The sequence below is a fragment of the Aegilops tauschii genome, chromosome 4, assembly GCF_002575655.3.
Source record: "Aegilops tauschii subsp. strangulata cultivar AL8/78 chromosome 4, Aet v6.0, whole genome shotgun sequence".
NCBI classification, from domain to species: domain Eukaryota; kingdom Viridiplantae; phylum Streptophyta; class Magnoliopsida; order Poales; family Poaceae; genus Aegilops; species Aegilops tauschii.
Genome location: NC_053038.3, coordinates 339,299,222 through 339,370,711, shown reverse-complemented (window position 1 = coordinate 339,370,711; position 71,490 = coordinate 339,299,222). Strand labels below are relative to the sequence as shown.

At 47.3% G+C, this 71,490-nt stretch overlaps 3 protein-coding genes across 3 annotated transcripts; 1 reads left to right on the top strand and 2 right to left on the bottom strand.

Moving 5' to 3' along the window:
- Window positions 1–25,981: 25,981 nt before the first annotated feature.
- Window positions 25,982–33,005, bottom strand: LOC109740987 (uncharacterized). Its single transcript, XM_020300057.4, has 9 exons — window positions 31,758–33,005; window positions 30,679–30,839; window positions 30,446–30,569; window positions 30,235–30,364; window positions 29,980–30,047; window positions 26,829–29,871; window positions 26,644–26,727; window positions 26,457–26,564; window positions 25,982–26,347 (listed from the first exon to the last, which is right to left on the bottom strand). Exons 1-9 carry the CDS (start codon window positions 31,910–31,912, stop codon window positions 26,306–26,308), a joined length of 3,915 nt encoding a protein of 1,304 aa, XP_020155646.1. The 5' UTR covers window positions 31,913–33,005; the 3' UTR covers window positions 25,982–26,305.
- A 483-nt stretch (window positions 33,006–33,488) lies between these two features.
- LOC109740988 (U2 small nuclear ribonucleoprotein B'') lies at window positions 33,489–39,883 on the bottom strand. Its single transcript, XM_020300059.3, has 5 exons — window positions 39,666–39,883; window positions 39,025–39,197; window positions 38,160–38,253; window positions 35,271–35,347; window positions 33,489–33,942 (listed from the first exon to the last, which is right to left on the bottom strand). Exons 1-5 carry the CDS (start codon window positions 39,736–39,738, stop codon window positions 33,658–33,660), a joined length of 702 nt encoding a protein of 233 aa, XP_020155648.1. The 5' UTR covers window positions 39,739–39,883; the 3' UTR covers window positions 33,489–33,657.
- Window positions 39,884–59,275: 19,392 nt separating this feature from the next.
- Window positions 59,276–60,463, top strand: LOC109740983 (sex determination protein tasselseed-2). Its single transcript, XM_020300051.4, has one exon. It carries the CDS (start codon window positions 59,317–59,319, stop codon window positions 60,325–60,327), a length of 1,011 nt encoding a protein of 336 aa, XP_020155640.1. The 5' UTR covers window positions 59,276–59,316; the 3' UTR covers window positions 60,328–60,463.
- The last annotated feature ends 11,027 nt before the right edge of the window (window positions 60,464–71,490 follow it).

The following is a 71,490-nucleotide window of genomic DNA, read 5'->3' as shown; positions in this document are numbered from 1 at the left end:
TCACCCCGGAGCTACGCCGCGTCTTTTGGCGAGGGATGTTCAAGCCAGATCTGCCTCCGCGCTACGATGGCACCCCCGACCCTGCCGAGTTCCTCCAGCTCTATGAGCTGAGTATCGAGGCGGCCAACGGCGACGAGAAGGTCATGGCGAACTGGTTTCCCATGTCCCTCAAAGACGGTGCGCGCTCGTGGCTCCTGAACCTCCCCGCGGGATCGATCTCCTCCTGGGATGAGATGAGAGAGCGCTTCATCACCAACTTCCAGGGCACTCGCGATTGTGCACCTGCTGTGGGTGACCTGAGGCGCATCAAGTAGCACCAGGAGAGACCTTGCACAAATACATCCAGCGCTTCACTAACGTTCACCTCAAGATTCCCAAGGTGTCGGATGAGGCCATCATTTCGGCGTTCACTGATGGTGTCCGGGATGTCAAGATGAAGGAAGAGCTCGCCATACATGAGGACCTGAGCTCGGCCCTGGAGATGTTCAACATGGCAACCAGGTGCACGAGGGCTGAGGAAGGTTGCCTCTCTCTCCTTGAGCTCCCGGAGGCCGATCCAGAAGATAAGAAGGCCAAGGCCAAGGACGTGAAGTGCAAGGGTCCAGCTGTGCTCGCCACTGAACCTGAGATGAAGCGCGGCTGCGACCACCCGGAGTCATCCAAGGGCAGCCACCCGTTCTGTGTCTTCCACAACGTGCACAGCCATAACACCAATGACTGCCAAGAGCTCAGGGCCATCCGCGACGGGCGCCTTGGTCGCTGCCTTGAGCGCAACGACCGAGGCTATGGCCGAGGAGGAGGTCGAGGTGGAGGACGCTGGGATAACCGTGACCCCCACTAGGACTGGCGTGATCAGACTCGTGAGGGCCCCTGGAGGGATCAACCTCGGGAGGACCGTCCTCAGGGCAACGTTGGACTTCCTCCGCTGCCGCCACCACTAAGGAGAAACGATGACCACCACCAAGATGATGGGGTTGGGGGCTTCCAAGAGCCTCGTGCCATCGCTTGGATCCTAGGCAGCGCTCAGGCCCCTGCCTCCCATCGCATCTTCAAGCAGTTCGCTCGAGAGCTGAACGCGGCCCTCCCCAAGCTCGAGGCGACGCGTCCACTCAGGTGGTCCAAGTACGCCATCACCTTCGACTCTACTGGCCAGCTCAAGCGTGCGGCCACCACTGGCGCGCTCCCAATGCTCTGCTCGCCTACCATCAGCAACATCATCGTCACCAAGACACTCATCGATGGCGGCGCGGGACTCAATGTCCTCTCTGTCGAGACGTTTGATAGGCTCCAGGCACCATACGACCAGCTTCAGCCTACCAAGCCTTTCTCGGGAGTGACCGACGGCTCCACCACCTCGATAGGGCAGATCCGCCTCCCTGTCACCTTCGACAAGCGCGACAACTACCGCACTGAGCTCATCGACTTCGCCGTCGCCAACATCCGCCTCCCGTACAACTCCATCCTTGGATACCCGACTCTAGCCAAGTTTATGGCTGCGACCCACCATGGCTACAATGTCATCAAGATGCTAGGGAGCAGAGGCATCATCATGGTCACCTGCGACGAAAAGGATGCGATGTGCTCCCTCGAGCGCGCCTACCAGGCTGCAGCGGTCGAGAACCGAGATGACGCGGGCGCCGTCTACCCTCCTGAGATCATCCCCAAGAAGAAGCAGCAGTTTCTCCGCCTAGGACCTCAGGAGGACGGGGCGTTCGACGATCGTGCTTCAGGACCTGCGCCCACTGACGGGGCGCCTTCCCCTCTTGCATAGGAAGGCGCGCCTGGTGCCCCTCTCATGCTGGGCTCGGGGGCTCTCTTCTGGAGGGCCTCAGACCTGGCCAGCGTCACGAGGGAGGCGTTCGGGCATCATGTGGAGGCGTGCTTCAACACGCACTTCCGCCAGGAGAGCGCAGGGCGCAAGGCGCCAGGCGCTCAGGAGTTCATCGCCAAGGCAATCAAGGAGCTTCGGGAGGCAAGAACCATGAGAGGTGAGCGTCGCCCCGCACCCCCTAGCGCAGCTCCCGCTCCTGACGAGGGCAGCGAGCTGCACGTCTGCATCAACATCCCAGGGCTCCACCGGGCCGCATCTCAGGAGCTCTTCTGGTCATCCCACGTTGGCCGGTGCGAGGGCCCCCCTCACAGCTATGTTCGCATGCCTTTCGGCCTACTGAATGGGGTTGCCGCGCATCAGCGCTACATGCAAAGCATCCTGGCGGCTCACGAGGCCAGGCACCTGGCGATCCTATTGGAGGAGGCGCTGGCCCCTCTCGAGCCTCCGGAGCCTCATGAGGCTCAGGACCTGGACGACTCGTGAGGAGCAACTTCAGCAGCACGCGTCTTCAGCTACTCCAACACTTCTTCAGCAATGATGCCAGGTGACACTTTTTGGTTTGTTCAGTTGGGGGCGCCCCTCGGGCTGCCTTATCCCCAAGCCGTGTGGGTCCGTCCCTGTGGCATGTATCATTTTTCGCATATATTAGAACTGGCCTTACTCTTTCATGAGTTGCTTTATGATTATCACCTGTCTGTCTGGTGCTTCGTCGCCATGAACGTCGTACGCCCTTGCAAACACGCCCACGACCGCCTCATGATTAAGGACTGGCACAGCGTCTGTGCTCGGGTCTGTCCCTACAGGGTCGCTAAACCCAAGTGGTTGAGCTCTGGCTCGCGGGCCAGCTCCCGTGCAAGTCACCTCCCATGGTCCATGGTGCCTTGTTCTCGCATGAGCTAATCGAGAGCGGATAAGTTAGGGCGCGCGACCCGGTGCCTCACCGCCGCGGGAGCCGCGCGCCGGTTGTCTTTCTTCAGGACCTTCACATTAGAAGACTGGGCACGGCGTCTGTGCTCGGGTCCATCCCTGCAATGTCGACAAATCCAATGGCTGAGCTCTCTTTGGCAGGCGGGCCCCGTTCACGTCACATCCTGGGGTCGTTGGTGTTTTGCTTTCTCATGCGATAACCTCAGGAGATTCACTCGGCGCAGGCTGCCTAACCATCTCGCAGGACCCTTACAAATGTTCCGAACCAAATTCAAGCGCAACCCTCCTTGAGGTAGGGCCTCGTGAGTCCCGCGCTGGCTCACGAGTGCCCATATACACCTCCTCTAGCCCTGCCGTGCAAGCCACGTGCCAGGACAGGGCTATACGCGCCCCGGAGTCTCCCCTCAAAGGGAGCTCCCACCGACGAACCAGTGTAAGCCCCATGCTCTGCACTGGCAGACGACACGGTCGAGGAGCGACTATGCCCGTGCAAGAGCAGAAGCACCATGCTCCATGCTGGTGAATAAACAACTGAGGGCAACCTGGCGGCTGCAGTCACCTCAGGAGAGCCACCAGGCTCGCTGCTCAGCCTCATCGCACCACCTTCCCCTCTGGAGGGTCGCACGAGGGGGCTAGGCATGGGGGCTACGCTCAGGTCACGCCTGGCGTACACCACCTCACCAGGTCCCTTGGACCTGGTCTTCTCGCGTCCCTCCCGAGAGAAAGCCTGGCGAAAAGGTATGGAGTGTTGTTCGTACAGCAAGGGGGACCCCTGAGCATCGCAACTCAGGGGCCTCACTGGTCATGTATCCCCTCACCCCTTGGTCTCGTCCTGGTGATCCGGACGACCCAATGGCGGCTGAGGTATGCGCGGGGCCGAGCCCTGCCGACGCAGAATGCTATAAACAACATTCACGTCTCCTTCCTGAGAGTCGTTCGTACGTCAAAGGGGACCGAGCATCGCGACTCAGGGGCCTCACTGGTCACGTAGCCCCTCACCCCTTAGTCTCGTCCTGGTGATCCGGACGCCCCAACGGCGGCTGAGGTATGCGCGGGGCCAGGCCCTGCCAACGCAGAACACTAAAGCAAGCGGAAAGGAAGTCAAGAAATCCTAGCAAATTATTACAAAACATATTGTCTCTTGAAACTCAAAGCAGAAGTCTCATGCCTCCATGAGGCATGGTAAATGTTGTAGGGTTAAAACAAGGGGAAGCGCCGCCTTCGAACCTCTTCTTCAGCCTTGGATGCTGCCGCCCCTCGCCTGGGGAGGCCTGTCATCAACAACGTCGCCGCCATCCTTGCCACCAACCACGGTCACGGGGTCGACGCAGAGGAACTTCTGCAGCAGGGCCTCCACTGCTTCCCCATGGCCTCGGTGGCAGCGTCGTGGAGCTCAGGGCCACGGGTTCGAGAAGCACGCCAAGGTCAAAACTAGGGTCCCAAAGGTGGAGGTGGCTGAAGATGCGCGTCGCGACCGAGGTAAAAAGCACGCGAGTCTCTCCGTCCACCATGGGACCCACTCCGACGATGATGCCCTCGAGCGCCGCGACAAGCTTGGGGAGCAGCCTAGTGGGGCCTTCCTCCGGAGTCGCCAGCGGCTTCTCGTACCCTTCCCCATAAAGGTCCTGCAGCGTCGCGCGAAACCTCGACTCGAGGAAGACGAAGGCGCCGCGCCCCGCGGCGGCCACCTCCTCAACCACGGCGAGGGACTTCTTCCTGGCCTCCAGCCGGGCCTTCTCCTCGGAGACAAGCTTGGTGTGGGACGCCTGGGCCGCCTTCGTCTCCTCCTTCAGCTTCCCCAGGCGGCTCCACTCCGCGGCCTATTCCTGGGCTGCCTGCTCTAGCTCGGCGTCGCAGTTGGCAAGCACGGTCTCCCGAGCCTTCAGCTCCTCCTCCTGCTCCTCGAGACGGCGGGTGCAGGTGGCTTGCTCGTCGCGAAGGGCCTTCAGCTCGGCCTCCACCATGTGGCAGCGCTCCTTGGCAGCCGCTGCATCGGTCAGCGTTGTGTCGCGAGCAGCTGTGGCCTTGCCGGCCACCTTCCTACCCTCCATGGCGGCGGCCTCGGCCTGGCCCCAGGCTGTCCTGATGGACGAGTCGGCCTGGAGCCACCCCGAGACCAGCCCTAGATGCCCCGTCGCCATGCGCCGGTCGGTGCCCTGAAGATTAGTCTGGAGCTGGTCCAGCATGGTGAAGGCCTCCTCCAAAGCACTGGGCATGGCAGAGGAGCCATGATCCGCCAGCGTGAGGACTTGGGGAGGAGGTGGCACCGGCGACGCAGCGGCGGCAAGGATGGCAGGGGGCTTCGGATCCCTCGAACCACCAGCGGGTGCGCTGGAGACGGGCGCTCCCGGAATTGGCTTGGCCACAAAGGCGGTCTTCTCCTGAGGCTGGGCCACCGAGCCTCGAGAGGCTCGCTCCGTCATGGGCAGACGCGAGGTGGGCCCTTCCTCCCGCGCCAGGGTCGCCACGGCTGCAGTAGGACGCGTGGCCTCATAGGCCCTGACCTCCTCCTTCCTCCTCTTCATCGTTGGCTGCAGCCTGGCCACTAGGAGGAGGATATCGTGAGGATGGCATCCAGGATGGGAAGCAGAAACAAGGTGAAATACTTACTCGTCATCAGCAACGTATGCCCTCCTCTTGGCCAGGAGCGTGGTGCCTCCGAGCTTCTTGGGCATAGGCATTGCCGCGCCCTCAGGATCGGCCGGGCGCGGGGCGGCTGGCTCTGGAGTAGCGGCGACGGGCGGCAAGGCGGGTGCTTCGCCCCGGGGAAGCAACGCCGCCTCGCCCTTCTTCAGGGTCCCTCATCCCGGCCTCTGCGGAGGGGTACCCCCGGACCTCGTGACGACCCCGGTGGAGCGCGGGGAACCCTCGACTAGATATTCGTCGGTGTCATCATCATCGATGAGACCGCGGAGGAGAGCTCTCCCCCACCTCCTCTAGGGTCGCCTCCGAGTCTTCCTCCCCTACCTTCCCGGAGACCTCGCCGGAGGACACCGGCACCGGGGAGTTGGGGAGCGCGAGCAGCACGAGCCCCCACTCATTGAAGGCAGGCATGGCAACGGCCACTTCTGCCCCGTCGTCACAACGGTACAGCAGGAGTTAGGCCTCTGGGAGGCCGCTCGGGTCCTTCTCAAGCAAGGTGCGCACGGCCTTGCTCAGCTCCTCGCCGATCAAGTCTTCCAGGCGCAGCCGGAGGTCGTCTTCCGCGCCCTTGAGACTCCACAGAGGGTGCGAATGCGCCTGGAGCGGAGCCAGACGCTGCGTCAGGAACTCCCTGACGATCATGGCCCCTATCAGCTTCTCCGCCTCCAGGTCCGCCGTCATCTTCTCCAGCATCGGCACTGCCCGGGGGTCGGTGAGCTTCTCGTGAGCCCACCGGTCCAGCTTCGCCGACATCACGGTCGGCAGCTCCAGTCGAACGTGAGAGCGCTTGGCGTCCATGAAGATCCACTTGCACCGAAAGTCGTCCACCTTCTTCCCGTCCCTCAAGATCGCGTTGCTGCCATGAGACGCGACGAAGCAGACGCACCCAGAGCACTGGGTCGTGCTGTGCATCCGGAGATAGAAGAAGTGGCGGAGCAGTGCAACGGAGGGCGCCACCCCCACAAACGCCTCGCAGTAGAAGGCAAAGATCAACAGGAGGAGGATGGAGTTGGGATGGAGATGGAGGGCGTGGATCTGGTAATGGTTGAGGATGGCGAAGAAGAAATTGGAGAATGGGGGATGAGTCCTACAAAGACGTTGTGCAGGAAGAAGGGGTAGAAGGTTTCCCCCAAGGTGTCCCGCTCGGAGCCAACCCGGAGCACTGTCTCCCTCCCCTTAGTGTCGCTGCTTGCCGTCAGCGAGAGCACGGCAGCGAGGTGCTTCTCCTCAGTGATGGTGGATGCACTGAGGGCCGGCTCATGTGAGGAGGCCGAGCGCGCGGAAGGATCGGCGGGCTTCGCCTTCTCAGTTGCCATCGGTGGCAAGCTCGGGGAGAGGTCGGCAGATCTGGAGGCGCTCTAAGCAGGGAGAGAAAGGGATCTGGAGCAAGATGAAGGGAGGGTAATGAAGGTTCACCGGCAGGCGCCAGCCTTTTTGTCAGCCCGGTACGGTTGCCGAGGCAGCATGGGGAAGCGGAGACGCCCACGTCCCATCAAGCGCCACGTGTAGACCGGGTCCGCAAGTGGTTGGGGCCCGCAGCGCTTCGCCCTTGCCCTTTGGCTTCGCCTCGAAGCCAAGTCCGAGCGCGCCTTGGGCCCGGGGGCTACTATCGGCGTTCTGGGAACCGGGGTACCCAGACTTGCCTGCGTGCGGCCCACGGCGTGGCTCCGTCGACGGCCTGGTACGGCCCATCTTCAGCACCAACAACACAAGACCTTGCAAGGGGCCAAGGCTCGCGAGGCGGACGACACCAAGACCTCCAGAAGGAGCGGCCTCCCTAGGCTGGCTCTTGAGGACTGGAGTTTTCTATGCAGGCGCCCAGCTTGTGAGGTTAAGGTGATGCAAGCCAATGCGACCAAGGCCAAGCGGGCGCCAGCGGGCGTAGCACAGCAGGTTTCCTCTTTGGTGCTAAAGAGGCAAGCGCAGACGCGGAGTCCCGAGGAATCAGCCAAATGTTTCATTTCCGTGCTACAAGACCAAGACCGCCAGGACAGCAGGACGGAGGTCATCGCCGAGCCCACCACGGCGTCATGACCAAAAGCTTTGCAGGCGAAGACCACCTTTCATCAGGATAAGATGTACTAGTTGTCTCCCTTCGAATTTGGCTGTTGTGGGATCCCTTCCTGCCTTCATTTTGGGGGAAGAGGACATGCCACTATAAATATAGCCTAGCCACCACCATAGAGGGGGACGGATCATTCAGACCATCCGCGCCCTCACCAGCTCACGCAAACACAAGAACACGCCTCCTGAGGTTGTTCTCCCTTTGTACTAGTTCATCCTCAGCCCACCTCGAGGCTAATCCACCACAAAGTAGGAGTAGGGTATTACACCGCAAGGTGGCCTGAACCTAGGTAAACTGCTGAGTCCCTTTCCATTCCAGTTCATCGAGCTAGGTCGTGAGATCAACAAGTTGGCAGACTGGGGAGGTTGAGTTCTTCGCACGCACCCCAGAGTTCAAATCACATCTTGGGTCTACGGAGCCCCGAATCCAACGGACTGACATGCAACTAGTTTTGCATAAAGGTGGTTGGCGGGTGTCTGTTTCTCCTACTTTAGTTGAATCGAATTTGACTGCAGCCGGTCCTTGAAGAAGGTTAAAACAGCAAACTTGACGAAACACCATTGTGGTTTTTGCCATAGGTAAAAATGGTTCTTGCTAGAAACCCGTAGCAGCCACGTAAAACTTGCAACAACAAAGTAGAGGACATCTAACTTGTTTTTGCAGGGTATGTTGTGATCTAATATGGTCAAGACATGATGTGATATACGTTATTGTATGAGATGATCATGTTTTTTAAGATATCTGGCAACCGGCAGGAGCCTTATGGTTGTCTCTTTATTGTATGAAATGCATACGCCATGTAATTGCTTTACTTTATCACTATGCGTTAGCGATAGTTGTAGAAGCAATAATTGGCGAGACGACTACGACGCAACGATGGAGATCAAAGTGTAAGCCGGTGACGATGGATATCATGACAATGCTTTGGAGATGGAGATCAAAAGCACGAGATGATGATGGCCATATCATGTCACATATTTTGATTGCATGTGATGTTTATCTTTTATGCATCTTATTTTGCTTAGTACGGCGGTAGAATTATAAGATGATCCCTTCACTAAATTTCAAGGTAAAAGTGTTCTCCCTGAGTATGCACCGTTGCTAAAGTTCATCGTGTTGAGACACCACGTGATGATCGGGTGTGATAGACTCTACGTTCACATACAACGGGTGCAAGACAGTTTTGCACATGCGGAATACTTGGGTTAAACTTGACGATCCTAGCATGTACAGACATGGCCTCGGAACACTGGACACCGAAAGATCGAATGTGAATCATATAGTAGATATGATCAACATAGAGATGTTCACCATTGATGACTACCCAATCCAACGTGATGATCGGACATGGTTTAGTTGATTTGGATCATGTATCACTTAGATGACTTGAGGGATGTCTATTTAAGTGGGATTTCTTTAGTAATTTGATTAATTGAACTTAATTTATCATGAACTTAGTCTTAATAGTTTTTGCATATCTATGTTGTAGATGAATAGCTCATGATATAGCTCCCCTATATTTTTGATATGTTCCTAGAGAAAACTAAGTTGAAAGATGATAGTAGCAATAATGCGGACTGGGTCCGTGATCTGAGGATTACCCTCATTGCTGCATAGAAGAGTTATGTCCTTGATGCACCGCTAGGTGACAGACCTATTGCAGGAGCAGATGCAGACGTTATGAATGTTTGGCAAAAGCTTGATATGATGACTACTTAATAGTTTAGTGCACCATGCTTTATGGCTTAAAACCGGGACTTCAAAATGTTTTGAACGCCACGGAGCATATGAGATGTTCCAAGAGCTGAAATTAGTATTTCAGACTCATGCCCGTGTCAGGAGGTATGATACCTCTGACAAGTACTTTGCCTACAAGATGGAGGGGAATAGCTCAACCAGTGAGCATGTGCTCAGAATGTCTGGGTACTACAATAACTTGAATCAAGTGGGAGTTAATCTTCCAGATAAGATAGTGATTGACAAAATTCTCTAGTCACTATCACCAACCTACTAGAACTTTTGTGATGAACTATAATATGCAAGGGATGACGAAAATGATTCCCGAGCTCTTCGCGATGCTGAAATCGGCAAAGGTAGAAATCAAGAAAGAGCATCAAGTGTTGATGATTAACAAGACCACTAGTTTCAAGAAAAAGGGCAAGGGAAACAAAGGGGACTTCAAGAAGAATGGCAAGCAAGCTGTCGCTCCCATGAAGAAACCCAAAGCTGGACCCAAGCCTGAAACTGAGTGCCTCTACTGCAAAGGAAATGGTCACTGGAAGCGGAACTGCCCCAAATACTTGGCGGATAAGAAGGATGGCAAAGTGAACAAAGATATATTTTATATACATGTTATTGATATGTACTTTACTAGTGTTCATAGCAACCCCTGGGTAATTGATACCAGTTCAGTTGCTAAGGTTAGTAACTCAAAAACAGGAGTTGCAGAATAAACAGAGATTAGTTAAGGGCGAGGTGATGATGTGTGTTGTAAGTGATTCCAAGGTTGGTACGATCACCATTGCACACTCCCTCTACCTTCGGGATTAGTGTTACCTAAATAAATGTTATTTGGTGTTTGCGTTGAGCATGAATATGATTTGATCATGTTTACTGCAATACGGTTATTCATTTAAGTTAGAGAATAATTGTTGTTCTGTTTACATGAATAAAACCTTCTATGGTCATACACCCAATGTAAATGGTTTATTGAATCTCGATCGTAGTGATACACATATTCATAATATTGATGCCAAAATATGCGAAGTTGATAATGATAGTGCAACATACTTGTGGCACTGCCATTTAGGTCATATTGGTGTAAAGCGCATGAAGAAACTCCATACAGAAGGACTTTTGGAATCACTTGATTATGAATCATTTGATACTTGCGAACCATGCCTCATGGGCAAGATGACTAAAATTCCGTTCTCTGTAACAATGGGGCGAGCTAATGACTTATTGGAAATAATACATACCGATGTATGCGGTCCGATGAGTATTGAGGCACGCAGTGGGTATCGTTATTTTTTGACCTTCACAGATGATTTGAGTAGGTATATGGGTATATCTACTTAATGAAACACAAGTCTGAAACATTTGAAAAGTTCAAAGAATTTCAGAGTGAAGTGGAGAATGATCGTAACAAGAAAATAAAGTTTCTACAATCTGATCACAGAGGCGAATATTTGAGTTACGAGTTTGGCCTTCATTTAAAACAATGTGGAATTGTTTCACAACTCGCGCCACCTGGAACACCACAGGGTAATGGTGTGTCCGAACGTCGTAATCGCACTTTATTAGATATGGCGTGATCTATGATGTCTCTTACCGATTTACCACTATCGTTTGGGTTATGCATTAGAGACAGCTGCATTCACGTTAAATAGGGCACCGTCTAAATTCATTGAGACGACACCATATGAACTTTGGTTTGGCAAGAAACCTAAGCTGTCGTTTCTTAAAGTTTGGGTTTGCGACACTTATGTCAAAAGGCTTCAGCCTGAAAAGCTCGAACCCAAATAGGAGAAGTGGGTCTTCATAGAATACCCGAAGGAAACAATTGGGTACACCTTCTACCACAGATCCGAAGGCAAGATCTTTGTTGCCAAGAATGGAACCTTTCTAGAGAAGGAGTTTCTCTCGAAAAAAGTAAGTGGGAGGAAAGTAGAACTTGATTAGGTAATTGTACCTTCTCTCAATTTGGAAAGTAGCACAACAGAGAAATCTGTTCCCGTGATGCCTACACCAACTAGAGAGGAAGCTAATGATGATGATCATGAAACTTCAGATCAAGTTACTACTGAACCTCGTAGGTCAACCATAGCACGATCTGCACCAAAGTGGTACGGTAATCCTGTTCTGGAAGTCATGTTACTAGACCATGGCGAACCTACAAACTATGAAGAAGCTGTGATGACCCCAGGTTCCGATAAATGGCTCGAGGCGATGAAATCTGAGATAGGATCCATGTATGAGAACAAAGTATGGACTTTGGTGGACTTGCCCGATGATCGGCAAGCCATTGAGAATAAATGGATCTTCAAGAAGAAGATAGATGCTGATGGTAATGTCACCATCTACAAAGTTCAACTTGTTGCGAAAGGTTTTCGAAAAGTTCAAGGAGTTGACTATGATGAGACCTTCTCACCCGTAGCAATGCTTAAGTCAGTCCGAATCATGCTAGCAATTGCCGCATTTTATAATTATGAAATCTGGCAAATGGATGTCAAAACTGCATTCCTTAATGGATTTCTTAAAGAAGAGTTGTATATGATGCAACCAGAAGGTTTTGCCGATCCTAAAGGTGTTAACAAAGTGCGCAAACTCCAGCGATCCATCTATGGACTGGTGCAAGTAACTCAGAGTTGGAATATGCGCTTTGATGTGGTGATCAGCATATGGTTTTATACATACTTATGGTGAAGCTTGTATTTACAAGAAAGTGAGTGGGAGCTCTGTAGCATTTCTGATATTATATGTGGATAACATATTGTTGATCGGGAATGATATAGAATTTTTGGATAGCATAAAAGGATATTTAATAAGAAATTTTCAATGAAAGACCTTGATGAAGCTGCTTATATATTAGGCATCAAGATCTATAGAGATAGATCAAGACGCTTGATAGGACTTTCACAAAGCACATACCTTGATAAAGTTTTGAAGAAGTTCAAAATGGATCAGTCAAAGAAAGGGTTCTTGCCTGTGTTACAAGGTGTGAAGTTGATAACAGGATCACATCATTAGGAGAATGATGTGATGGACAAGACCCATTCGTTAGCTTAGCATAATGATCATTCAGTTTGTTGCTATTTCTTTCTTCATGTCAAATACATATTCCTTCGACTATGAGATTATGCAACTCCCGGATACCGGAGGAATACCTTGTATGCTATCAAGCGTCACAACATAACTGGGTGATCATAAAGATGCTCTACAGGTATCTCCGAAGGTGTTTGTTGAGTTGGCATATATCGAGATTAAGATTTGTCACTCCGAGTATCGGAGAGGTATCTCTAGGCCCTCTCGGTAATACACATCATAAGCTTGCAAGCAAATGACTAAGGAGTTAGTCGTGAGGTGATGTATTACGGAATGAGTAAAGAGACTTGCCGGTAACGAGATTGAACTAGGTATGACGATACCGACGATCGAATCTCGGGCAAGTAACATACCAATAGACCAAGGGAATTACGCATGTTGTCATAACGGTTCGACCGATAAAAATCTTTGTAGCATATGTAGGAGCCAATATGGGCATCCAGGTTCCGCTATTGGTTATTGACCGGAGAGGTGTCTCGGTCATGTCTACATAGTTCTTGAACCCGTGGGGTCCGCACGCTTAACGTTCGTTGATGATATAATGTTATATGAGCTATATGATTTGGTGACGAATGTTGTTCAGAGTCCCAGATGAGATCACGGACATGACGAGGAGTCTCGAAATGGTCGATAGGTAAAGATCAATATATAGGATGATGGTATTTGGACACCGGAAGTGTTTCGGGACGTACGGGGAAGGAATCGGGTCACCGGAAGGGGTTTCGGGCACCCCCCGACAAGTTATGGGCTTAATGGTCCAAAGGGAGGGACAGACCAGCCCACTAGGGGGCTGGTGCGCCCCTCCACTTGTTTGGACAGCCCTAGGGAAGTAAAAGGGGGATGTCTAGCCCCTCCCGCCTTTCCCTCTCATGGGAGAAAGGAAAGGGAGGGGCGCCACCCTCCCCTGCCTTTCCCCGCACTCCAAATAAGGAAAGAAGGGGGCGCGGCTTGGGAGGGACCCCAAGTAGGATTCCTCCTACTTGGGCGCCTCCTTTGGCTGCTCCTTCCTCCCTCCCACCTATATATATGTGGGAGGGGGTGCCTAGCATACAACAGACGATTGTTTAGCCGTGTGTGGCGCCCCCCTCCACCGTTTACACCCCCGATCATATTTTCGTAGTGCTTAGGCGAAGCTCTGCGAGGATAACTTCACCATCACCGTCACCACGCCGTCGTGCTGATGGAACTCATCTACTACCTCGATGTCTTGCTGGATCAAGAAGGCGAGGGACGTCACCGAGCTGAACGTGTGCAAAACGCGAAGGTGTCATGCGTTCGGTACTTGATCGGTTGAAGCATGAAGAAGTTTGACTACATCAACCACATTGTGAAATGCTTCCGCTTATAGTCTACGAGGGTACATAGACACACTCTCCCCCTCGTTGCTATGCATCTCCATGGATAGATCATTGCATGTGCGTAGAATTTTTTTTTGTTTTCCATGCAACATTTCCCAACAGTTCTGTCTACATGAATAAAACCTTCTATGGTCATACGCCCAATGTGAATGGTTTATTGAATCTCAATCATAGTGATACACATATTCATAATATTGATGCCAAAAGATGCAAAGTTGATAATGATAGTGCAACATATTTGTGGCACTGCCGTTTAGGTCATATTGGTGTAAAGCGCATGAAGAAACTCCATGCAGATGGGCTTTTGGAATCACTTGATTATGAATCATTTGATACTTGTGAACCATGCCTCATGGGCAAGATGACTAAAACTACGTTCTCCGGAACAATGGAGCGAGCCAATGACATATTGGAAATAATACATACCGATGTATGCGGTCCAATGAGTGTTGAAGCACGCGGCGGGTATCATTATTTTCTGACCTTCACAGATGATTTGAGTAGGTATGGGAATATCTACTTGATGAAACACAAGTCTGAAACATTTGAAAAGTTCAACGAATTTCAGAGTAAAGTGGAGAATCGTCATTACAAAAAAAATAAAGTTTCTACGATCTAATCGTGGAGGCGAATACTTGAGTTACGAGTTTGGCCTTCATTTAAAATAATGTTGAATAGTTTCACAACTCATGCCACCTGGAACACCACAGCGTAATGGTGTGTCCGAACATTGTAACCGTACTTTATTAGATATGGTGTGATCTATGATGTCTCTTATCAATTTACCACTATCGTTTTGGGGTTATGCATTAGAGACAACTGCATTCACGTTAAATAGGGCACCGTCTAAATCCATTGAGACGACACCATATGAACTGTGGTTTGGCAAGAAACCTAAGCTGTCGTTTCTTAAAGTTTGGCGTTGTGACACTTATGTCAAAAGGCTTCAGCCTGATAAGCTCGAACCCACATCGGAGAAGTGTGTCTTCATAGGATACCCTAAGGAAACAATTGGGTACATGATACGTCTCCAATGTATCTATAATTTTTTATTGTTCCATGTTGTTATATTATCATTCTTGGATTTTTTACAATCATTTGATAGCACCTTAATATCATTTTTTGGGACTAACATATTGACATAGTGCCTAGTGCCAGTTGCTGTTTTTGCTTGTTTTTTACTTCGCAGGAAACCAATATCAAACCGAGTCCAAACACCGCGAAACTTTTTGGAGAATTTTTATGGACCAGAACACCCAAGATGGACCAGAGAAGTACCAGAGGGGTGCCCCAAGGGGGGCACAACCCACCTGGGCGCGCCCTGGTGGGTTGTGCCCACCTCAGTGGCCTCCCACACCGCCTCTTTGCCCTATAAATTCCCAAATATTCCAAAACCCCCGAAGATAACCCTAGATCAGAAGTTCCACCGCCGCAAGCCTCTGTAGCCACGAAAAACCAATCTAGACCAAATTCTGGCACTCCGCCAGAGGGGGAAATCATCACCGGTGGCCATCTTCATCATCCCGGCGGCCACCATGATGAGGACGGAGTAGTCCACCCTCGGGGCTGGGGGTTTGTACCAGTAGCTATGTGTTTAATCTCTCTCTCTCTCTCTTGTGTTCTTGAGATGTCACGATCCTGATGTATCGCGGGCTTTGTATATAGTTGGATCATATGGTGTTTTCCCCTCTCTATCTTGTTGTGAATTGAGTTTTCCCTTTGAGATTTTGTTTTATCGGATTGAATACTTTTATGGATTTGAGAACACTTGATGTATGTCTTGCTATGAATACCCGTGGTGACAATGGGGTATCATATTGATTCACATGATATATGTTTTGGCACTCAACTCGCGGATTCCCGAGGTAACATTGGGGTAATCTATGCATAGGGGTTGATGCACGTTCTTGTCTTTTGTTTCTCTGGTAGAAATCTTGGGGAACTCTTTAAGGTTCTTTGTGTTGGATTGAGTATTATGAATCTGAATTTTCTTTGGTGTTATTTTAGTACAAACTCTTGATAGATTGATCGGAAAGAATAACTTAGTGTTATTTTAGTATGAACTCTTGATAGATCGATCGGAAAGAATAACTTGGTGTTATTTTAGTATGAACTCTTGGATAGAACGATCGGAAAGAATAGCTACAAACAATTTCTTCTTATGTTCTCCGCTAGATAGGAACTTTGGAGTGATTCTTCATCGCACTTTGAGGGATGGTTATATGATCCAATTAGATTAGCATTGTTGAGAGATTGCACTAGTGAAACTACGGACCCTAGGCCTCATTTTCAAGCATTGCAATACCGTTTGTGCTCTGTTTTATCAATTGCTACCTTGCTGTTTTTTATTGTTTTTATTAGAAAAACCAATATCAACTATCCATATTACACTTGTATCACCATCTCTTTGCCAAACTAGTGCACCTATACAAATTACATTGTATTTGGTGTGTTGGGGACACAAGACACTTTTTGTTATTTGGTTGCAAGGTTGTTTGAGAGAGACCATCTTCATCCTACGCCTCCCATGGATTGATAAACCTTAGGTCACCCACTTGAGGGAAAATTGCTACTGTCCTACAAAACTCCGCACTTGGAGGCCCAACACGAGTCCACAAGAGTAAAGTTGCGTAGTAGACATCAAGCTCTTTTCTAGCACCGTTGCCGGGGAGGTGAGTGCTTGAAGGTATATCTTTAGATCTTGCAATTGAATCTTTTAGTTTCTTGTTTTATCACTAGTTTGGTTTATAAAAGAAAACTACAAAAAATGGAATTGAGTTTGCATCATATTATTCATCTTTATAATGTATTTCGTGAAAATGATGGAAAGGAAAATTGAGCTAATTATGCTCAATTGATAGAAGAAGAATTCAATAGAATGTTTGGTATAAATGATGAGCATGATTGCAATGTTGTTAGTATGAATTCTTTGAATATCCATGATGCTAATGATATGAAAAGCCATAAGCTTGGGGATGCTATGTTTTATGAAGATGATATTTTTAGTCCCCCAAGATTTGATGTGCAAATTTGTTATAATGATTACATGCCTCCTAGTTATGATGATTATAATGATGAAAGTGGATTTGGAGAGGTCATGACTTTATTTAGTGATGAATCCACCATTTTGGATGAGGCTTCAATTGACTATGATAACAAAGTTGCTATCTATGATGATTATGGTGATGACATGTATGCTATAAAGAATACTGATAACCATGAAACTTGTCATCATGATTTTAATTTTCACTCTCATGATAGTTATTTTGTTGAGTTTGCTCCGACTACTATTGATGAGAAGAAATTTGCTTATGTGGAGAGTAATAAGTTTTCTATGATTTTGTGTCATAAAAAAATGCTTTATGTGATGGTTATATTGTTGAATTTATTCATGATGCTACCGAAATTATTATGAGGGAAGAAGTTATGATTGTAGGAATTGCAATAATATCCAGTTTCCTCTCTATGTGTTGAAAGTTTTGAAGTTATGCTTGGTTTGCCTTCCTATGCTAGTTGATTCTTGTTCCCATAAGTTGTTTGCTCACAAAATCCCTATGCATAGGAAGTGGGTTAGACTTAAATGTGCTAGTCATATGCTTCATGATGCTCTCTTTATGTTTCAATTCTTATCTTTTATGAGAGCATCATTGAACTCATCATGCCTAGTTAAAAGGCATTAAAGAAAAGCGCTTGTTGGGAGACAACCCAACACTTTTACCTAATCTTTTTGTGTGTTATCATGATTAGGATACTGTATTAATCATTTTTATAGCCTTTGTTTCAATAAAGTGCCAAGTAAAGCCTTTGGGATGGTGTGGATGATAGTTAACTTGATTCTGTGCAAAAACAGAAACTTTTGCTTCCAGAAACAGAATTGTTTAAATTCACTGGAACGTGATAAAATTCTGAATTTCTTACATATGATTTATATACAAATTGTATACGTTGTCCTAATCTTTCAGAATTTTTGGAGTAGTATAAGTATGGTTGTTTTCCAGATCATTACAGACTGTTCTGTTTTTGACAGATTCTGTTTTCGATGCATAGTTTGCTTGTTTCCTAGTTTCTATGGCTTATATTGTTCAATATAAATTGTGGAAATGATAAGGTACAGTACGTATTGTGTGAGAACAATTATGAATCTTGTCTTGACAGTACCAAAGTGGATGATTTGTCTTTATCATACTAACCTATTTCACGAAGTTTCGTTAAGTTTTATGTGATTGAAGTTTTCAAGTTTTGGGTGAGATATCGATATAAGGAGAATAAGGAGTGACAAGACCCTAAGCTTGGGGATGCCCAAGGCACCCCAAGTTAATATCAGGAAGATCCAAGCAACTAAGCTTGGGGATGCCCCGGAAGGCATCCCCTCTTTCGTCTCCAACATTATCGGTAACCTCACTTGGAGCTATATTTTCATTCGTCACATGATATGATTTTTGCTTCGAGCGTCATTTTATTTTGTTTTGATTTGCTTGCTGTTATTTACAATAATGTTTTTCATCTTTTATTTCAATAAAAATGTCAAGTATAGCCTTTACTATGCTTTTTTTGCAAGTCTACATGTTGCTATTTGAAAACAGAAAATTTATCGTTGTTGCAAAAATTCTCTAGAAAAGTCAGAATGTGATAAAAGGTTGAAACTTTTTGCATAGCAAGATATAATAAATTTTCTACAGTGTGGTAATTTTTCATAATTTTTGGAGTTAGGGAAGTATGATGAATATTGCACTCTTTACAGACTGTACTATTTTTGGCAGATTGTTGTTATGTTTGCATTGTTTGCATATGTTTGCTTGTTTTGATTCTATTTGAGGATACGAGTATTAATTATGCAGAGGCATTTAGTATGCAATGTTAAATAATAATTTTAGTGATTTGCTACAGTAGAGAATGATAAGGTTTTTGCATTGATTTATCCTAACTTATATCATGAGTTCTTGTTGAGTTTTGTGTGGATGAAGTTTTTAAGATTTAGGGAAACCGTGATATAAAAGGAATTAAGGAGACACAAAAGCTCAAGCTTGGGGATGCCCAAGGCATCCCAAGTTAATATTTCAAGAAGTCTCAAGCATCTAAGCTTGGAGATGCTTCGGTAGGCATCCCACCTTTCTTCTTCAACAAGTATCGGTTAGTATCGGTTGAGCCTAAGTTTTTGCTTCTTCACATGAGTTGTGCTATTCTTGGAATGTAATTTTGTTTTGTTTTGCTTGTTGTTTTAATAAAATACTTAGATCTGAAAGTTTTTAAATAAGAGAGAGTCCTCGAATAGCTACCCATTTACTTAACTACTCGTTTGATCTTCACGTATATCTTTTTGGAGTAGTTTGTCATTCACTCTCATGCTTCACTTAGATTATTTTGAAAGATGAAAAATTTTATGCTCATGTTCTTCACTTAAATTTATTTGAGCTTGTCAAAAGCAATTGCAACATATGAAACTAGTCCCAAAGTGATAGATATTCAAGAGGGATATAATAAAAACTTTCATGAAGATCATTGGACAAATTAAACTTGATTCCTTGTAATAGTTTTGAGATGTGATGATAGTGATATGTGAGTCATGTTGGTGAGTAATTATGCTTTAGTAAGAATATTGATGTTAAGGTTTGTGATTCCCTATGCAAGCACGAAAGTCAATAGTTATGCAATGAAATTACATCCTACTTGTGGTGCATTATTCGGTGTTAGTTATGCTTAATGCTCGCTTATGAGATTTTACGTTTCTTGGTTGGATGCTTCTCAACCTTTTTGCTAGCCTTCGCTTGTACTAAGTAGGAATACTACTTGTGCATCCAAAATCCTTAAACCCAATTTTTCCATATGAGTCCATTATACCTACCTATATGTGGTATTCCCGTGCCATTCTAAGCAAATTTGTATGTGCCATCTCTAAAATTTCAAAATAATTTCCTTTTTGTGTGCTCGTACAGCTCATGAAGCGGCAGGGAGTGGCCAATATTTTCCATGCTAGATGTGTTATTCTCAAGATGAGTGTTCATTCACTTGTCATTGCACGAGAGTACGGCAAAGATATTAGGGATGCCCGATCCCGAAATGAAAAAGAAATTTACTTTATGTTGTCAAATAATAAATTCCTTGGAAAGTGTTGGTATGGAGGGCACCCGTGGATACGGCTAGCCATGGATTGTGAAAAAATGGTGGAAAAAGGAATAAACTTTATTTTCTGTTTGGGAACCGCCTATGATATATCTAGCATGGAAAGTGTTGGGAATTACTCGGTTGTTTTCGTTGACGGGAAAAGTATGCCTCCCAAAATCGTTTATCTCTCAATTTAAGCTTGAGCTCGGGCACCTCTACAAATCCCTACTTCCCTCTGCGAAGGGCCTTTCTATTTACTTTATGCAATTTTTATTTTTATTTGAGTCTCCATTTTCTCTTATAAGCACCAACTAAGGGGCACTATGATCGTACTTGAGCATTGGATGTAGCTAATATGCGAGTGTGTTTCATGAATGGATCATTGATTGAGCATGATGGGCTAGGGATAACTTGCTTTAGTGTTGATATTTTGAAAGACATGGTTGCTTGTTGATATGCTTGAGTATTGAAATCTTCATGTCAAAACTAGACTATTGCTTTGAACCATATAAAAGTCCATATGTCCATGCTACACAAGAAAAGAATGTGATGAACATGATAGGCAGCATTCCACATCAAAAATTCTATTTTTATCATTTACCTACTCGAGGAGGAGCAGGAATTAAGCTTGGGGATGCTGATACGTCTCCAACGTATCTATAATTTTTTTATTGCTCCATGTTGTTATATTATCATTCTTGGATGTTTTACAATCACTTTCTAGCAACTTTATATCATTTTTGGGGACTAACCTATTGGCATAGTGCCCAGTGCCAGTTGCTATTTTTTGCTTGTTTTTTACTTCGCGGGAAATCAATATCAAACGGAGTCCAAACACCGCGAAACTTTTTGGAGAATTTTTATGGACCGGAACACCCAGGGGCCAGAGAAGTACCAGGGGGTGCCCCAAGGGGGGCACAACCCACCTGGGCACGCCTGGGGGCCCAAGCGCGCCCTGGCGGGTTGTGCCCACCTCGGTGGCCTCCCGCACCGCCTCTTCCCCCTATAAGTTCCCAAATATTCCAAAAACCTCGAAGATAACCCTAGATTAGAAGTTCCGCTGCCGCAAGCCTCTGTAGCCTCTGTAGTGCACCTATACAAATTACCATTGTATTTGGTGTGTTGGGGACACAAGAGACTTTTTGTTGTTTGGTTGCAAGGTTGTTTGAGAGAGACCATCTTCATCCTACACTTCCCATGGATTGATAAACCTTAGGTCATCCACTTGAGGGAAAATTGCTACTGTCCTACAAAACTCTGCGCTTGGAGGCCCAACACAAGTCTACAAGAATAAAGTTGTGTAGTAGACATCAGTACACCTTCTCCCACAGATCCGAAGGAAGATCTTTGTTGCCAAGAATAGAACATTTCTAGAGAAGGAGTTTCTTTCGAAAGAAGTGAGTGGGAGGAAAGTAGAAACTTGATGAGGTAATTTTACCTTCTCTCAATTTGGAAAGTAGCACATTAGAGAAATCTGTTCCCGTGATGCCTACACCAACAAGAGAGGAAGCTAATGATGATGATCATGAAACTTCGGATCAAGTTACTATTGGACCTCGTAGGTCGAACAGAGCACGTTCCGCACCAGAGTGGTATGGTGTCCTGGAAGTCATGTTACTAGACCATGACGAACCTACAAACTATGAAGAAGCAATTATGAGCCCAGATTTTGATAGATGGCTTGAGGCCATGAAATCTGAGATTGGACCATGTATGAGAACAAAGTATGGACTTTGGTGGACTTGCCCGATGATCGGCAAGCCATAGAGAATAAATGGATCTTCAAGAAGAAGACTGACGCTGATGGTAATGTTACTATCTACAAAGCTCGACTTGTCGCAAAAGGTTTTCGACAAGTTCAAGGGGTTGACTACGATGAGACCTTCTCACCCGTAGCGATGCTTAAGTCAGTCCAAATCATGTTAGCAATTGCTGCATTTTATAATTATGAAATCTGGCAAATGGACATCAAAACTGCATTCCTTAATGGATTTCTTAAAGAAGAGTTGTATATGATGCAACCAGAAGGTTTTGTCGATCCTAAAGGCGCTAACAAAGTGTGCAAGCTCCAGCGATCCATCTATGGACTGGTGCAAGCATCTCGGAGTTGGAATATACGCTTTGATGAGGTGATCAAAGCATATGGTTTTATACAGACTTACGATGAAGCCTGTATTTACAAGAAAGTGAGTGGGAGTTCTGTAGCATTTCTGATATTATATGTGGATGACGTATCGTTGATTGGAAATGATATAGAATTTCTGGATAGCATAAAAGGATACTTGAATAAGAATTTTTCAATAAAAGACCTCAGTAAAGCTACTTACATATTGGGCATCAAGATCTATAGGGATAGATCAAGACGCTTAATAGGACTTTCACAAAGTATATACCTTGGCAATTTTTTTGAAGAAGCAAATAGATCAGTCAAAGAAAGGGTTCTTGCCTGTGTTGCAAGGTGTGAAGCTGAGTAAGACTCAAAACCCGACCACGACAGAAGATAGAGAGAGAATGGAAGTCATTCCCTATGCCTCAGCCATAGGTTCTATAATGTATGTCATGCTGTACCAGACCTATTGTGTACCTTGTCATGAGTTTGGCAAGGGGGTACAATAGTGATCCAGGAGTAGATCACTGGACAACGATCAAAATTATCCTTAGGTACCTAAAGAGGACTAAGGAAATGTTTCTCGGTTATGGAGGTGACAAAGAGTTCGTCGTAAAAGGTTACGTCGATGCAAGCTTTGACACTGATCCGGATGACTCTGAGTCTCAATCTGGATACATATTGAAAGTGGGAGCAATTAGCTAGAGTAGCTCCGTGCAGAGCATTGTAGACATAGAAATTTAAAAAATACATACAGATCTGAATGTGGCAGACCCGTTGACTAAAGCTCTCTCACAAGCAAAACATGATCACACCTTAGTATTCTTTGGGTGTTAATCACATGGCGATGTGAACTAGATTATTGACTCTAGTAAACCCTTTGGGTGTTGGTCACATGGCGATGTGAACTATGGGTATTAATCACATGGCGATGTGAACTATTGGTGTTAATCACATGGTGATGTGAACTAGATTATTGACTCTAGTGCAAGTGGGAGACTGAAGGAAATATGCCCTAGAGGCAATAATAAAGTTATTATTTTATAATTCCTTATTCATGATAAAGGTTTATTATTCATGCTAGAATTGTATTGATCGGAAACCTAAATACATGTGTGAATACATAAACAAACACTGTGTCCCTAGTGAGCCTCTACTTGACTAGCTCGTTGATCAAAGATGGTTAAGGTTTCCTAATCATGGACATGAGTTGTCATTTAACGGGATCACATCATTAGGAGAATGATGTGATGGACAAGACCCATCCGTTAGCTTAGCATTATGATAGTTCAATTTTATTGCTATTGCTTTCTTCATGTCAAATACATATTCCTTCGACTATGAGATTATGCAACTCCCGTATACCCGAGGAATGCCTTGTGTGCTATCAAACTTCACAACGTAACTGGGTGATTATAAAGATGCTCTATAGGTATCTCTCGAAGGTGTTTGTTGAGTTGGCATAGGTCGAGATTAGGATTTGTCACTCCGAGTATCGGAGAGGTATCTCTGGGCCCTCTCGGTAATACACATCTTGCAAGCAAACGACTAAGGAGTTAGTCACGAGGTGATGTATTACGGAACGATTAAAGAGACTTGCCGGTAACAAGATTGGACTAGGTATGAAGATACCGACGATCGAATCTCGGGCAAGTAACATATCGATAGACAAAGGGAATTACGTATGTTGTCATAACGGTTCGACCGATAAAGATCTTTGTGGAATATGTAGGAGCCAATATGGGCATCCAAGTTCCGCTATTGGTTATTGACCGGAGAGGTGTCTCAGTCATGTCTACATAGTTCTCGAACCCGTAGGGTCCGCACGCTTAACGTTCGATGACGATATAGTATTGTATGAGTTATGTGATTTGGTGACCGAATGTTGTTCGGAGTCCCAGATGAGATCACGGACATAACAAGGAGTCTCGAAATGGTCGAGAGATAAACATTGATATATATAGTACGATGGTATTCGGACACCGGAAGTGTTCCGGAGGGTACCGGGTACATATAGGGTCACCGGAAGTTCCGGGCACCCCCAGCAAAAGATATGGGCCTTATGGGCCAAGATGGGAAACGCACCAGCCACAAGGGGCTGGTGCGCCCCCCATATGGGCCGAACCAGGAGGAGAAGGAAAGAGGGGAAGGGAAAAGGAAAGGAGGGGGGATTCGCCTCCCCCTTCCTTCCCTCCTTCCTCCCCTTTCCTTCCCCCTCCGGCAAATAAGGCAGGGGCGCGGCCAAGGGGAGACCCCAAGTAGGATTCGGCCTACTTGGGCGCCTCCTGGCAGCCTCCCCTCTTCCTCCCACCTATATATATGTGGGGGCGCCCTAACCAGATCAATTGTTAGCCGTGTGCGGCGCCCCCTCCACCGTTTACACCCCCGGTCATATTTTCGTAGTGCTTAGGCGAAGCCCTGCGAGGATCACTTCACCATCACCGTCAACACGCCGCCGTGCTGACGGAACTCATCTACTACCTCGATGACTTGCTGGATCAAGAAGGCGAGGGACGTCACCGAGCTGAACGTGTGCACAATGCGGAGGTGTCGTGTGTTCGGTACTTGATCGGTTGACGTGAGAAGAAGTTTGACTACATCAACCGCGTTGTGAAACGCTTCCGCTTACGGTCTACGTGGGTACATAGACACACTCTCCCCCTAGTTGCTATGCATCTCCATGGATAGATCATTGCGTGTGCGTAGAATTTTTTTTGTTTTCCATGCAACGATTCCCAACACGTCTATGTTGTCAGGATGTCGGAAGCCAATCCTTTGTTATACTCGCTGCGCCAGCGGGCACTCGATGAATATGTGTGTGGTGCTTTTGCCATCAAACCCACATCTTGGACAGAGTGAATTTGAGACGACATGCTTGCAAAGCAGGTTGTTTTTGCAGTTCAGTCTACCACAGAGTAGCAGCCAGGCAAATATCTTCACTCTGTTGGGGACGCATGATGACCATATGGGCACAGAATGGTCAGATCATAGGCGTTCTTTGTGGAGAAGCGTAGGCTGCCATTGAGGACGCGCTCGTCTGGTTCCTGCGAAGGCTGGAAGTCGTGTAAAAGCGACAACAAGGAGCACAACTCGGCAGCAGCATTAGATGTTAGACGGTTCCGCAGGGTTGATTCTAAACCGTGATTTAAAACAGTAGCCACACGAGCAAGTGGTGAAGTGGTGTGTGAGTAGAGGCAAGGAAAGGCAGTAGCGAGCGGTTTATGGTGTAGCCAAATATCTAACCAAAAGTAGGTCATAGTGCCAGAGTTTGTGAGTACAAATGAGATAGCATGAAGCGCTGGTAGTTGTTGGTTGATAGTACGACAGAGGAAGGACTGACTATTTTGTGGAGCGATGAAAGCATTAGGGTGTTGCAGGGCGATCCAATCTAGTCAAGGCATTTGGTCTAGTAGCAGTGCTTTTACAGAGAATTTCATCAGGAGACATTTGTTCTGCTGATGAAGATTTTTCAGTCCTAAACCCCCAAACTTTTTGGGCTTGCATACATTTTTCCAGGCAACTAAGCATTGTGCACCAATGCAAGTTTCCTCTACGGCCCAAAAGAAGGCTCGTCGAATCGAGTCTAGTATTTCTAGAACACTCTTCGGAATAAGGAAGACAGACATAAAGTAGACCAGGATGGACTCGAGTACAGCCGGCAGTGGGATAAGTCTGTCACCCTTAGAGAGAAGTTTGGCCCGCCAGCCTGTCAAAAAATTCCGGCATCATTCTATGATTGGGAGGAAAGCGTTAGCAGGTAGGCGTGTGGGTGCTAAGGGTAGTCCTAGGTAAATTTGTGGGAAGGTGGAGGTCGTGCACTGCAGTGTGGTGGCAATGTCGGCTGCGAGAACAGGACAGATGTGCATAGGTACAAACGTGGTTTTTGTGAAGTTTATAGTGAGGCCAATTGCCATAGCAAATTTGTGGAGTATGCTTTTTAGCTGTATGGATGCGTCAGTCGAAGCCTTGGCAATGATGAGAGTGTCGTCGGCGTACTGCAAAATTGTTGGCGGTAGGTGTGAGAATAGAGGGTGGCTAAGATGTAGAAGGTTGCAGTCTTGCTGGATCATCTGTTGCAGTAGGTCGGCGACAATGATGAAGAGATAGGGCGACAACGGGTCTCCTTGGCTTCAGAATGTGCACTTTTTCTTCTTCTATATACACTCAAGTTACAACAATCACAGTAGTCTATGGGCGTACACATACAGTCCTTATCAAAAATCAAACTTCAGGAGGCACATAAAAAGATAAGAAACATATGGCATGCCCCGAAAACGTCAAAATACGCTAGCACAGATCAAACTGTCTTGGCATGGTGTTCTCGAGATGAAGAAAAAGGTGCATTCGACTCTACTGATATATTCTACCATTTTCTTCATGCAAGAACACGAGCACAAGACCTGCGCATAACATGTGAAACATCAGCCGCCAAATTGCTCTGAGGAAAGCTACTCACTCCAGCTATCCTCGTCATCGTCATCAGCAACCGCCTGTTTTTAAAAGAAGAATGTGTCATCTCGGTACCGTGCCATATGGTAAAGCTATTGTCAGCTGAAACTTCTAGCAAGATATATACACGATGAAGCGGGAGGGTTTAACCTGGCGAATCGCGTTGGCCCTCTCGAGAATGGCTGCCACTTGCAAGTTTGTTCTTGGACCACCCATCACATTTGGTCTCTTTGCAACAACCGGTTTCAAGTTGAAAGTCTGCAATCAAAGCATGTTTATATTTAGGATATAATCTAGCTGAACAACGATGTTGTTTATGTGCGGGGTGAAGGCTTACCTTGTTCTTTATCTGATCCAGCACTGTGTTCTTCTCATCTGAAAGCTTACTTGATGGCTGAACCAAAGTTGGAGCCTTTCTTAGCTACAAACATGAAAAGAAAAAATTAAGTCAATATACTCAGGGTGATGATCTTAAAGTGGTGGGGAAAAAACGCAGAACATGGAAGTATTTATATTGTATACCATGCTTCTATCATGAGAAATAACTTGAAGCAGAGGATATCTAGGTGGTTCTGGCACTGAATGAGGAGGCAACTTTGCTAGTTCCTCTTCTAATGCTGAAGAGAACTCCCTAACCATGTCATTAGATTTATCTTCCTGTTGCACTGAGAAGTCAGGATTCTGAATATCATCTTGGCAAGGAAGCCCATTTGGTTTGTTTTCTTCTGAATCTTTAGTTGTGTTGCTATCTGCTGCTGACAATTCCTCCTTTTGGTCAGTGGTCTTTTCAATTGGCAAACCACTAGTATGAATGCTACTGCAATCAGAAACTCCATTTATGAGCTGTTGTTTTCTCTCTTCCTCCTGCTTCAGTATCGGTTTCATATCTATGAGCTCAGACCAAGCCTCCTCTGGAATTACTATAAGCTCAGGCGGCTTCAAAGTGTGCATGTCGTCGCGTACTGAAGTAACGTCTGTGTTGCACTTGACTTCTGATGAGCAAAATAGATTAGAAGACTGCACATCACACTCTTTGTATCCTTCTTGGACATTATTTTCTTGATAATCACTCTCAGGTAACAGATCTGTCCGAGTCTCACTACAAAGTGTTGTTGCCTGTGCCATTTCCTTCTGCGAACTAAAACCATTGTTCCAGCTTATTTCCTGAACATTTTCAGATTCCTGATTTGTTTCGCCAGGTGCAGAGTTATTTTCATTTTCTAGCTGTTTCACTGGAGGTTTTGGCCTTGGTGGTCTCCCCAATTTTGCAAATAAAGATGTGGATCCTGTCTGAAGCTTGGTCGCTCGCCACTGCACCGGCGGAAGAGGTGGAAGTGGTGGTGCTTCTTCAGTATCTTCAGAAGAACTAATCTCTTGTAGATTTATATTACTTGATGGAGCAGGAAGCACGTTCAATGACTCCTTCATTAAACCACTAAGCATCCAATCAAAACTTGAAATGCTGGGCAGCGGCAAATCTGCAGAGTCGGGAGCCAATTGATCTGCAAAAATGTCAGTGCTGATGCTGTTGCATGGATTAGGCGGTTCTTCATGCAATTCATGTATTTCCCCTGTCTTTACAGTTGGATCTGGAGTGGCAGACATCATGGATGAGCTGTTCAGTTGCAGTTGCTCATTTTGGTCTAGAAGTTCACAGCTACCAAGAACAGTATCCTGTTGTAAACTAGTTTCTGGGTGTAGACAGCACTGTTCATCATCTGGCACGGCAGCCTCACTGCTGACTACTGGTTCAGTCACAACTTTAGGTAGTCCCGTTTCCACGACTGTTTCCAGCGAGGTGACATGCTCCATTTCAGGGATGTAGTTGTCCTGGCCTTCCCTTGCTGCTGCAAAATCTGCATCTGTGAGAGTGAATGGAGTTACTTGGCAAGGATCATCAGATTGCTTGGATGAAATCGGCGAGATCATATCATCTGGAGCCACATGTTCTCCTGTGTGCTTTGTGATTTCTTCGTCCAATGCATTTTCATCAAATTCACTGCATCCATCAGCATCTTCCGCATCCGCACGCTCTTCACAAATGCACACTTCTTTCAAATCTTCACCCATATCAGATGCATTTTCAGAAGCACCTTCGGTATCTATATCCTCAGTGTGCTCTTGAATAAGCTCTGGTGCATGATTGAGCATGCCAACAGATGAATGCTCATCAGGTGCCGCAACCGCCCATCCTTCCTCTTCTTCCTCCTCCTCCTCTTCCTCTTCTTCCTCTTCCTCTTCTTCTTCTTTGGGACTCGGTGATGTGATGTCTGTCAGGTAGACATCGGTGTGCTGAAAACCATTTTCATCAGGCACTGAATCTTGTGGACTGTCAGCAGTTGGGACATCATTGTCTGACTCTTGGTCCACTACTTCCAGCTGGCATTCCCTTGAACCAACATCTTGAGGTGAATCAAAAGAAATGCTCTTCCTGAAACTCTCCTCCATGATTTCAATAGGAGGGTGAGCCATTTTCCGACACTTGACATCGAATCCATCGCCATTCGCTTCAAACTCATACAAGTCAGTATCTTGAGTGCCATCACACTTGAGCTCAAGCAGCTCCTTTGCCATGTTACGGAGAGAATCAGAGAACGGATCATGCTTCTTGGAGAGTTTCCTGGGCAGAATGCCGACTTTTGAGGCAAACAGCTCCATGCTTTCAACACACCTCTTGCTCGCTGTTTTCTTGAAGGAAATGGCCGAAACATTATTCCCCTTGGCCCTTTTAGTAGCATCAGCTGTACCATCGGATGTAGCATTACTGACGATAGCATTGCCACTGGACTCGGTAGCTAATTCCCTTGTGTCAGGCTCTGAAAGAAGTATGTCCCCAATGAGCAGTTCCTCCAAGGAAACAGTCCTCTCATGCTCGCAAGAAACCGGCTTTTCTTGCGAAAACAATTCCTCCAACGAACTAGTCCTCTCATGTTCACCACCAACAAGCTTGGCCTCCGTTACACAGACAGCAACATCTCCTTCGGAGTGAACAGCCTCGTCTCTGTTTGCTGAGCCAACATCTGAAGAGCAAGAGTCCTCCTTTTTACTGAAGGTACTAGACCTGGAGACGGGGGCACCCTGAGGATCAGAGCACATCTTGCCCGACGGTGCCGATGCAAAGGCACCTTGTCCACCATGGTCCCTGTGCTCTGAGTCTGTCTCCACTTCAGACCCCATTGTGGTGAGTGTGTCCACGTAAATATCAACTTCAGAGCTGTATCCCTTGCTGCTTCCTGCTGAACAGCTTGACGGTGTTTCTTGGGAAGTCGACCTCCTCTTGCGTGCTGTGGCGTAGTAGCCTCCCTTGCCCTTCTCAGTGCTGCTGGAAGTGTCCACCATGATATCTCTCTCTTCAGCGTTCGTGTCGGGTGAGTCGGTGAAAGATATCTGCACCTCTGATCGATCCATGGAGAAGGTTTTCTCCTCTGGTGAAGCCTTTCCATAAAGGTCCTGCATCTGCGGTCTGAAGCTTCGGAACACAGTCCCGTTTAGTTGTCGGTGCTTCAGTCGTTGGCGCCTTGTCGGGACCTCATCCAACGCTTCACCAGATAAATCAGTCTTGAACCTATGCAGGGAAATGGTAAGTTTGTTTGAGAAGGAATAAACAGAGAATAATAAAGTTACACTTAGCAGAAGATTTTTTTTGTTGTTCTTATGGGGGATGGGGATGTACCTCGAGTCATTGTTGGCTCCATCAGAAGGTCTGAAAATCTCATCATTCTGCAGGTTCGGCCTGATCTCCTGCAAAAGGAAGGAACAAAATATGTTGAATATCCTTTCTAGATAAACAGTTAGCACAAGAAACTTTCAGTCCAGAATGTTTTTCTGATTTACACTAGTAGGGTTATATCAACAAAGATCACAACTGAGTGAACTAGTATATATGAACTTAATGCAATAACAACACTAGAGATTAACAGTTGATTACCATGGTTCTAATTGGTCTTCTTTCTGTTCTAATTCCTTCCTGCAGCATTCTGGAACATGCGGAGTCTGTCTTGAAGAAGGCGGGGTCTGAGTATCTCTTCATGCACGTTCCCTCGCCACCGATATCATACCTGAAAGTTGACCAAACTTTCATAAACACGAGTACATCGCTTCACCACCTCCAATTCACAAAAGACAGAAACTCATCATACTTGTCAAGCATGAACAATCTTGGAGGCCCATGGCACTGCTTGATGGAATCCATGATGAAGCGAGGCGTGTCGCCCGTCGTCACAACCCCATGGTCCACCCTCAGGTTCGCATGCCAATCAACTCCTGCATGAGCATGGCAACGTTATCTCAGTGCAGCAAAAAGAGAAAAACTACAAGCAGTCCAAAGATGCAAGTTTACAGAAAGGAAGTTTGTGCTCTGTGCTGAACCCACCCCTGTTAGAAGCTATGTACAGGTAATCTCTCTGACAGACGTCTTTCTCCAGGAGAGGCAACTCTGCCTCCAGCTGCTGCACCCGGAGCACGAGCCCATGCCCCCGCGCCGACGCGGTCATGACCTCATCATACAGCCCGTGGAAGACCTCTGCCGCAAATCTGCTCACAGATGATGGTGTCATACGATGGCATCATGGTCAAGACGTCGAGTTATGAATGCAGAAATTTCGTCTCAGAAGAAAAGTGCTTACTGATTAAATGCCACTGCTACACCAAAAAATCATAAGACTAAGAAGACTGAAGATTGAACTAGTACTATGTCCTAACATGTGGCTTGAGTGCAATTCAAGAACCTCTGAAACATTGAAGCCACACACAAGGATATTATAGCAGAGTTGTACACTTGTACTGGACCCCTCGCATTTAAAAAAACATAAAAGAAAGAAAACCTGAAGTTGATGAAGAACAGAAAAGCCAATGATCGTCTCCATCGATCCCAGAGAACAACTTAAGGGGGGCAATTAATTTGAGAAATTCAATTGGAATGCAGCACCTTGTGATTTCTAGGGGTCAAACTTTGGTTACTTTTAGAGCAGTATTGTATTGTCATTGCTTCAACCTTGAGGCTCTATAGAATAATCAAAAAAAAATCTACCAGTACATGAATGGGAACATAAGATTGAATAATAGTGGAAGTTATATGATGACAAGAGAGTGCTTGATCACAACCAAGAAAAAGAAACTGCTCTCTGTTGCCTAGCAAGGACAAGACTATCAACAGCAACAGTTAACCACCTCGAAGTCAAGGGCGCTAATCCATACATCAATCACCTACTTTACTTGGTCTGGAAAAAGGGTCTGAAAACCACCGAATATGTTCATAACAAAAGCATTAGGTGATCTACCTGCTGTCAACGCCACTGACCCAATGATACCGATGACTCATGACGCAAAAATAATAGTCCAAAATGTTTGCAAGAATTCATGGGATAGAAGAAAAGAAAAGAAGAGAGAAACTCAATGGAAAGAAAGAAATCCGAGATACTCCTAGTAAGGGAGGGAGCAGCATGGACGTACTCTGCGAGGTCGCCGAGCTGGCGGAGGAGGCCGACGAGGCCGGCGGTGGCGACGCCGTCGAGGACGGCCTCGGGGTCGTGCTGGTCGGCCCGCTTGTAGAGGTCGCGGCCGCCGAGGGAGTACTCGTTGGCCACCGTGTGCCTTGACAGGGGCATTGTCCTTCTTGATTGCCCCTCCCGCCTCCTGCTGCTCCTGCTCCTGCAGCAGCAGCAATGGCAGCTTTTCTGTGTTGATTGCCGATCCCGGTGGCTCGGGCAGAGGCAGGAGCGCAGAGGTCTAGGAGGATTCTCCTACACTTTAGGATTGGCTTCGCTAAATGAAGGCCCAAAAGGTTCGGCGTGGCCGGTGTTGTTCGCGGCGGTGGCCTTTCCTGTGTCTCTTTCTCGTACTTCCAGGGCGCTCAGCGCATAAGCAGAGAGAGAGAGAGAGAGAGAGAGAGGAGGAAGTCTCAGGGGAGGGAGCGAGATTAAAGGGGTTACTCTTCTCCGAGCTAATTGCGGTGTTTCTCTCTCTTGGTTTGCTCTCCGCGGCAACGAGGGGCCCGCACATACTCCGGCGTAGTGCATCATGTGAACTTGTTAATGCACAATGAGTCGATGTTGCTTGGTACTCCATTCCTGTAGCGGAACTTGTTAAGTGTGATCCCCTTCACTGCCGTGCCCGTACGTAACTGAATTCGAAGGTGGCTTCGGAATGACTTTCCACGCCGTCTGCAAAGAGCTTTAACGGCCGAGTGCAACGCCAAGCTTCCCATGAGCACCTTCGCATTTGCAATTTACTTGCACAGCTCCTACTCCGTGTGATTATTCAGATTTTCACTTATAAGCGCATGTTTAATCCCATAAGAATCAGGAAGGACATCCGCATCCAACCAGACAACGGTCACAGGGCAAAACCAGCTAGTTGGTGCCTTTTTTACGTGTCACATGATGGCGTTACACGACGAAAACACCACTCACAAGCGCAGTAGGCTACAAGATTTCGTCCCGATTTTGACAGGACAAAACGGTGCCCAACCACAACACCCCACAAATTCCCCAACCCCACAGCACACTATCTGTAGCCCTGCAACAACCAACCAGCCAGCATAGGCCTAGGACCAGCATAGGTTGCACGAGCGAGCGAGCGAGCACAAACACAGAGGGGGAACTATTTCCTTTAAGAAAGGAAATTTCATCTGCCTTTGCTAGCCGTCCACCTCCCTCCACTAGAAAGAAACATGGCGACCATGCACACATACTACAGTACATTCTTCAACTTCAAAGCTACTCATACAAGGCGGCCAACGGGGAGGAGATACGCACCTAATTTGAGGGCCACGAATGCAACAGCAATCCCATAATTGCTAAGCCGTAGTGGTACAAGGCGGCACGCACGCCTCCCATTAAACAAAAAACAGGCCACCAAACCAACCATCCCACTACTAAAATACTTGTTCAACCATCAGGCATCATGCCGGCAACTACTAAGGTGACACTTCCGATTTCTGGCCAAAATATATATTACTGGAATATACACCTCATTCATTCATCTCTGACCATGGACTAGAGGCAGGAGGATATAGATAGGCCTGATGATTTTCTCTTGCCTTTTAAGCGAGGGCTACGTCGTCCATGTCTTGTTAACTTCTCCTACCACTGTAGATAGATAAAATGATCATGCATAGGCCACGATACCAGACTTGACAAGGACAATACCAGGGTTCACATGAAAACGTAGAGCCAAACCTGATTTAAAGTAACAGATACTTTTAACTTCTTAAACAACAAGCAAGTCACTTCCAAGAAATACAGGGTTAGAAAGCCAGCACAAGCACAGCACAGCAGCTTGAAAGCTTAGGGTTGAAAATCTTACAGTTACAGATTTCTTTTGGCCGGTTCCGAGATCACATGGATTTGTTTCACTTTTTGGCGTATGAGATGGCCATTGGGTTCTCTGGGCTGATCTTGAAACCCTGGAGGGCTTCCATTGCAACCATGGACTGGTTCTCGTCCTCGTACTCCACAAAAGCAATGCCTGGCTTGGCTTCGATCATCCGCACCTCCCGGAAACCAGGGTATTGCTGGAACAGGATCTGGAGCATCATGCTTGTGGTCTGATCCGGCATGTTCTGGAGGAAGAGGATGTTGTTCGGCGGAGCAGCTGGCTCTTGCGGAGGCTTGGCAAAACGAGAAGGTTGATGACCCTGCACAAGTAGAAAAGGTTAACAAAATTACTTCAAAAAGAATCTCAAAGTTGCATATCAAAATTCGTGCACCGCTAAATGTTAATCTCAAACTAATAAGTACGCTAATACTTGGTTTGTTCACATATATATCATTCATGAAGGCGATGCTGCATTCAACAAAGATTTTGATGCTAGCAAGATATGATATCTTACTAACAACTACTCCCCAATTTAACAGGACAGTATGAGCGTGGCATGACTAGGAACAGTTAAGACGGTTGAATATCTTTCTGTAGGATTAGGTCGGTAAAGGCAGAGTGCTCACGGCATTAGTGAGCTATAAGATACCTAAACATAAATTAAATATAGTGAATGGAATGTATGACAAGACTATCTTCCAACTCGAAGACACTGAAAATATTTCAGCTTAATCCATGACTCACTCAAGTAGACCAGCCAGCTCAAGTCAGATTAGTTTCTGACATAACGCTTAGGTATGCAACCATATCAGCTTTCTAGCAGGCCTGGTGCCCTAGTGAAACATAACAGAATACAATATTAGCACCAACTTGCAGCTCAACTACTACAAACTTTTAGAGGTATACATTGTCAAAGGAACACTTCACCGAGGTCGAAACTGCGAGTGTGTTTGATTGGTGCCAAAGGTTGCCTGCTATGGATTGGCCAACATTGGCTAAACATGACCTAGAGTTGGGAAAGCAGCATTGGCATGCCAAAAAGTTGGCCCTCGTCCAAACAAAGATCGATATTTTGGTCATAGCCAAAAAAAAGTGGTAAGGTACAATTTACACCCTTCAGACGAAGGAGCAACTACAAATAATAACGAGGTCTGCAGAGCTAGACGTGATGCATTTATAGATGCTTGGTCGCAGTTGAACGCTTACACATAAACTTCAGAGACACCCAAGTAACTAAAGGTGTGCCATACAATCTAGCAAACTGATTAAAAATGTTAAAAGGATAATCATTATCAGCTTACAGTAGTTATAGTGACTAGATCATTCAGATTATGTTCGTGAAACTTTTGATAGAAAAGAAAACGAGTGACACACTCAGACACTTTAGACAGCAAGCATATATTGTCTGACATTTCTACCTATTTAAAAAAATCTAATTTCTACATATAAAATAATAAAAAGGAAGGCAGGCTTTGTGGTGAACAAGTACAGCATACTACATAGACAAACACATCACTTCATATCTACAGTAAGGCTAGTACAATTTGCGAATTTTTGGCATACAATACCAATGGTTGCACAGATAACACACAACATGGTTAAACAACAGATAAAAACCAAAGTGTGGCTTTTAAACCGAGAACTTACAGTTCCATTGCTTGGGGCAACAGGAGCATTAGCACCAGGTTGTTGTCCATCTTCAGTTCGCCGTTTTTTCTCAGCAGCTACAGGGGGAATAAGAGGCAATGGCCAATATATAAATACACACTTTGATCATTTCAAACAGTAAAATAAGGAAAAGGTGCATGTTATGCCCATTGAACTATTCAAGTCATCTCGTTTCAAGTAAGTATGATACCATCTATTTCATCACCTACAACAGTTGAAGTGCGAGCGCATAACACCCTTGTTCTAAATTTACCACATCTTAGAAACATCAGTTCATAAAATTGACTATGGCAGCATCCATAGATATGTGCTTACAAAGAAAAATATCCGGTGGTAATTACGTTACAGTGGAAACCGGTGAAAACCAAGCAAAAAAAACATATTTCCAAGCTACCGAAAATTCTGAAACAAAATATGATAATGTTCTATAATAAACATCTATTTCAAGTACAAGATAAAATTCATTTGGGTGGTAGGGAAAAAAACAAATTCAGCAATGATTTCATTCCTTACCCCCCAAATAGATAAGTTTGAAGTTGAAATTTTACACGATAGAGTATTACCTTTGAAGCATAAAGTTCTTTTTAGAATTCTCGAAAGAATTTTTTCACGGAGTTTCTGTTGTAACTTGGTTTTTACCAGATACTTTCCGTGCTTACAAGGCATGCATGTCAATGACATGTGTCTTAAATTAAAACAGAAATCAATATAAAGGAACGGCAGGACCCAACAACAGTCATGGCCACCTCTGTCTCCATCCCTTTTCTCTCCAGAAACCACTCTTCAGGTAGAGCGGTAGCGCCCACGACAAGCCCAGTAACAATGGCATCGAAGATGAATTAGAGGTTCTAGGTTACTGAATGTGCTCTGGTCATCTCACGGAGGACCTCAAGCTGCCAACACCCAAGACCCATTGCTATTCAGAGCACATCCATCTTAGTGTCACTGGGAGGTCAGATCACCTGCACTCCCTCTCTGGTGTCTATGGAAAGTTGTGCTGAAATACCCTTCTTTGCCTATTGTTTACCTGATCTTACCATTACACGAATGAAATGGGCGCCAGTGTGTGCATTCCATTATTCCATGCCATCTCACATTGTTGAAAACCAATGTTCAAGAAAGCGTTTTTAGGCGGCGCTTAAGCGCTGAGCGACAGCTAAACGCTTCGCTTCTGGCCTAGGCGCAACTTTTAGCGTTGAGCGAAAAAAAGCATGATTTAGCGATCACTTTAGCGCTAAGCACTGGCTGAGCGCGCTTAAGCGACGGAAAGTCGAAGAAGGCGGGCCCAAAAGGCGGGAGCTGAAATAGACACAGGCGGGAGGGGGAAAGGGGGGGTATATAAGGCCTGGCCCAAAAGTGGCCTGTTCAGCTAGGGTTACTGGGTTAGAAGGAGGGGAAAGAAGAGAGCATTGCGATGGCGGCTTCTGCTCTGCATCCAGCTTGGCTGCTGCTGCTGCTGCTGCTTGGCTGCTGCCATTTATCCTATATGCTCATTCTAAGACAATATTATGCATTTATGCTTGCTGTGTGAACCACTGAACCTTATCCTTATGTGTTATTTGGCTATTTGTTGTGGTGTGTGAACCACTGAACCTCAACCTTATATGCTACTTCCTCCGTCCCATAATATAAGAGCGTTTTTGACACTACACTAGTGTAAAAAACGCTCTTATATTATGGGACGGAGGGAGTATTTCAGATTTTTCAGTTACCTATGTGCTATGTCTCCTGTTTTCTTGTGCATATTATCCAAAAACAACCAAATTCTGGCCAATTTTTAAAAAACGCTTAATCCCGATTAAGCTGCGCTTAAGCGGCAATTGCTCTAAGCTGTGGCCTTCCGCTCCGCTTACGCTTACCGCTTTTTTGAACATTGTTGAAAACACAAACAATACAACTAATGAGGCAGGAACCAAGGTAACAGGATGCTTTGGTGGCCTCAGTATAATGAGGCAGCGAGCGAAGCAAGTGAATGGATAGCAAGAATTCTTGGCAGAAGCATGGTTTTTTACGCAGGTGGCGAACCTGCTCCTAGCGCCCAGACTGCCTAGGCATCGCACAGGAGTCTAGGAGTTGCGCTGCGGCAGGGTGGAGGGTGTCTGGGATATGTAGCTAGAGGCCGCTGCAGCACACAGTGGGGGCTTTGCCAGGAGCCTAGACCCCAGATTTCGGCAAAAACAGAGTAGCAGGCCTGCACTGAGCGTGTTTTTCCCCGGGGTTTTTTAATCTTTGGCACAAACAATAGACAGCAGCATGTATGATCCACCACAAGAATTGACCATGCCAACATGGAGGAGGGGCCTAGGGGAGGGGTGATCAGAAAACAGATGTGGTGATGTAGTAAAGCCACATGATAAGGTGGGTGGTCATTTTACGTTATTTGCCTACCTTGGTAAATTTCAGATTACTTGTTTTGTACACTTTCAAAATGTTAAAACGCATCAGCACGCCTGCTGACACCACACTGGATCAATTGCTGAGAATGATAGCATGCAAATAAAAGGCACCCAAGATCGGGGTGTGAAGGGGTTATTGGCACCAATTTAAATAACACAGTGTAAGTGGATGCTATCATGCATCATAGTTGAAATTAGACTACATAATTCAATGGGCAATTATAGTTTTTCTTAAATGGTTAAATAAAGCAGCATTAATCTCCATATAAGTAGTTATATGTTCTAACAGGGCAGGTTCTGATTTCGAGAACAGAAAAGCAAGCTAGTATTCACACTAGTGTAGATGTTATCATCATTTTGGCTCCCCTGATGTACTAACCCAACATATCCTGCTGCTAGGTTATTATCTCAACGGGCAGTTGTAGTGTAGAGTGTAGACTAAAACATAAATAAAATCTACAATTAGAAATACCTTTCTCCTCTTGCTTCTTCCTTTTCTCTTTAGGAGCATAAGACCCATCTGCTTTTGCAAAACAGTCAGACTTTGTTTTTGCATATTGTACCCGCTGCATAAGGGAAGGGAAAGAAGTAAGTTGCCAACCATGGTATTGTTAAGACTAATTTTGTTTGTGTGTCAATGCGACACAGTTTCACTTACAGGTTAAAACAATAGATTCGAATAGGACTATAGGAGTAACAACTAGATAGATAAAGATTACGTGCTTCAGCATCTAGTCAGAGATCATCTGGACATATGATTCTTGAAAGAGTATATCAGTCATATAACCTAAGAAAGTAGTGTATGCTAGCACCATTTGAAGAACAAACGTCTATCGTCTATCCACAGTATTCTACAAACTGTTAATCAAAACATTGTAAAAGACGAAGGCTACAAGGCTGTATTTTCTACGGGCGGGTTTGGTTCACGGATCACGTACAATTTTGCCATACCTAAACTTAGGCAAGTGACATAGTGTACGTGGCAACCTAAATGGTCGCCATAATTGTGCCAGTTAGGCAAAGAACTCTGGGTTCGCACACATGGGCAAGCCTCTGCAGATTGCAAACAAAACACAAGACTTACACTCAAGGTATAACTTTATTGTACAAAAATTTACCAGCGGAGACTTTGAAGTGGAGCATTGTTGTGCTAAACTGCTAATGCAAATCTAAGGACCATAGGAAGACTAAATTGCCCACTTATGATAATCAGAAACAGATTGCTTGTCTCGGACCAAACATACCCACCATGCTTCTCTTATGCACAGAAGAGAACGCCGAGAATGAAAAGTAAAACAAAACACCTGACATTATAAGCTAAAGTGGAGATGTTTCACCATTTTTTTGCCGTAAAAATCAAAGTCCTGTAGGCCCCGGAAAGCATTGGTAGCCGCTGTAATTTCACTGAATGCCACCCAGGCTTGCCCCCTGAGTTTATGAGTTTTCAAGGCCACAACATCCACTATCCTTCCATACTGAGAGCACAATGCATAAAGTGATCTCTTCAACTCTGCAGGAAAGAACGACACACGTTACAGCATGAACCAACTGAAATTACTAGCATATACTACAACCTACAACAGTAAAACTATTGTTTAATTCGATTTTAGACAGATACGACCATGCTCCCTGGGCGATTACAAATATGTACTGTGGAGGGAGGCAGTAATTTTGCCCCTTCAAAGCTCTGACGCAGCTTGCAGAGAGCGAGGGTTTCCTAAAAGGACGAGACGGGCTGAGCCAAACACGGGTTCCAGCAAAAGCATGAGACGAAACCAAAATCGGGCAGTTCAACCGGCTCCAACGGCCAGCATTTAACACTATGGACGTTTCATCTCTCGAGAGTCCACAACAGAGATCCTACGAACCTAAAAGCGAGGCGCGGACGAGCAACGGGCTAGATCGGGAGGCTAGGGTTTTAGGAGAGGGATTCTGCCAGCGGGTGCGGCGGGACGCTAAGCAGCGGGGTGAAGAGTACCTTCTTTCTTGACCTTCTCGTTGAGGTTCCTGAAGTAGACGGTCTGGTTCGGGGGAACGTCGCCGGACAGCATCGCCGCCGCCGCCGCAGCAGCCGAAGACGAGGAGGAGAGAGACCTTACTGTTTCGGGCCGGGAAATTCTAGTCGCTGATTTTTGGGTTTCCAGTACGTCCCGCTTCCGCTTATCTCTTCGGGCCTCGAGGTCGGTACAGGCCGGGTAGATGGGCTGCATAGATTATATGGGCTCAGCTTGCGCGTAGACCGAATTGGTTTTGAATGATCTTTCTGTAGACCTATTGGGCTCTAATGGTAGTACGGTAGCCCCTCAAGAAAATGGTTGTACGGTTACTTTTCTTTTTTGCATGATGGTGGTACTGTTACTTTGCTCTGTTTTTTCATTTGTTTTCTTCCTCATGTCTCTCAAAAAAAATTGCCCCAAAAGAAAGAATCTATACGTCAGACTGATTTGCTACAAAAGTGAGTGCTTTTTCACTCGCTGCATGGTAAACTTGGTCCATCATCTACTTTTATACCTCATATATATATATATATATACTCTCATTCTAATTCCTCACTTTTGAAAGGTTCCAAGTTCCAACGGAAACATTCCTGGTTCTGGTAAGACCAAGTAAACCTCACTGCTTTAAGGCCCTGTTTGGTTCATAAGTCCTAGTATTTTTTTTAGTCCCAACTTATGAGTCCCAGGTCCCTAAAAAGTCCTTATCTGTTTGGTTCCTGGACTTAACATGGACTAAAAGACCATATTACAACTATAAATTCCTATAAGACTCTTTTTGAGAGTCTTATTTCATAAGTCTCAAATGCCCAGTTTAAGTCCCTATAAGGCCCTTCTGTTTGGTTTAGATGGGACTTATAGGGACTTTTTTAAGTCCCTAAACCAATAAGTCCCTGGAAACAAACACCCTCTAAGTAATCTCACATCCATGACGCGCAGTGGGCCTCTGGGAGGTTACAGAAACTGAAGAACTAATCACGTTTACTCTGTCAAAAGTTCTACAGATCGCGGCCACTTTTCCCAAACGAAAAAAAGCGCAGCTGAAGTTCCAAGCGGCATCGCCAACAAGCAGCAGCAGCTTTTGCACTTACTCGAGTGTGAACGGGTTAGCTGCCGCCTGCCAGGGCTCTTCCGCGGTGGCTTTCGGCAAAAACTCGATTCCGGAACTGGAAACGCCGCTTGGCATTGGCCGCCCAGCACCGGGACAGTTGGTGTTCCATGGCGGATCCCTGCGAGAAGCGCTGGATCGTCGCTTTCCGGTCGGGATCACGGCATGCCATCATTATTAAATAAACTAATTAAAATCCGTCCTGATCGGACGATGGCTGTCACGTACCCAGATCAGCCGTGTGAAGGAAGCTCGTCGTTTCCTTGGCGCCAAAACCTGCTACACGATCCGCTATGGATTTCCATGGCAGGCAGGTGGTGGCGCTCGTGCGGATCCCCGGCCTTTCCATCAGCTGGGTGCCCAAGTTGCCGCCTGAACTTGCTGCATTTAGCTGTCGGGGTCATGTTGGAGCCCACTGCGCAGGGCAGAGGGCTGCTTCCAATTGCAGCAAAAGGACAGTGGGAATGCGCCCCTTCCAGATACGACGCCACAAGTTCAAGTTGGTCCAGTGGGACTCGGTGTTAATAATCCAGGATAATTGCAGGGCAGTTCAGGTCCCTATAAATTTCTCTTCCATGTGTAAGCTGCCTCTCTGTTGGCGTTGGGTTGAGCAAACTGGACCAGCACAGTGGCCATGCCCAAAACATCTCACGAGCAAAGGAGTCGTATCGGCGACGGACGGAGCACGGATACGTATGTATGTCCAGACTAGCAAAAGGGCATGTGCGTTGCAACAGGACATAAATTTTTTATAGCATAAGATCAATTGTGTTAAATGCAACACATGTGCTTCACTACGGAGCAAATGGCAATTGCCATGAATTACGATTGATCGGGTCAAGTAACTGGATCACGGGACAATTCAACTCAGTTAAACCTTGACACTCAAAATGAGCGTGTTGTGATGGAAAAAAGGCGAGGAAGACCTCAAGTGAAAAGGCAAAGGAATGCATTCAACGTCATAGAGCATATCTGATTCCTTTTTGTGGTATGGGTTCCTTATTCATCATAGTCATAGGCCTGAAATGATCTCTTCATTATTCATCACGAATCTGCAGCTTAATTAATTATATATGAGCTAAATACGTTGTGAAGAAAGAAATCATGTCCAAATATTTAACAACGGGGCAGTTTTCTTGTATTTCAATTTGTATGTGACAAGAAACAAATGAGATTGATCCTTGAATGAAAAATTGGGAATAAGCTACGCAAGAGTACTTAGCTAAAAGATTGATTCTGGAGTTGTTCAACAGGGTAATCCATGAATCCATCGCATTCCTGTCACCTTATTAGTACACTTGCCTTGATTGTGTTCCTGAATTAGCACAAGAGCAACAGATGCAGCATGCATTTGTCAATAATGCATTTAAACCATAGTGTACTGCCACCGAAGTAAATCTTGCTGGTTGATCACATTGAAAGCTGAATAAAACTGTTGCTTATTGATGATTTGGTGCGGCATACAAGAGTATATAAGAGGGTACAAACTGACTTGGGGTAGGGGTACAAAACTGACTTGGACTAGAAGTCGTATACCATAATGACTACTCTAACATCCCCCTGCAGTATCAACGGCAGGCTCGACGACGTTGAGACTGAAACAGATATCTTGAAACGGCTTAGTAGGCAGTGCCTTGGTGAAAATGTCAGCAAACTGAGCCGTAGAGGGAACATGAAGCACCCGAACCTGACCAAGAGCAACCTTTTCACGAACAAAATGAATATCAATCTCAATATGCTTTGTGCGTCGGTGTTGAACTGGATTGCTGGTCATGTAGACTGCTGATATGTTGTCACAGTAGACAATAGTGGCCTGCTCAAATAGGCCTGTGTAGCTCGGAGAGTAACTGTCGAATCCAGATGGTATCTGCAACGGCATGTGCCACAGCGCGATACTCAGCCTCGGCCGACGAACGTGAGACTGTAACCTGTCTTTTCGAAGACCAAGAAATCAAATTGTTACCAAGAAAAACACAAAAAACGGAAGTGGACCTTCGAGTGTCAGGACAACCAGCCCAGTCTGCATCAGAGTATGCGGTAAGCGAGTTTAGAGAAGAATTATTGAGGTGGAGACCATGATTGAGAGTTCCTTTTAAATACCGAAGAATGCGTTTAATATGATTATAGTGAGGAACCCGGGGATCATGCATATAGAGACATGCTTGTTGAACAGCAAAAGAGATTTCAGGACGAGTAATGGTGAGATATTGGAGAGCACCTGTTAGGCTACGATAGAGAGTAGGATCGGAAAAGGGTTCACCGGTAGCCGAAAGTTTAAAACTAGTATCGACAGGAGTGCGAGATGATTGACAGTCAAGCATACCAGCACGATTAAGAAGATCAAGAATATACTGGCGTTGGGAAAGAAAAAGGCTGGAGGAATCTCGAACAACAGCAATGCCTAAGAAATGATGAAGGAGTCCTAGGTCAGTCATAGAAAATTCAGATCTAAGAAGAGAGACAATATGATCTAAGAACTTTTGAGAGGAGGCGGTAAGAATGATATCATCTACATAGAGAAGTAAATAGGCAGTGTCAGAAGTTTGATGATACACAAAAAGAGAGGTGTCGGAGAGAGATGGAGTGAAGCCTATTGTTTGAATGAAGGAGGAGAAGCGTTGAAACCAAGCTCGTGGGGCCTGTTTAAGACCGTAGAGAGATTTCTGAAGAAGACATACATGAGTTGGAAAGGATGGATTTTCAAAACCCAGAGGTTGCTGGCAGTAGACAGTTTCTTGAAGGGAACCATGGAGGAAAGCATTTTTAACATCAAGTTGGTGAATGGGCCATGAAGAGGAGACAGCAACACTAAGAACGGTGCGAATGGTGCTAGGTTTAACAACAGGAGAGAAGGTTTCTTCGTAATCAATTCCTTGTTGCTGAGAAAAGCCACGACAAACCCACCTGGCTTTATATCGTGAGAGGCTCCCATCGGAGTGGAACTTTTGGCGAAAAATCCATTTGCCAGAAACAATATTTGTATTGGGAGGACGAGGAACAAGTTGCCAGGTGTTGTTTTGAAGTAAAGCATTATATTCTTCTTGCATGGCAGCGGCCCAATTGGGATCAAGTAGAGCAGTTTTGTAATTCTTTGGAAGAGAAGTGAGAGATACGGAGGTATGAAGGTTTAGGCGGTCTTGGGGTTGATGAAATCCTGATTTGGCCCTAGTACGCATGCGATGATCATTAATCGGGGCTGCTGTAGGAATAGCACGAGGGGGTAAGGTGGGTACTGGTGAGTCCGGCGCAGCGGAAGAGTCGGACGAAGGAGTAGGGCTGGGTGGTGGAGTGGGAGCAGGGCTGGGTGGTGGAGTGGGAGTAGGGGCCGGGGGTGTTGGGGAGGAAGCAGGGGTCGGGGGTGTTGGAGACGGCTCGGGTGGGGTGAGTGTATGGTTGGGATTGGCTATGGTGGTGTTAATGGTGGTGGTGATAAGTTGTGTTCGGCAAGTAGGGGAGTATATAGTTGGAAAGGACGGGGAGAGGGGGTGTTTGCGGAGCTAGGGGTGTTGGATGGTGTAGTAGTGCGTTGTGAGAAAGGAAAAATGTGCTCAGCAAACGTGACATGACGAGAGACATGAACGTGTCCGGTGTGAAGGTCGAGACAGCGATAGCCTTTGTGCTCGTCAGAGAAGCCGAGAAAAGCACATGGGATAGAGCGTGGTGACAATTTATTTGCAGAAGTGGCGTAGGCATTGGGAAAACAGAGACAACCGAAAACACGAACTGCGGAGTAGTCGGGGTGGGAAAGAAAGAGGGAATAATAGGGAGTAGTGTTGAGTTTAGTTTTAGAAGGTCGAATATTTAGAAGGAATGTGGCCATGTGTAGGGCTTCAGCCCAAAACTTGGGAGGCATAGATGATTGAATGAGGAGAGTGCGAACTATATCATTGAGGGTGCGAAGAGAGCGTTCTGCTTTACCATTTTGAGGGGAGGTGTAGGGACATGAGAACCTAAGCAGGATGCCATGTTGTAAGAAGAAAGTACAATTTTGAATGTTATCAAACTCGCGACCATTGTCACATTGGATAAAGCGAATTGGGAGGAAGAAGTGAACAGACACATAGCGTTGAAAATTAAGGAAAAGAGAATGGACCTCGGATTTGTTGTGTAGAGGAAAAGTTCAGACAAAGTGGGTGAAATCATCTAGGATAACAAGGTAGTATTTAAAACCCGAAACACTTGCAATGGGAGAGGTCCATAAATCACAATGTATTAATTCAAAGGGAAGTGCTACAAGAACTAGAGGAACTAAAGGGAAGACGCACATGTTTGCCTAATTGACAAGACTCGCAAAATACAGAATTATGAGAGTCCTTATTACATGGTATGGTAAATTCCCTAAGCATAGAAGCTAAGACGGCGGGGTTGGGATGGCCCAAGCGACGATGCCAGAGATCGACGGAGGCCAGCATGGATGTTGGAGGGGTGGCGGCAGGAACTCCATTAAAAGAATAAAGATCACCGGAGCTATTGAAGCGAGCGATCTCGGCCTTGGTCAGGTAATTCTTCACAGATAAACCAAAAGGGTCAAATTCAGCCGAAACTAGATTGTCGCAAGTAAATTGGCGAACAGAGATAAGATTTTTAATGAGGGCGGGTGCAACTAGAACATCGCGAAGTAAAAGAGGTTTGGTGGAAGAGGGAAGTTGAGCCTGACCAACACAATATATAGGAATAGATGATCCATCTCCAAGGATAATGGAAGGGAAAGGAGATTTAGTGCAAGAAGATAACCAATTACTAGATGCAGACATATGACTGGAGGCCCCTGAATCAAAGATCCAATCCGTACCTGAGTTTCCTTGTGCAGCAAAGTTATTCATGGCCTGGAGAAAGGCAGCTTGATTCCAACTCGGCGTCGCAGGTGAGGGTGGCGTCGGAAGCGGTGCCGGCGGATACGATGGTGAAGGCAGTAGGGCCGGCTCGGGAGTGTAGTAGGCATTGGACGGCTGTGGTGGGGGTGGCGTCGGGAGCAGGGCCGGCTGAGGTGTGTAGTAGGCGCCGCCGTCGGTGCTGTAATGACCATAAGGAGGATACGTCGGGGCGGCGTGATAGGCATTGGCCGGCTGTCGGGGGTTGAGAACTCCGGGAGCACTAGTAGGCGGCCGAAGGCCGGGTTGCCAGGCACCTGAGTATGCCGGCGGAGCACCGAGGGTGGACGGAGCGGACCAGGGCATGGGCCATGCTTGAACAAGCCCCGTCCAAGGATCATGAGGAGGCCGCCATGCAACCGCAGATGGAGCACTGGTGGGTGGTGCAGGACTCAGTGCTGGTGATGTCGTAGGCGGAACCGAACGAGTCGACGGCGGCCTGTAGATAGGGTTTTTGCCGCGGTAGTTCGGACTAGGACGCCAGCCTGGGGGCGGTTCAACAGATGACGATGCGGACGGCCCGGCGGCAGGAGCCGGCCTGGAAGGCGGCGCTGGTGTAGACGACAGAGGAGGACGAGCCGCGGCATGAAAGACCTTGGGGCGAGAGTCCTTGCGAGCTTGTGTTTCCGCCGCGAGTTGTAGCAAGGAACGAACTTCAGCGAAGGTAGGAGGGGGCCGTATCATTGGTATGAACGAGGCTTGCTTGTCAAAGTCTTCGCTGAGGCCGACGACGACGATATTGATTAGCTGTGAGTCGCTAACTGTATCGCCGAGTTCGCGGAGCTCATCACCAATGGTCTTAACGCGCTGGCAGAACAGGTTCACCGGGGCGTCTCCTTGCACCATATTGCGAAGCTCGGTGTGGAGAGCGTTTTTCCGAGCGTCGGTGTTGCTTTGGAAGAGCTGACGGAGGGAGTGCCAGATGTTGGCAGCGGTGGCGCCGTCGTGATCGAGCATATTGAAGATCTCGGTGGTGATGCGGGTGTAGAACCACTGGACGATCGCGAGATCGTCTTTCAACCATTGCGGATCGTCGGGGTGGGGAAGACAGTTGGCGGCGACATGCGAGCGCAGGTTGCAGCGGCCGAGGTGGAGATCGAAGAGATGTCTCCAATGATAGTAGTTGTGGGCGGCGAGATTAAGAACTATGGGGATGTAGGGGCTGAAGTCGGAGATTGTGTCAGCAAGAGATATTGGTGCGGCGAGGATGGGTGCAGGGTAGTTTTGTGGAGCTATGGTGAGGGCCGAGAGAGAAGCGGCCGCGGCGCTGGTAGCCTTGGCGATGAGCGCGGCCCGGCGCTCGAGTAGCCGGGCGGCGGCGGCGGCGGTGGCGTTGGCGGAGCCATACCCTAAACCCTGGGACCGGTATCTGATACCATGAAAGCTGAATAAAACTGTTGCTTATTGATGATTTGGTGCGGCATACAAGAGTATATAAGAGGGTACAAACCGACTTGGGGTAGGGATACAAAACTGACTTGGACTAGAAGTCGTATACCATAATGACTACTCTAACACACATGACCCGACAGAAAAATAGACAATCAAGACGCAAGATGTACCTGAACGACCAAATGATCGGCCTTGGTGCTCCCCGATTCGTTCGTGCAGTCAAGGTGTTGAGCCAAGACCCATGACCAGTCACACGCCGCAATTGTCCAGGAGCCGCGGTCATATCCAATCGCGAGCTGGCAATGTCTACGCGTCATGAATGATCAATGGTGTTGGTATTTTGTCCTATGACAGCGGAATTCTGGGAGCCGGCATCGACGCTCGTCGGATGGGGGCGTCATGGCGCGAGGAGTCGGCATCAGCAAACTATCAGCGAGGTGCCTATACCAAAATTACCTTTTTTGCGGGACTTATACCAAGATTACTGACCACTGGAATCAAAGTATTGTTTCCTACTTTGTATTTAAATCTGTATAAAACCTAAGCTTTTTTTTGGAATTCCTAAGTTTTGCACATGAATCATATCACTTATACTTCTCATCATGAATTTCCCACTAAATGAATGAAGCCAATGGTTAGTACTTATGACTACCCAGAAAAAAAAAAATCCGTTAGAGAATTTAAACCATAGAAGCGAGTGGTTCCAAGTCTAGGATCCGATGGGGCAGCCTCTTCCAATTCCATGTTTTTTTTGTTTCGTCTCCTGTGCATATTGCCTGCAACTTATTGTGGGTGCTCATCATGGCAATAATTTGTACTTTGAGATGAGAGGCATGCTGTCAGACTCAAAACGTTTTGATGGAAGTGGTAAATACTCTGATTTTGACAGAATAGATGCCATTCGCGTCAGCTGCCCTCAAATACCAATACGAATTTAAGAATATCTACTGTTTGATCTTCAACATACATGCGTACGGCCGTTTAGCACTAATTCCCCTAGCCTCTCAGTCGCAACCGCCACACTCGTCTTCGGGTCTCCTCATCCTTTAACGCCCGCCGTCGCCATCTCTGCCTCTGTCGTGCTCCCTTCACCGTTGCGGCTGAGCTCGCGACGGCCGAAGTGCCGGAAGCCTTCCTAGCGGTGGCTGCCAGGGCCGTCTTCTCATTGCCATCCTGCCGTGTCACCTGACCAGGAAAGACGGGCGCGCTCGGTCGTGGCTGTGCCTGACGCACGTTGTTTGAGCATGACCAAGGCGGCGCCGACAGTGTTCATGACAGACCGGGTTCGTGCCGGCACGGTCTGCCAGTGTGCTAGTAGCATAGTACATCACCATCCTACAGTGCCCTCCACCCCCAGGATGCAACCGTACGATCAAGAGCTCGTCGTGGAGCCTATCTTCGCCGGCGGTGATTGCCATCCGGGCCAGGGAGTTGCGCGGGAAAGCAGGAGCCAAGAGCTTCATAGGGACTTGCTGCAAGGGTCAAGCAGGCCCGACGGTGCTGGGGCCTCGACGACCTCTCGGCGTCGATTTCTTTGGACAAGTCCTGCGGTGCTCCGAGCGCAGAGGATCAACGCCATCTGCACCCGGCGGATCTCAATTCCTCAATTTTTTCGTAGATACGATTCGATTTGTTCTCAAGGTGCCATGCAAGGAGGAATTTAATGGCCGTGTCGCCGTCGGGAAGGCGAGCGCGCCTGGCGCCGCTGATCGCTCCTGAGGGCGTCGTTGGCCGCCATGTGATTCGCTTTGGTGGCCGCCTCTGTCATCGACGATCACGAGGCCAGGGTTGTAGCGTCGGTCGTCTCGCACGCACCGCCGGATGGCCTCGTATCTATTCGTTCTTCGAACAGTAGCACCTCCTCTCATCCACGTTTTCTGAAGCGATGTTCAACTTCCATCCAGCGCTCGTCGACGCCGCCATGGCGGCCACCATGACCACCTTGACTTGATCGTCTTCTGCATGCGCCTCATGTCCGGCCGAGCTTCCAGCACTGTTTGTGGACGCCGCCGCGATGGCCACCATGGCCAAGTTGGCATTGATCCTCGTACTTCGGTGCTTCCTCCTAGGCCGTCTCCAGCTTTAGCTTCAGGTCGATGAGACCCTGCTACTTAACCGGGAGTGTCGAGATTTTTGCCTTCCAGTCGTTTCCTTTCCGACTAATATATTACGTTGCTCTTGGGCATGTGAGTATTGGACACCATTGGCCTAGGATTCTTGTGCTCGTTTTCGTGCATGATTCTTGTGCTCGTTTTCGTGCATGGGTTCCCCTGATCTCTTTGACTGCAATCTCGGGTGGACTACTTAAAAAAAATAGACGACACCCTCGCAGCTCAAAGCCAGAGTCCGGATCGTTTTTGTAGGCCTTTTTTAATTTTTGCTAGAGGAACAGAGTACGAATTGTTTTTCTTATTTGTTTGAGAAAGAAGCAGAAAGAGTCCAGATCGTGAGGGTGCACGGAGGCACGAACGCGAGAAAGAAGCGATGGGCCGGCTTCGTCTATACTCACATACACACAATTAAGTTTTGGGTCGGGTCTTTTTAAATCTCGGCCGTCAATCTTTATGGTTAAATACAAAATTGACGGATATAAAAGGGTGACGGATGGAGAACTATGAAAGCCTCCGTCCTTTATTATTAGGTAAAGATAAAAATCAGTGTAGCGGTTCTAATTCTGGAAATTAAAAGCAAGTGGTACTCCTATCATATAGCAAACCCCATAATTAATTACTCGAATCGACGTAGTACCGAACCTGAACTCGACATGACTGACGCGACTGACATCCTTTTCATCAGCAGGAAAGGAGCAGTGCCGGCGAGTTGCACCACTGGGGCAGGGGTCAAAACACCTTCTATTTTTATTTGTTTTTTACGTATTTTTTTGCGGGTCAAAACACCTTCTAGAGTGGGAGCAGTGGAGGAGGGTCCTGGCCTTTGACCGCCGGATCAGTGGGCGGTCAACCACTCTCGCACACACCACACCAGACTAGAGCAAATCCTAAACTTACAGCACAGGGCACCCGTCAGCTGGATTATTATTTTTACCCTGGACCGGATTCAGGAAAAATATAAGTCGTCAATGACTTCCAAAACAGAGTAGCTACCTAGCTAGCTTGGATGCCTGAGTTGAACCGATCCACGGGTATGCTAGCTCGTTCAATGTTTTTATATGTCTTGACTTGAATTTCCTTTCTCGAGGTTCAAAAGGCTTATGTTAATGTGTAGAGAAAGATTTTGAATCAGACAAAAGGCCCGCGATGTGAAAAGGGGGGAGGACTAGTTTACAACTCATTTAAAAAAAGGACTAGTTTACCACTCGAGTGCTTTATTTTTATTTTTTTGCGAATGAGTGAATTTGTATTTTTATCAATGCTATATTTTCTTTCTTATTTTCCCCAAGAAGTTTTTGTGTGTTGTACGTATAAAATTACATGCATCTGAGTAGTTCAGCCAAAGAGTGTATAAAAACTGTTAATCAATCAGCCAAAGTAGTTCAGCCAAAGAGTGTGTAAAAACGAAAGTCGGACTTGAAAGATCGTGTATGTCGCCTAGAGGAGGGGGGGGGGGGGTGAATAGGCGCTTTAAAATAATTACGGTTTAGGCTTGAACAAATGCGGAATAAACCTAGCGGTTAATTTGTCAAGAACAAAACCTACAACAACTAGGCTCACCTATGTGCACCAACAACTTATGCTAAGCAAGATAAACTACTAGGTGATAGCAAGATATATGACAAAAAACAATATGGCTATCACAAAGTAAAGTGCATAAGTAAAGAGTTCGGGTAAGAGATAACCGAGGCACGCGGAGACGACGATGTATCCCGAAGTTCACACCCTTGTGGATGCTAATCTCCGTTTGGAGTGGTGTGGAGGCACAATGCTCCCCAAGAAGCCACTAGGGCCACCGTAATCTCCTCACACCCTCGCACAATGCAAGATGCCGTGATCCACTAAGGGACCCTTGAGGGCGGTCACCGAACCCGTACAAATGGCAACCCTTGGGGGCGGTCACCGAACCCGTACACGTTGGCAACCCTTGGGGGCAGTCACCGGAACCCGTCAAATTGCTCGGGGCGATCTCCACAACCTAATTGGAGACCCCGACGCTTGCCCGGAGCTTTACACCACAATGATTGAGCTCCGAACACCACCAACCGTCTAGGGCGCCAAGGCACCCAAGAGGAACAAGCTCTAGGGTGCCCAAACACCCAAGAGTAATAAGCTTCTCAAACTTCACTTCCACGTATCACCGTGGACAACTCAAACCGATGCACCAAATGCAATGGCAAGGGCACACGGAGTGCCCAAGTCCATCTCTCCCAAATCCCACCAAAGCAACTAATGCTAGGGAGGAAAATGAGAGGAAGAACGAAAGAAGAACACGAAGAACTCCAATATCTAGATCCAAGGGGTTCCCCTCACTTAGAGGAGAAAGTGATTGGTGGAAACGTGGATCTAGATCTCCTCTCTCTTTTCCCTCAAGAACTAGCAAGAATCATTGGAGGGATTGAGAGTTAGCAAGCTCGAAGAAGGTCAACAATGGGGGAAGAACACGAGTTCAAAGGATAAGGTTCATTTGGGAAGAAGACCCCCTTTTATAGGTGGGGAAAAATCCAACCGTTATGCTCACAGCCCGCACCGAGCGATACTACCGCTCCAAGGAGCGGTACTACCGCTAGGGCGGTAGTATCCCTTTGAAACACAAAAGCGAGGAGGCAAAAAAGCCAGAAGAACCGTCGGAGCGGTAGTACCGCTTGACCTCACGGTACTACCGGTAGGGATAGCGGTACTACTGCTAAGGGTAGCGGTACTACTCATTGCGAGCGGTACTAAAAAATTACATCCGCAGCAGCCCCTTTTAAGGACACCAAAACTGACACAACTTCTGCAAACGGACTTCGAATTCGACGAAACCAAGTTTGTTGGAAAGCTAGCGACAAGGGCTAACACAATCTTGATAGAAATACCAATAAGAAGCCCAAAAGAAAATGGTGAGAACCCTTCCTCGGATAAGACCGGTAAAACCTCCAACACCGAAAACATCATAGAAGACGCATGCAAACTCCGTTTTCGATGAACTCAAGCTTGTCATCAAGATGACCATAAGCTCTAAGACTCACAAAGAGAACCAAACAATAATCAAGAAACATGATGTAAGGATGCAATGGTTTGAGCTCTCGACGAACGATACGATCAAGCTACTCACTTGAGAGCCCCCCTTGATAGTACGGCTATCGATCCTATAACCCGGTCTCCCAACTACCACCATGAGACCGGTAAAATAGAAAACCTATCAAGGGCAAACCTTTGCCTTGCACATGATCCACTTGAGCTAGATGATGACGATCTTGTCCTCCTCAAGATGGGCCACCTTTCTTGATTGCGTTGGGTCGATGGAGACTAGATGATTGCTCCCCCATACTCCACTATGGGTGAGCCACTCTTCGGCACATCTTCACAAGTCCATTGACACCACGATGGATGGCAAGCTTCAAGCACTTGATCTCTTCGTGATGCTCCACTTGAACTTGCACACGGCAATCTTGATGACGATCACCACTTGATGTCATCCTTTCCATGGGTTGTATGATATCTTCCTCTTGACGCAAGCCCATGGACACGTACCTAACCCCATATAGACACTCACATAGACCATGGGTTAGTACACAAAGTGCAATGGACAATGCTTACCATACCATGGGATCACTTGATCCCTCTCGGTACATCTTTTACGCTTTGTGAGTTGATCAACTTGATTCACTCTTGACTTAATCTTGATCAACCTTGAATCTTTCCAACTCTCTTCGTTTGGATGATGTCTTGAAGGTAAACATGAATGATCACACAATCTTCTTCTTCAAGACATGCTTGCAATAAGCTCAACACTCACATGACCAATCTTTGGATAATTCCTTAATAGCACCTTGGTCAACCCATAAACTCCTTGAAACCAACACATGGACTTCAAGAAATGCCTATGGAAAAATCCTTCAAATATAACTCAATGCAACCATTAGTCCATAGAGAATGTCATCAATTACCAAAACCACACATGGGGGCACCGCATGTCCTTTGAGGACTATTTTCTTTCTTCAAAGAGAGGAAAGAAAGGCGATCTCTTCTGCCCTCGCGGAGCGCTTCTTCCGCCGTTGTCCTCCGGCGGCTCTCCTCCGCCGACGACCTCGGTCGTCGGTGGTGAGGGGGGTCGTCGGATCCACACGTGTGGATAGTTTTAGGCCAAAGTTGCTTAGTTTGTACTTTGTAGGTTGTTCATCGTTTTGGCTTCGTCGACGGCGATGCCAGCACTCAATATAGTTTCTTCAGATCCTACTCTGACAAGGCGATTGATCCTATGGTTGGGAATAGATTTAGAATCCAACCCGTTCAAGCAAGGATGGTGCAGCGGCGACGGCATCCTCGTGGTGAACATGTGTCCTCGGGCTTCGTCGTTGCGGTGGCGTTTGCTCCAGCGCCAGGGTGGAGCTTGGGAGGTAGTCCGGGAGCAGATGCAGATTGTGGTCTGCATCGGCGGCATCTGGAAGATGGTGGATCGTGTGCTGGGTTCGTGGTACGTGGATGGCAGGTTTGGTTTTCTCCTCCGACTTCTTAGTCGTGTGGGGTTGCCAGATCTGGAGTTCGATGGCATGTCCGGGGTGTTGCTTCAGTCTGATTCGTTCAACGGTAATGGTTTAGCCTTTGGCGAACCACCTTGGAGGTCCGCAAAGCTGCATATCAGCGATGGAGTTGCGTCGAGCTCAGGTGTGAAGGTGATCCGTCATTTTTTCCTTTGGTGGTTGTTGTGGTGCTAGAGGCAGGTGACAGGCGTTGGTGTCAAGCTCAGAGGTTCCTTTGTGCAAAGGCTAGCGTTCTACTATTTGTTCAGTTTTGTCAGGTAAGTATGTACGTGGCTTATACGATGTCCTTACGACATAAATGAGACACGTATTACCATGCAAAAAAAATCAAACGGGAAGGGGAGGGCGCTGGGGGTGGATCCACAAAAATATTTGTGCAAGAATCAAATGGTGTTGGAGTTAGATGAGACTTTGTTAATCGATACACTCTTCCTTACTTATCTTTTTATTTTTTATTTTTTGCGGGAAAAACTTCCTACTCCCTCCGTCCCAAAATTTTTGTTTTAGATTTGTCTAGATACGGATGTATCACATCCGTATCTAGACCAATCTAAGACAAGAATTTTGTGATAGAGGGAGTATAATATAAGAGCGTTTTTTACACTAGTGGACGAAGGGAGTACTATTCATCAATTGCCGACCTTTTATTTTAGTGAGTATTGTTGGCAGTAAAAGGTCCATATTTTCCCTGTTTGATCATTGATAGCATATCGCCATCCGATTATAAAAAATAACGACACATATCAGTGCCTTAAAAGATTTTGAGCCCGCGCACTGATTGCAACTAGAGCTCCCGTCCATCCCGGAAGCAAAAGGAAGGACGTCCCCCCTACACTGGTTGATTGCTTAGATGTCTCATCTTTCCTTGGCATATCTTGATCGATATTGCACTCCCTGCAGCCCCCGTTTTAAAAGATCGGTAGAGCCACACAGATTGTTAGATTGGTCTGCAGTGATATAGTACAAAGAGAAGGAGATCTGGGTGTGCAATAATTTAGTAACAACTCGGGGATACCGATCCTCAAAAGATTCGACTTGTTATTAGTCATGAATCAGGAAATGGTAATACTATCCAGATATATATTCGGCAAATCGTACGTGCACCTTGCAAGTATTCCTTGTCTTCCTAAATATAAATCATTCTAAAGATTTTAATATAGACTACATACGAAGCAAAATGAATGGATCTACACTCTGAACCATGTCTATATACATCCATATTTAGTTCATATTAAAATCTCTAGAAAGACTTATATTTAGGAACGGCGAAAACATCTAGTCCCAGCTACGAGTCGGGGAGACATAGTTGCCGGTGAAAACCGAGCCGTTGGCGGGCGATGGTGACGTTTTGCGCCGTTACCTTGATGAAGGCATCGTCGTGTAACTGTTGTCGACCCACTCGTGCTGCTTCGCGAAAACCCTAGGATCTGGTCTTCCAGATCGGGCGATGGCGGTACTACGGTGCCGTTTCTCTCTTGGGAGCATCGTTTGTGGAACAGCGCTGGAAGACGGAGGCATGAGGTGGAGCGGCTTCGTCTTGCACGAAGCTTCGATGGAGCTGTCAAGTCATGTCTGACCGACAGGTGCTACGCTGAGTCATGCCGGGTTGGCAGGTGATACGCACGACGGATTTTCCATAGTCTTCGCGTCTGGACAGACGAGCGCAGGGCGGTGGCGCCATTGGGCGCCGTGGTGGCGTCGACGGATGTCTGGCATGGCAAGGATGATGCGGATCTCTCTTCTGAAGATGGGTTAGTGGTCTGACGATGATGACGACTTCTAAAACGTATGCATGTGGTGTGCGCTTTAGGTAGGCTGCACCGGCTGTTGGTCACGATACGTTATGTGGATGGATCAATGACGACACGGGTTTTAGATATGGGAGTGAGAGCACTCTACATTATAGAGTTTGTAGGTGTGAGTGGTGGCTTCGGGTGAATTGATGTATGTTCTTGTCAGACCTTTATGAAATAATTAATAAAGATGGGTGCATGCATCGATTGATGCAGAGGCCGAGGATTTAATCTCCTTTTCTAAAAAAAGAAACGGGCGGAAACATATGTTATTATTTAATTAGTACAATAAGTTGTTTATAATCTTCTCATACAACGTACTATTAGAAATTAGATCCTTCATGATGTTAGGGCAAACAACAAAGTTATTGAGATCTCCTTCGTCTATCCTGGTATCAGATTCAATGTCTTTCGAGGACATCTTTGGCGAGCTCCCCACTCCGGCCGCTCGCTCACCACCCCCTCAATCCTTCCCTCCCGGGACCTTCCCTTCCCTCTCTTCACCAGCTACTCCCGTTGCCTCCTCGGCGGTCAACACCATGGTCGCCCCCTCTGCCGGCCCACCTCCTGGCCCATCCCCTCTCAACATTCATACATATCATATCTCAGACAACACCAAATTCAAGCTCGATCCTGCTGAGAACAACTACATCAAATGGCGCACCTTCTTGACCCGCGTTCTCCTCCAACATGGCGCCCAAGATCATGTAGATTGTCTACCCATGGCCAATCCCGACGCTGCATGGCTTGCCGTCAACCAGAGGCTTACTCTCTAGATCTTCTTCACCTTAGATGGTTCCCTCCTCGAGCTCATCATGGGGGCGTCGTCAATGCTTACACGGCCTGGTCTCGCATTTGTGATTACTTCCTCGCCAACCAAGGTGCCCGCTACATCCACCTCACATGGTTGTACCGCACCCTCAAGCAAGGTGACCTGACGGCCTCCGATTACGCCTATCGCCTCAAGGCTCTTGCGGACGGCCTCGCCGACACCGGCAACCCGGTCTCTCCTAAGGATCTGACAATGCCATGGTCTCGACACCATCCGCACCATCCTCAACGACACGGTGCCGCCGCCTGCATTCGATGTCGCGCGCTCCGGGTTGGACCTCGCGGAATACAACCTTAATCTCCGCGTTGCCGAGGTGGGCTCTGCTGCTCTCACCGTCTCCGGCGGTTACGGCTCCTGCGACGATTGCGGTGACCGCGCTACTTCCTTTGAATACGGCTTTGTCGGCAACCGTGGCAACGGCGGTGGCGACCGCAGCCGTGTAACTTGTCGCGAGATAGTTTACGGACATAAATTACATCCTTGACAATGTTAGGGCAAACAATCAACAGCAGTGAGATCTCCTTCTTCTATCCTACCAGTATTATACTACTCCCTCTGCATACATTTGTTTTACAGAGTGAGCTTGTTACCGGCTGGTTGAAGTAATGGTCTTGGCAAAGCAAATTCACCGGACAGCGTGAAATGGCTAACGGTGATGCTGCAGAAAGTTGTACTACACATTATAAATCCTAATAATTAAGTGCATCGGATCATGGCCTAATAACAGTAATAAACAGAGCATTTAGGAGCTTAAATTCCCCTGCAGTTTTGTCCTTGTCCGGCATCAATAATGCATGTGTTAGCCTTGACTGGAGAGCTTAGCTTTGCACCGGCCTTGGCTAAGCCGGCTTTGCTTGGCTCCAACCTGGCTTGGCCATAACATGGCTATGCTTAGCTAGCTCCTAGCTAGCCGGGCGATGCTGACCTGCGAGCAAGCAGCGATAGTTCAAGGGGAAGAGCCCAAAAAATATACTGTATGAGCAGATTCGTCCACGTAAGAAACTAACCTGCATTTCATAGTCTCCACCCCTTCCACGAGAGAATATACTACTCGTACGTATAACTCAGAAAAGTCTACTGAAATCGACACGTCCCTACGCCATCTCGCAGGAATTCAATAAGTGCCATGTGTACACCCTGGCTTCCCCACGTCGACAACATACATAGTAACATCAGCATCACGTCACCAGTACATATACTGGTATTATACATGTACGCAGTGCGGGATACGACTGATGTAAGTACGTGCGTAAGGGAGAGGGATATATACATATACCTACGGAGTACTACTACTGGGTGAAGCTAATTCTCCGGTAGCTAGCTGCAAAAGTGCTTAGGTGGTGACGCCAAGATTTGGTCAATTTGTTTAGCTCGTCTGCAACCGGGCCCCGACGAAAGGCAAAGTCCGTTTTTATACCTGAGTCTGGGGTTGATGAGATGGAGGAGGGTTCGTGGCCTTCTTCGCCTTTGACTTTTTTTTGGGAGAGGTTTTAACATTGGGATTGCTGTTGGCGTGGGATGCACTGAAATTCGTCTCCTTCATCGGAGTTCTCTCTTTCAAAGGAGACTATTCATTTTCGCAAAAAAAAAGAGAGAGACTATTCTGTACAGTATATGTATGTCTTCTTTGTACTGCTTGCCCGATTGGGTGCGATTAATCTAGTGATCAGAATGTGCGCATGTATGAATGTGTGATGGAGCTGTAGGGTTCGTGGGCAGAAATTAGGGGAACCATTGTCCATTGAGTCAGCAATATAAAGCGAGGTGGTTAATTCGATCACCGGGGTAGAGCGAGGGGATGTACATTACAATTGGGCAAGACCGTGCGACACGAGTGAAAAAATGCAGTCACTCTAACAAAGCGTGGTACAGACAAAATAGCATAATTTTTTAGGTTTAAATGATCAATCAGACCTAGCACAGTCTTATACGGAGAAGGAACCGTAAAGCCCAACCAGAGGAGAGGCAATAAAAGGCTGATCTTTTCTTTTGTTTTAAAATTAAATTACTACTAGTAAAAGGCTACAAAGGTTAGTATTAAAGCGACGGATCCGGTTCTAGGAGGATGGTGTTGCGTAGGAACCATTCTCGCACGTAGAATTAGGCGGAGGAGGAGGATGTTGAACCGGGGCTCCGGTCGGCAACTACCCAGCCAGAAAAGTCGTGAGCCGAAAGTCGAAGCAAACACAATGTCTTCTCCTCTCCTCCTCCCCCTCCTGTGAAGGGGTTGACCCAGCAAGCAAGCCTCGCATGGTCTCAAGGATGCAATGCAAAAGTCCCACGAAAACAATTGTTTTTTAAAGAAAAGGGCATCGGTTTCGTGCTCCTCAATCTTGTGAGCGTCCACACTGTTGAAATCCGTCCCAGTGGTTGAGTTAGTCACGCTCACGCATCGGCATCAGCTCAAGACAGCCAGGACCATCCACCGACCCCACCCACGTACGGTCGTCGGAGCCCATAATTTCTCCGGCGCCGGGCGGTCCAACCCCAAACCCGAAGCCGCGGTCAATCCGATCCGTCCGCACAACCGTGTGCGGCTCTCCCCTCGCGTTCGCATCTAGGAATGCGCTGGCGTTGGCGACATCTCTGTTTTCTCTCGGGTTTTTTTTCTCCCTCGTGGACCGGAGACATCTAGTCCGGTCAGAGACAGTGTCGCTCTCCATGCTGATCCGCCTGTACTGAATAATCTCACACCAGATCGAGTTAACCAAGGCTGCAAAGACCATGACATCAGAGCCAGCCATGTACAAGCACCCTCTACTACTGAAAGTATTCGCTTGGCTAATCGCGAACCAACCGATAAAGAACTAGCAACAACTTTTTTCTTTTAGGCCACACACAAGCAAGCAACAACTACGTACGCGTTGAATTACGTGTAGTCCCGCGAGCTGGCCGTACAACCAACCAGTCGCCCGGCCCTCCTATAAGTAGCCCCCGCCCTGCAGTCCCCTGCATAAACCAGCAAGCTTCACACACTTCCTTTCTTCCTGTGGCTCCTGTACATGCGCGCTAGCCTCTCCTCCTACGCGCAAGACCTCGCCACGGCCACCGCCATGCCTGCCTTGGACGTCATGCCGGAGAAGGCCCACCAGCCCGCCATGTCGCCGTCGCACCACGGCCACGGGTGGGACGCCAGCGGCGCCCCCACCCCCATGCACAAGAGGCTGGACGGCAAGGTGGCCATCGTCACCGGCGGCGCGCGGGGCATCGGGGAGGCCATCGTCAGGCTCTTCGTCAAGCACGGCGCCAAAGTGGTGATCGCGGACATCGACGACGCCGCCGGCGAGGCGCTGGCGGCCTCGCTGGGCCCGCACGTCGGCTTCGTGCGCTGCGACGTGTCGGTGGAGGAGGACGTGGAGCGCGCCGTCGACCGCGCGGTGTCGCGCTACGGGCGGCTCGACGTCTTCTGCAACAACGCCGGGGTGCTGGGCCGGCAGACCAGCGCCGCCAAGAGCATCCTCACGTTCGACGCCGGCGAGTTCGACCGCGTGCTCCGCGTCAACGCGCTGGGCACCGCGCTGGGCATGAAGCACGCCGGGCACGCCATGATGGCCCGCCGCTACGGCAGCATCGTCTCCATCGCCAGCGTCGCCGGCGTGCTCGGCGGCCTCGGCCCGCACGCCTACACCGCCTCCAAGCACGCCATCGTGGGGCTCACCAAGAACGCCGCCTGCGAGCTGGGCGCGCACGGCATCCGCGTCAACTGCGTCTCGCCCTTCGGCGTCGCCACCCCAATGCTCATCAACGCGTGGCGCCAGGGCCACGACGCGTCCGCCGCCGACGACGCCGACGCCGACATCGGCCTGGACGTGGCCGCGCCGAGCGACCAGGAGGTGGAGAAGATGGAGGAGGTGGTGAGGAGCCTCGCCACGCTCAAGGGGTCGACGCTGAGGCCCAGGGACATCGCCGAGGCGGTGCTCTTCCTGGCCAGCGACGACTCGAGATACGTCTCCGGCCACAACCTCGTGGTGGACGGCGGCGTCACCACCTCAAGAAACTTGATCGGGCTGTGAAAAAACACATGACCGACCTCGCATCTAGCATCTACGTAGATCAGTAGGAGGAACAAAGATGATTGTTTAGTCTGCAATAACTGCACTCAAGTTCGTTCGTTCGTTCGGTTAATTGGTTGATTGATTCAGTGTGTTATTCGTCCGAGCATTGTTGCTTTCGTGTCGCATTTTTCTGGCTTGTCTCTGTGTCCTGGAACGCTCCAATCGTTTGGCTAGCAGCCTAGCAGATACGATCTGAGATGGAAAGTACTGTGAATCAGTTAGCACTAGCCTAGCTTGCAGCCTTTGGTACTTGGTGCACTGTACATGCATGTACTTTTATGAACCAGTTGTGATTATCAAACGGGCCACCGGGAAATTTTGGGCCGCACACACGCTCTCTCTTCCGCTAGAGTGGGGATGGTTGATAGTAGTTTGTGCATTTACAATTGGCAACTAGGCGACGGGTAAGCTGGTTCCCAGGGTGCGATCTATCTGTAGATTTGACATACTAGTAGTAGCAGCTAGTTTTATATGCCCATTGGCGAGCAGAGGCAGCAAGGAGGGTAGCAATAATGCGGTTTCCCGAGCAAATCTATCTGTCGATTTGAAACAATTTTGAGTAGTAGAGTGCAGCGGAAGAAGCAGCAGCTGCGTGCCGGTTTCCGTGCCAGGAAAAAGACGCGATACAGTTCGTAGGAGAGATTCCATGGGGAGTTCAAAATGGACCGAAAAGATCGAAGGGCAGAATATATATAAACTGGACAAAAGGGATGGCTGGCCTAAAAGTTGAATGCAGCGTAGCCGTCTAGTGCAGGGACCTCAATGCGCATTACGCAATGCTCACGAAGCTCACCACATCGGTCATACTGTAGTGGTAATAATCTGGGGGTATGACAACATGCTGTGTTGGTTTTCTTTTTCCAATGGAGCTGGTTGATTGGACGAAAGGACATGCAACCACACATCGTATGTGTTTCGGACATGAAAATGTCGTACGTATAGCAGCTCTGCAAAAAGAAATAAGAAACCGGGGAATGCTGGTCAGTGGTCAAAATGACACAATGTGAAAGGTTGGTGTGCCCATACAACATTTTTGACCAACGACAATTTCAGATACGCGCTAGCTTACCTGCAGCGCAGCGCAGTAGGAACCAAGCAAGAACTCGTCTTTTTATTTACTTAATTTTTGGTTGTGGCAGGGGATATCTATGAGTGGTATTACTTTGAGAGATCCTGGAGATGAGACCGATCGTGGAAACAGAGATCGGGGGAGCTGAGTGGTGCACGGTGTGACTCTTTCCTGGATGGATTAGACTGACTGATCTCAATCTAAATTAAGAAAGATGGCGGGCTGGGAGTAGGGGGGAGGTGCATGGTGCCAGACTGGTGCAACCCCGATCGCGAGGAGTAGGAGTAGGAGTAGGAGTGGCACGGCATGAGGGACAACTGTAGAGCCCTGAGTCACGCCTTCCCTTCCCACACCAGCTGTGTGTGTGAATTCCGTCCAGAATTTGCTCCTCCTCGACGGCAACACAGCTCCAAGTATGGGGGACATGTGGTTGCCATGTCCCTGCCTGCCATCCATCTTTCTTTCTTGTCTCATCTCATCACGCCATTCTCTTCTGTTCTACTACCCGTCGCTTCGGCCATCGTCCGGACACGGTGCGTAATATACCTACGCTTTTCTTTTATAGGGTGATCTGTAAAAATAGATGGAAGCGTTGAATCCTTTGCTCGGGCCGTGTCTGTATTTATATCATATGTGCCGTGGCTTACAAGAGATTGATGAGAAGATCGATCGTGATTGTTACAGGAGATTGGGGAAGTTACAACAGAAGAAGAGATAGAAAGATGATGGGGCGATTTGGTGCCCGAGCCCAGCTGATCCCGAAATCGTCGGCGCCCATTGCTGGCTCGGGATCCACATAAATCGCTCTGACGCATCTGACGACTAGTTGGGAAAAAGGGACCTACGGAGGAATACGGTAGGAAACAGTAGCTGTTGCGTGGGCCCAGAACGTATGGGCGGGACGACGTTCGAGCACGAGAACTCTGGTCCGTGGACCAGATCGTTAGAAGCCGATCCGAGCCAGGGATCAGATAAGGTGTACTTGACGGGGGTGGACAGCTACGCCGTCTGTCGATCATTCTGGAACCCTAGCCGTCCCTCTTTTCCCCGCACACCACGCTATCCCCGTGCTGAGAAGGTGCTCGCGGCGGCGCTCGTTTTACACTGGCGACGACGCGAAATAATTGAGGATTCTGGGCTGGAGTTTTTGCTCGATGCCGTTGAGACGTTAATTAGTTCGAGCTGATCTGCAAAGAAGGTTTTTTAGGATTTGTTGTGCAGCCTGTTCGACTTGTAGAAGAAACCTAACGAAAAAACCTTGGTGGCTGCCATTGCTGTTTCTTGCAGGTTCCCATTGCGGGAGGAGTTCGCCGACAACCTTGAGCACCCAGATCCGATTCCTCTGGTATTGTTGCCCAAGTGCCCAACAACGGGGCTGGCCTCCTGAAGACTCGAATGCTGGGTCTGGCTGTGCTCAGCAGCTTGGGGGCGATGGGACTGTTAGAGAACGAGTTGGGGTCCGCCTCGTCTGGATGGCTCTCTGATGAAGTCGGCGCAGTTGACTGACAGTTAATCCAGAAACACCTGGCTGGGCGAAAAGGTATGCACCCCTAATCCTCCAAACTGTCCGTGCTGTAATTTGTTAAATTGTGGCTGCATCTTCGTGTCCGCTCTGCAGCGTTTGTAATGTAAGAAAAAAATGGTTTACTTTTGCCGAAGCGAATATCGTTGGTAAAAAAAAGGACCATAACAAAAAGTAAGCGTCGTCATTCCTGCCCATCCTTAGTGATGCCTAGTTTGATAGTCAGAACGACGTTCTTCATGCTGTTTAAAAACTGGTTGCAGTACATCTAATAGACTGGATATTGTTTCCTGCATTAAAAGTCATAGACTGAAAAAACGAATGTTTGACTAAAAATAGGCTACGGCTAGGCAGTGCACCACAAGATTGTAAGTATTTGTTTATGTGCCTTCTTTCATGCATCACATAAGAGCTTGTGCACTTCTTTCATGACACGTGTTTGTTTACATGATTCACCTACTGACAAAAAGAATGAACTATAATATGATACGGTGGAGTTGTTAGGCGGACGAATTTGTCGATAGAGCGCCATGCAAGTAAAATTTACACTAGGTCTATGTTTGAGAGGTTTGGGCGCCTCCTGATCGAAGGGGCGGCGTACAATGTGAAGGACGTGGAGAAGATGAGGAAATATGTTGCAACACACAACAATGCAGCCAAAAGAGAGAAATGGAGCAGAGTGGAGTAGGAGGTGACCATAAGTGAATATCAGTTAGAGTTTAATTGCGAGTGCGGCCAGTTGGAGCATACTGGGATGTTATGCAGCCATGCTTACACCTATGTCAGAATTATTTAGTGTAGAAAAAATTGATTTTCTGGACAAAGAATGTAAACATATTCTAATGCGCAGGTGATGGATATACTTCATTTGGAGGAGATCCGTGAGAAACATATACTCAAGCGATGGACGAAGAACGCGAGAGACATACTTCCCCAACACCTGGTGCAGTACCAGAAGGACAATTCAGTTAACTTATTGTTCACGTGAAGGAACTCGATGCTATACCTGAAAGCCATGGAAGTTGTGCGGATGGGCAATGCGAGTGCAGAATCATTCGAGCACACGTATGCTGGTCTTGAAGCTTTGTTGATTAGTGGCACACCTTTAGCAGAGAAAAGGGATAGTTTGGGTTTTGAGGACCGTCTAGCAGGTTTGGCACGGGTTGATTGCCAGGCCATGGAGAGGTCGTATTTGTTGGAGCCAACGGTGCGTACCAATGCCATAGTGCTGGGCACTTTGTTAGTGTGAATGTCCTTGAAGGTCTAGCAGCTCCAGAAAAGCATAGGTGGGTCGGCAGACCAAAAAAATAGCAGGGAGAAGGTGCCGTATGAGGGTCTAAGCAAGCGTACCAGGTTCTGCAGCATTTGTCAATGCGAGGGGAACAAGTGACTACCTGCCCCGAAATAGGAGATGCCCCCAAGAAACCACGAAAACCAGGAAAATGCAAGAACTGTGGTATGGAAGGGCACCGCCGCACACACTTGCATGAGGCCGCTCGGTGCTGCTGAGAAATGAGTTCCGAGTATTGTCTGTATTTGTACTTCTTTCGAGGATTTTATAGTGTGTTTAAGTGAGCATTGCTCCATGCTTATTCCTCGTTATCAGAGACATGAGACACTTATTTTGGGACGGAGGGAGTATGTGGTTGCCTCAAGGAAATAGTGATCACGTCTCAGGTTCAGACCATGGACTTGTTTGCTGAATGTGTTTGATGTTGACACTTTGATAGCATGCGGGATACAACAGTGTGTTCGCCCGAGTAGATTTCAAAAATTGAACTGCTAGAACGATGTAATGCTTGTACTGTAAGACAGGTGACAGGATGGATCGCTCAAAGCAGTATAAGACTACCATCCGGCAGTTATCGCGCTGCCTATCATCTTTGTTCTACATTCAAAAACATTAGAAGCTAGCGTTTGCTTGCAATGGCCCCTACACCTGCTGAATCCATCAGGAGTGGCACGACGATGAGATTCGAAGGGGATGTCTCTAGTGCCGGATTGGAGATTCAGGTGAGGAAGTTTGCCGTTCTCAAACGTATCTGGGATTGTTTCATAAAAAACCGTCGTTGTTTGCAGTCATCAGCTTCTTCATCAAAGGTTTGGTGTAGTTGCGAGACTTGGAGATGCATTTAAGACGGCTGGAGTGGTGGCAGTTTGTGAGTCCGTCCCCGTGAAGGGCTCATGCTGGCTCAGATAAGTTGCTGAGCCGTGTAAGGACTACCTGATCCGCGTGCACTGTGCTACGTGCTGTTGCATTCATTGTGCTGCAGAGGACTCCTAATTAAAACGAAATACGGTCAGGAAATACAGAGCGGAGCACATATCCACATGCCAATAAGCGGTAGGGATTTCGGGAGCATCTGAGCCTGGGTTCAGAATCGAATATCCGGGTTTAAACACCTCTCCTATCTATATACAATGTCATCTAACACTCCTCCTTAATCTAAACCTCAAGAAACTTTCGTAAGGTTAAGATTGTACTTGAACTCATCCAACCTCCTCATAGTGAGAGGTTTTGTGAAGCCATCAGCAAGTTGATCTCCAGTAGGTATAAACCGAATATCAAGTAGCTTTCGAGCTACCCTTTCTCTGACAAAATGGAAATCAACCTCAATATGCTTGGTGCGTGCATGAAAAATAGGATTAGCTGAAAGATAGGTTGCGCCAATATTATCACACCATAATCTAGCAACTTGTGGAGCCTTGATTCCAAGTTCATAGAGCAATGTTTGTATCCACATTACTTCTGCTGTAGCATTCGCCAAAGCTTTATATTCAGCCTATGTACTTGCCCTTGAGACAGTAGCCTGTTTTCTTGCACTCCATGATACAAGATTAGTTCCCAGAAACACAGCAAAACCACCTGTAGATCTTCTATCATCAGCACACCCTGCCCAGTCTGCAGCAGTATAGGCAGTAACAAGTAGAGACGGAGACTTGGTAATCTGAAGTCCAAGTCCTTTAGAAAACTTAAGATACCTTAAAATCCTCTTGACTGCAGTCCAGTGAGTTGTTCTAGGTGTATGTAAATACTGACATACCTTATTCACAGAGTAAGAAATATCAGGACGTGTAAGAGTCAGATATTATAAAGCACCCACAACACTTCTGTAATTAGTTGCATCCTTTGGTCCAAGTGCTTCTCCACTCTCAATTGTAAGTTTTTCAGAAGTTGAAATTGGTGTACTCACAGGTTTACAATTTTGCAGTCCTACTCTCCTGAGTATATCAGTAGTATATTTTTCCTGTGTAAGAAGTATACCATCCTTGATCCGCTTCACCTCTATGCCAAGAAAATAGTGAAGATCTCCCAAATCTTTGAGAGAAAATTCCATCTTTAGATCTTTAAGCTAACAAGTGGTAGCATCTGAACTTGAATTTGCAACAATTATACATCAACATAAACAAGCACAAATGTAGTAATATTGTCTTTACGATAAAAGAACAATTATACCCAAGTTGTTATAACTGCATGCTCAATCTTGAGTACCAAGGTCTTGGGGCCTATTTCAAACCATATAAAGCTTTATCCAACTTACAGACATGATGTGGTGTGCTTTGATTTTCATATCCAGGTGGCTGCCGCATGAACACTTCTTCCTCAAGAACACCATGAAGAAATGCGTTCTGAACATCTAGCTGCCGTAAACTCCAACCTCTAGAAATAGCAGTAGACAATACAAGTCGAATGGTAGCTGCCTTAACAGCATGACTAAATGTATCTTCATAATCAATACCAAATCTCTGCTTAAAACCTTTGGCAACTAATCTAGCCTTGTATCTGTCTATGCTTCCATCAGGTTTTCTTTTTATCTTATATACCCATTTGCAATCTGTAACATTGCTACCTTTCCTTGGGGGTACTAAATGCCAAGTTCTATTTTTCATGAGTGCATCATATTCATTATCCATAGCCTCCTTCCATTCTTTATGAGCTAGAGCATCATGCAAATGATTTGGTTCTCCAACACTACTAAGAAAAGCACGTTTGACTCTGTCATATCATACCGTACCGCCAGTATACTCTTTTTCTTTGACAATACCTGACTGTGACCGGGTGTGTCGACGAGGAGGCTGAGGTAGTGCTGCTGATTATGCACAGGAGATCCAGAAGCAGTAGACACATCCACAGAAGATCCAGGCACCGGATCCGAGGCAGATTCTGCACCAGCTACTGATCCTGATGCGCCCGATGCTGGTGTCCCCTTGTCGCCCAACCGCCGCGTCGTCCCGCGGACAGGTGGCACGCGGTGAGACGTCCCCACCCGCGCCTGGGCTGGCGGGCTCCACCCGGTGGGGCTGTCCGCCACACGCGCGCATGTGCCCGCGCCTGGGCCGGCGGCCTCAGCCTATCGTGAGTCAAGACAGGCGGGGTCCACCTGGTCGGCCACCCACGCGCTGGTGGATGCATGCAGGGGAGGGAAATCCTCCTGGGATCGCACGCCGCCAGGGACAGGGGAGCTGACGCGGGAATCGGCATGGGATCCAGCGTCGCTGCCAGCCGAATTAGTGTGGGATCTCGTGCCTGTTTCGTCTGGATCTGCACACATAAAATGATGGCCAAAATCTGCAAAATTACAAATTTCTTTGGATTTTTTCACATGATCAGCTTTATTTAATTCACCCCCGTGGTCTGGAAGAAGGGCTATTTCAGCACGGAGAAGAGCTCCTGCATTGGGATGAAGCTTGGCAAAAGGAAAAAGAGTTTCATCAAAAACAACATCTCGAGAAATATAGATATGCCCAGTAGCAATTTCCAGGCACTTATAGCCTTTGTGAAGATTGCTATAGCCAAGAAAAACACATTGAGTAGAACGAAACTCAAGTTTATGACGATTGTATGGACGAAGATTGGGATAGCATGCACACCCAATTTTTTTAGAGAGTTGTAATCTGGTTTTTGATGATAGAGACGTTCCAAAGGAGTAGAATTGCCAATGACTTTGCTAGGCAAACGATTAATAAGATATGTGGCCGTGATGAAAGCTTCGTCCCAATATTTTAGAGGCATGGAAGCATGAGAAAGTAAAGAGAGACCAACTTCAACAATGTGGTGATGTTTACGCTCGACGGAGCCATCCTGTTGATGGGCATGAGGGCAGGACACATGGTGTGCAATGCCTATGCTACGAAAGAAGGAGTTGAGTTTCTCATACTCCCCTCCCCAGTCACTTTGGACTGTCAAAAAATTTCTGTCAAAGTGTCTTTCGACAAGTTTTTGAAACTCTTGGAATATAGAAAAAACTTCAGATTTATGCTTGAGTAAATAAATCCAAGTAAACTTACTATAATCATCAATGAAACTGACATAGTATTTTTTCTGCCAAAAGAATCTCGGGCATGTCCCCATACATCACTGAAAATGAGCTCTAAAGGAGCATGAGAAATACTACTTGACCTAGGATAGGGAAGTTGGTGACTCTTGGCACATTGACAAGCTTCACAAACCGAATCACTAATAGGGCTATGCAACAAAGAAAGATTGCCTTTATTGACTACTTGCTTAACTATGACTGAAGAAGGATGTCCTAATCGTTGATGCCACCTTGCCAAAGAGGGCTTGATGACGGAGTAGACCTGACGACGCTTGCGACTAAGTGCTCCAGATGTGATGGGGTAGAGGCCTCCAATGCATCTACCATAGTGTAGAAGTTCCCTCATTGCCCGATCCTTTATAAAAAAGTAACGAGGGTGAGTTTCAAAGAAGATATTATTATCAGTGGCTAAACGAGACATAGAGGGAAGGTTTTTGTCGGCTTGAGGAACATGAAGAACATCTTTTAAGACTAGATCACGTTTCAGCATAGGGGAATTAATAAAAGCTTGGCCAATGTGTCAAATATCCATACCTCCACCGCTTGCGGTGTGAATCTGATCATTGCCGTGATACTTTTCACGGAGAGCAAGTTGCTCTAGCTCACTTGTGACATGATCCATGGCACCGGAGTCAATATACCACACGCCATCTCCTCCTTGCTCATGCATAGCTGCAGCAACATGGCGAGCATCGGGCACATAGTCTTCATCAAAGCGGTGCCAGCAGTCCATAACCTCATGGATGGCCTTCTTGCAGAGTTGACAGCAAGGGCGACCACGGGAGGAGGAGGAGGAGGGGGCGGCGGCTAGTGTTGTTGGTGAAGCCACCACCCCCTGATCTATTGCCGGTGTTGTTGTAGCTGCTGCCTCTGGCGTTGTAGTAGTTGATGTTGTAGCCGTTGTCGCCCTAGGAGTTGTCGCGCCCACGCCCACCACTGCATTGCGCGTGGTGACCGCGCCCACGGCCGCGTCCATGCGAGACAGCATTGGCGGAGGATTGGCGAAAGCTAGCGCCATGAAGAAGGCTGAGGTGGGCGTCAAAGCTGAGGAGCTGGCTATACAACTCTTGAACGGTGATCGGCTCCACCCAGGCGGCAAGGGCCGAAACGACTGGATTATAATCCATGTCCAGCCCGGCCAAGATCTTGGACACGATCTCCGGATCAGAGAGCGCGGCAGCGGTACAGGCAACTTCATCGGTGAGACTCTTAATCTTTCCAAGGTATTCGGCCATAGTCATGTTACCTTTTTGAAGGTTCGTGAGCTCGATGCAGGTGTTCATTGCTTGGGCTTGACTCTGGGCGGCAAACATGTCATGGATGGTGCGCCAGAGTTCAGCCGGTGTCTGGAGCGTGACGACTTGTGGAAGGATGTCACGGGAGAGGGAGCCCATCAAGTAGCCTTGGAGCTGTTGCTACTGTGCATACCAGAGGGATCTCGCAAAGTTCACCACCTGTTCTTCTTTGCCGTCCTTGGTAATGGTGAGGGTGGCCGGTGGTGCCGGACTCTTCACGTCGAGATGGTGTTCCATCTGCGCGCCCTTGATCTGCGGTAGGACGATGGCCTTCCAGAGCAGGAAGTTGCCCCTCGCCAGCTTCTCTTGCGGCGGCGATCCGAGGAAGGAGTTGGTGGAGGTGGAGGTGGATGATGACGCGAAAATGGAGGAGGAGGTGGTGGTGAGTGCACCCGTGGTGTTGGGCGTCATGGTGGCGGCGGTAGCGGACATGGCTGCGGTCGCCTGGGTAGCTAGATGCGATCTCTATCCAATCTATCAAGGAAGAGGCTCTGTTACCATGTAAAAGTAGATGGAAGCGTTGAACTCTTTGCTCGGGTCGCTTCTGTATTTATATCATATGTGACGTGGCTTACAAGAGATCGATATGGATTCGGTCGTGATTGTTACAGGAGATTGGGGAAGTTACAACAGAAGAAGAGATAGAAAGATACACGGTTTAAACACCTCTCCTATCTCTATACAATATCATCTAACATGATTTGCATCATTCAAAATAATCGTCAGCTCGAGATAACCGATTAACTGACCACACCTATCATGTACTCCCTCCATCATATAATAAGTGTCACTAACTTAGTATAACTTTGTACTGAAGTTATACTAAATCAACGACACTTATTTTTGGACGGGTAGAATTTGTTAAAGACAAATTCCATACGGGTTGACCAATTTTATGGAGAAACTTTTCGACATCAATAATAATTCAACGCACCACCTCAAGTGGACCGAACCATTAGTCGTAGCCTAGAGGAATAGATCCACCTCCCGAGCCACCGATGAAGCACCGGATTTTGGGTTGAATCAAACCATCCAACATGGTCGCCAACCTTTGCACCAAATCGGGCTACCACGCCCCAACGCATGGAACCAAGTCGGTCGCCGCTACAGAGCAAGCAGGGGCCACGTTAGCACACACGACCATCAACCAACCGTAGTGGTGGCACCAGAGCACCGACACACAACCTCACATCAGCACCTAGCATGCCTCCCTGCCTGAACCCAGATCGAGCATCATGCCTCGCCCGGGCTGACCACCGTCTTGCCATCGCCAACGCCGCACAACTTTTTTGACGACACCCTCTGACGGCGGCAGGGGAGGGGGAGGGAGGTGGCAGTGGTTCTTGTCATCAGAGGACCGCCACCCAAGTCGCCAGGGTCAACACGGGGGCGACTCCACTAATTTCAGATTAGTTGTGTTCCTACACCAAAAAGTACCTACTTTTCACGGTGATGGTCTATCCTAGAACGATCATGGCATAACGCCCCGATGGAGAATGCTGCTAAGATATTTAATTGGCTCATATGGGAGTTGATGTTCATGTTTGGGTAGTAGGCATATGACTATGTGAGTGGTCTTTGGTTTTTTCTCCGTTCCATAATGTAGTGCATATTTTGTTTTTGAAAAGTCAAACATGTTTATATTGGATCAAGTTTATAGAATAAACTATCCACACTTGTAAGTGCATCTAGTGCCCCTTAGTGATTTTGGTGTATTGAAGACTTATAGGTTAAGGGACTAATGTGTTTGTGAGTACACAGGTCTATAAGTCTATGAGGAGTTTGATATTTACAGAGAAAGTCGACCCCTAAAATGAATGTCTTCATCTGAAGACTTTGGCTTTCTAAAGACTTTGAAAGTGAAGAAATTGGTGTGACCATGAAGACTTGATATTCATGCGAGGAACATGAAGCGTG

Excerpts from the sequence above, each read along its gene's own strand:
- LOC109740988 (XM_020300059.3), bottom strand. The coding sequence starts at position 39,738 with ATGCTGTCCGGCGACGTTCCCCCGAACCAGACCGTCTACTTCAGGAAC. Across the intron at positions 39,198-39,665 it reads CGAGAAGGTCAAGAAAGAAG|AGTTGAAGAGATCACTTTAT; the intron begins GTACTCTTCACC and ends TCTTTCCTGCAG. Across the intron at positions 38,254-39,024 it reads ATTTTTACGGCAAAAAAATG|CGGGTACAATATGCAAAAAC; the intron begins GTGAAACATCTC and ends TCCCTTATGCAG.
- LOC109740983 (XM_020300051.4), top strand. The coding sequence starts at position 59,317 with ATGCGCGCTAGCCTCTCCTCCTACGCGCAAGACCTCGCCACGGCCACC.
- LOC109740987 (XM_020300057.4), bottom strand. The coding sequence starts at position 31,912 with ATGCCCCTGTCAAGGCACACGGTGGCCAACGAGTACTCCCTCGGCGGC. Across the intron at positions 29,872-29,979 it reads GGAGCCAACAATGACTCGAG|GTTCAAGACTGATTTATCTG; the intron begins GTACATCCCCAT and ends TTCCCTGCATAG. Across the intron at positions 26,728-26,828 it reads TTTCTCATGATAGAAGCATG|CTAAGAAAGGCTCCAACTTT; the intron begins GTATACAATATA and ends TCATGTTTGTAG.